Here is a 72,089-nt window from a genome sequence, read left to right as displayed (position 1 = left end):
AATACATGGATAATGTGTCCCGGGATTTGTCCCGGGATCGTTTGATTTTGGTTCATTCATACTTCCAGTGATTTTCCGGAATCTGTGAGTGCGTTCACACACATCCCGTAAAGACACGTGATGTCAGGATGTGTTGTAGAAAGGCCAGTCTAATCTTCCGCTACCCGTCTTTCCATTGTAGTTGTGTACTTGGTGGATTTTTTAAAGGGGATTCATCTTAAAGGGGTCATATAATGCCATTTTTGTACAAGCTAATATGATTCTTTAGGGTCTAAATTAAAAGTCTGTAATATACTTTAATTAAAAATTCTCATTAGTATTGTAAGAAAACACTAATTTTACCTGGTCAAAAACCGCTCTGTTTTCAGCACGCTGTTTAAGTGCATGTGTCTTTAAATGATAATGAGCTTTGCTCACCCCGCCCTTCTGTTCTGTGGGGCGTTTTGACACAACACATGTGGAGTGTTGCCTTGACAACAGTTGAGGGTATATTTTGGAGAAAGAATGGCAGCGGGAGTCTCTGAGGACACCATAACGCGTTGTTCATTATAAACGTGGGATTATGAATTATATTGAGAACGTCGTACATAGAAAACATGTCGTAATGTACCCTGAGTGTAAACAGCCGCATTCATCGTGAAGCATGCAGCAAGCGATTTGCAAAGATTAATATAAATATTAATATAAAGGTTAATAAAACGTTACACTCACTTCAGTTATTCTGGAGGTGCAGCAGGAACACGAATAGTTGGTACCGATCCTTTTTTCAGGAGCAGCTTCTTAGCAAAACCAGCTTTATAACGTTACTGACCCTCGTTTGTAAAGCAGTCTGGTGTGTGAAATGATTCGCGCAAGTACATGAAAGCATTGACGTTGATCGTGGGGAATATTCCCTTCGAAAACAAAACTCAGCCACTGCGTTTTCAGCGGTTCGGATTTAGGAACATCAAAATAACTGCTGTGTTCCTTATTACACCCAAGAACAGAACACCACAATCGCTTAGACGCCATTCTGCTCATAGACAGTGCTTCAGCGTATCAACAATGACCGCGCCGGTCCGCGCGGACTATGACTCACGAGCGAGGGCGGGTCTGTGTTGAAACGCTGCTGTCAATCAACAATCGTGGGAGGGGCGTCGATTTTGTGACGTCACAAAATCGAACGGCTTGATTTGAGAGAGGGGAAAACATATAAGAAGATAAAAAAAAAAACACTGGATGGATTTTTATCATTTTATGATGTTGTGTACAGGCACTGCCAACACACATTTCAGTACAATCAACTTGTAAAAGTGCATGTACATTATATGACCTTTCGATCTCGAGAAACCGCTCAAGCATTTTTTTCCGGATTCAGTCGTACACTAATGCATCGCATACCGTTCCACAAAGCTGGCGAACGGTCTCTGCTTCATTCTATTTTTTCGTTCTTTCTTTGTTGATGACGAGCAAAAACTTTCTTCTAAGAGCAACAAAATACCCCTTACGGCATTGGTCCTGGTATTTGTTCACACAGGGCGCGTTCCGGGACTGATCCCGGCAATGTTACTAGGTCCCCATCCCGGGCATCGATCCCGGCATCAATCCCGGGATGTGTTTGCATTCACACAGAAGGCACTCTAGCAATTTTACGGCAATTTCCCGGGATCAACGCTTTGTGTGAAAGGGGCTTTAGTCTTTATTTAAAAAACATTTTCCCTGAAAGTTTGAGTTTGAATACTTTGCAACAAAACGATTAGGCTGTGATAGCAGACTAGTGAATGGAAGAGTTTTCCTGTTTGCCATGATGACGTTTAATGTTCCCGATAACCTCTGTAGTCCCATTTAGCCACTTGTTAGCAATCACCTTTTCAAAGACAAGTAAAAAAAAAAAGAAAAATTTTAAATCACAATGGTCTTTTACTGATGTACAGTATGAATAAAGCATGAAAATATCCTGAGCTTGTGTTAACAACAGACCTTATTTCAGACCGATGGGGCTGAAAGTGCTAAAATGACAACTCGTTTCCGGGTTTTGGTCTACAAAAATATGTCATCCCTGGCCGCAGCACTCTATCGATATAGTTGTCAAGGAGGCCCCATCCACTCGCAGGGGGAAAAACAAACTCATTAGTTTTGCTATTCTGATGCTAGTAGCACAAAACTTGCTTCACCTTGAATATGCTGTATCAGACAAAAATACATTGATGACTGACATTATATTTAATGACAAAGACTTTGTACCCTCATTGCAAAAAAAGAGGAATCAAGCTTTTATCTTCGCTCCAAATCACCATACAATCCTAAGGAAGGATGGATTTTTTTTTTAATTTGCCGGCCCTGCAGTTACTGCAGCACATTCCACAGATAAATGGTCCTTGTCCTCTCCCATGTGAGAGCCATTGGGTGACAGAGTGACAAATGGAGCTGGCTCTCCTGCCCAGTGAGCAGAGATTATTGTCACTCAGTGTAGGAGACGGGATTAATGACCTGGACCCAGTGGCAAAGGCTAATCATGGGATATTAGGTGACGGAAATCCTGCAGGTATTCAAGGAACAGAAGGGGGCTCCATCAGCCGGTCTACAAGGATGTGGTATTACCTGTGGTAATGGGAGGGAGCAAAAGTTCAAAGTGACTTCCATACTTAATTTACTATCCTTTTTTGCTAACTAGTTTAGTAAAAAATCTTCAGATAGCAGTGATTTTGCTTTATGCTGTTGATCACATGACCTGATTTCCACTGTGGTGGATAAAAGGGGACATTAATGTTTTTTTTTTTTTTATATCATACAAGCTTAATGCAATCCATTGTGTGCACAAAAAGGGAGGGAGGGTGATATTGCCCCAAGCCACCAGAGAGTTTCACCATAAAGAGGGATTTGTACATGGACCATCTCTCATCCCTTGCCAACACCTTGGGAATAGGCCTTATGAATGACCCAATTACTTGCCATTTGTTTTCGTGAAAACTTTGCAGGGCACCAATACTCTGAGCATGATAAAGAACTGTGCTGAAACTGCTATGTGGCTGTTTATATTGTATGTGGTGGAACTTAGTTTACTTTGTCATTCAGACCCACCTTGACCGTATTTGTGATGATAACTGTACTTGGAAAACAAAAAGTAAAAAAAACAACAAAAAAAACCAGAGGCTCCAATACTGCATTCATACAGCTAGATTTAGCAAACAAACGTGCAAACACTACTTATAGTTGTAATACCGATTGCTATTGCTTTTTATTTTCACTCAGAAAACCAACCGTTCAGCAATCGACTGCAAACTTGACTTTGATCCGCATCTATCCAATAAACAGCCAAAGCATATAGAACCAACATTTCAAAAATCCGTTTCGTTTGGATGTATGTGACAATACGAAAGACAAGATATGTTGCTATTTCCGTTTCAATGTGACTTTATGGTTACTACAATGAGTAACCCACATGACTGCAGCTGATTTAGAATTAATTGCATCTACATACTAATATCTTTCTACCAACTGATCTTTTTTTCATGCGTGGCATGGTGCATGCGGTGCTCGGATGCAGACTTTCTCCCAGCAGCAGCAGCTGTGACACCATCTTTGTATCTTAAGGTGCTGCCTAATCACCCTTGCAACTCTAACTACATCTCTCATGTTTTCAATCAGCAAGGCCCATAAATTATTGTCAGCAGTAATCACAGTCGTCCACTCAGGGCCCACTGAGGGGTCCTTGCCTGTCTGCGTGCATCGATTCAGTCTTTTCTGGCACTAGACTAAAACATCTGAGGGGTCTGAGCGCTCGCCAAGCCAACGTACCACTGACAGCACTGAGAGGAAGAGGTCTCTCAGAGGAGGTGGTGTTAATGAAAATGATTAACCTATCTGCACAGCGCTGGATGACAAAATCAGAGCTCATTACATCAAACCTGAGAGGCTCGGCATGTGAAATTATTTAGACTGTGTGCTGTGCTGTTCGCGCCGTCCCCGTGCCCCTGACTCATCGTCTTGATCTCTGATTTTAAGTCGCCAAGGGTCAGTCCTTCGCAAGCACGTTGCTGGAAACCTTCCTCTAATTCTTTGAGGGTAAAACCAAGAAAAAATGGAAATATATGCATCTCTCTTCTTGTTTCTAATAAACTCATCCGGCGGCTTTGGCAGGCAGCCCAAGCACTCACAGCACAGCCTGCCTTTTTCACCACCGCACACTTTTCTTTCACTGTGAAAACTGCCAGCATGGGGTGGCACAGTCACTTCTGGCGAGGGGGTGCTGTCAGTCTCCATCAGTGAGAAGCAGCCTTCTATTTCAATTAACTCTCATCTGCCCTAGACAGTCACCATGATGGCCACATTAAGTCAAGGACTGGCGTTATGAAGCAGGTGGGTGGAGAAGGGAGGAGAGGATACCTGTCATCACAGAGTTCTTCTGTAACGGAGAGACCGTGTGGTTCGGTTGTGGTAAACACAGCACAGCACCATGCATATGTAATCTTCTGGATGTAATAGAGGGAAGAGAGGAATTTTAGTGGATGTTGAAAAAGAGCCATTTCTAATGATGTGCTTGAAGCTTAAAATAAAAAAAATATATATAAAATATAAATAAATGTTATTCAACAAGCACATGAAGTAAAATATGTTAAAATTATTAACATTGAACAAAAATGAAATTAATAAAAAATGTAATTATTGTCTTTCATTTAATAAAAAAATACTCTACTATTCAAAAGTTTGGGGTTGGTAAGATTTTTTTTAATTCTCAATTTAATTAAAAAATGCATAGCTTCATTATTTTCATGGAAACCGTGATACAGTTATTTCAGAATATAAAAAGATCAAATAAGTTGAAACAATATAAAAGTCTCTACTGTCACTTTTGATCATGTATCCTTGCTGAATTAAATAATTTATTATAACAAATTATATGAGGCATAATTGCTAAATGGAAACTTTAAATGGAAAAGAGTTCTTTTTTTATTTAGTTTTAGTTTTGACACACTTCTTTAAAGTCTTGCCAACATCCTGTTTTATCTGAATTTCGATACAAATAATTCTATCACTGCACTAGACACATATATACATCCCTGTATTTAGATGTGCCAGTTTTGGGGGTAACACGTTACAAGTAATGCGAGTTAAGTAATCAGATTACAGATAACTAGTAAAGTAATGGGTAACACTTTATTTTACGGTGCCCTTGATACAGAGTAATTACTTAATTAATTACTTAGTAATAGACTTTGTAATAACATGTAACAAAATGTACTTAACATGTAACTAAGTTATGGAACAGCCTATACTTACAGATTGTAACTACGCACATGTAATAGGCAGCTACTGTTACACATGTGTAACAAGCCGAGTCTGTTACATACGTGTTACGGACTTGGTACACTGTAATTATGTAAGAAAGTACTTAGTATAACACAATGTAACAACAATTACTTAAATATGTTAGGCTACTAAGGTCTGCAGTTACACATGGTACATGTGTATGTTCTGTAGCATTACTTGTATGTAACATAAAATAAAGTCTATCAAGATTGTAATTAAGTGCACTTCCTGTGTATCTACATATGTTATCCATCTGAATTAACCCACTAGTTCATAGCTTAAATACATGCATTAGCTTCCTAATTATATTGCAATTACAAAATATTACACAGGTATAAGCTACATAAAATAAAGTGTATCAAGAATGTACTTAAGTGTACTTTGTGTATACATACCTTATCCATCTCTGCCTTACTTTGATTTAACTTACTAGTTCACAGCTTAAATGCATGCAGTAGTTTCCTAATTACATTGTAATTACATAATATTACACAGGGATGAGCTACGTAAAATAAAGTGTATCAAGAATGTACTTAAGTGTACTTTGTGTATACATACCTTATCCATCTCTGCCTTAGTTTGATTTAACTCACTAGTTCACAGCTTAAATGCATGCAGTAGTTTCCTAATTACATAATATTACACAGGGATAAGCTACGTAAAATAAAGTGTATCAAGAATGTACTTAAGTGTACTTTGTGTATACATACCTTATCCATCTCTACCTTAGTTTGATTTAACTTACTTTTTCACAGCTTAAATGCATGCAGTAGTTTCCTAATTACATTGTAATTACATAATATTACACAGGGATGAGCTACGTAAAATAAAGTGTATCAAGAATGTACTTAAGTGTACTTTGTGTATACATACCTTATCCATCTCTACCTTAGTTTGATTTAACTTACTTGTTCACAGCTTAAATGCATGCAGTAGTTTCCTAATTACATTGTAATTACATAATATTACACAGGGATGAGCTACGTAAAATAAAGTGTATCAAGAATGTACTTAAGTGTACTTTGTGTATACATACCTTATCCATCTCTGCCTTAGTTTGATTTAACTCACTAGTTCACAGCTTAAATGCATGCAGTAGTTTCCTAATTACATTGTAATTACATAATATTACACAGGTATGAGCTACGTAAAATAAAGTGTATCAAGAATGTACTTAAGTGTACTTCATGTGTATCTAGAAACCTTATCCAACTCGGCTTGTTACACATGTGTAACAGTAGCTGCCTATTACATGTGTGTAATTACAATCTGTAAGTACAGGCTGTTCCATAACTAAGTTACATGTTAAGTACATTTTGTTACATGTTATTACAACGTCTATTACTAAGTACCTAATTAAGTAATTACTCTGTATCAAGGGCACCGTAAAATAAAGTGTTACCAAGTAATGCATTACTTTTAATTTTACAACAAAAAATCTGAGTTACTTTTTCAAATAAAGTTACTTTGTTGTTACATTTCTTGACTGACAGCTCTCCTGTCCCCATGTTGAGAGAAATCAGGAGTAAGCAAATCGCATTTCCTTCAGCCTGAGGCCTTTTCATTTCACTTTGGTGTGAAACGGCCTTTACGTTTGCCAAAAATATATTTTAAAAAAATATAAAAAAACAAACAAGCCCAGCCCAGGAGAAAAAGTAATGAAAAAGTAACGTTACACTTTAATTCCATAAAAATCAACAAAGTATGGGAATTAGTTACTTTTTGGGGGAGTAACGCAATTTTGTAATGCACTACTTTTAAAAGTAACTTTCCCCAACACTGTTCATTGCACACCCCTAGTTTATAATAAAGGTAAAGTTCCAATGCATCTCAGCTGAGTGGACAGATGTTCCTCTAAAATAAATAAATAGTGTTCTTCAGGGGAGGAGTAGAGATCTTAGTAACAGGGGACAGTCTGGGGAGAGGAGGTGCTGCCCGCAGGTTGTTTACGTGAGCTCCTGAATCAGGGGGGATTCGGTGTGCTACACCCTTGTTGGGCATGAAGCTCTCAGTGGGGAAGAGCCTGAGGTGGAGGCTGGTAAACATGGCTATCCCAGCAGACACCGCAGGAGCTTCAACAGACACCTGACGATGACAGTGGATAACAATGGTGTTATTGAGAGAATCTCAACATGTATAACAGACATAAAACATGATACAGCTAAAAGTTTCTTCTTTTTTTTCTTCTTCTTTAGGGGGTGATTAAAGAATCACTGATATGCTCCATAAAATAAGGCAGAGGAAATCTTAGGGGTGTGCAGTCATTGTCTGTTTACAGTATATATCTGAATTATTCGGATAGAACCGAATGTGGGCTTAAACAGTATGTCACTAAATCCATTTTAGATGTAACAATACGATATATATATATTTTCAAATATGGCTTCTAATTTCATAAAATGATTGTTTCTAATTAGTACAATCATTATAAATTGTACTAATAGCATATTAGTGTAAGGGTGGATTCCTGCAGTGGTTCAAGCTGCAAGACTGCCGAATGACTAAAGAAACGTTATTAGCAAAATGGTAGAAAACTGCACATTTCTTGTCTGTTCCACCCACTGCCACTTATACCAACGACGGAAATAAGCGCAGTTACAATAGCTTAATATGTGGGAGAGCGTTGCTATAGAGAGTGACGATATTGTATTGCAATAGGTAGCACTTCAAAGTCAATACCAAATCAAAACTATTTAGCACATTACTTGTGATTGAAAAAGTTGAATGACAAAAATATGGTGGTTACGGTTACACTTAAAAATAGTTACAAAATAGATGTATGAGATGATGATAACTTATACCATTAATCTTACCCAGCATGTAAATGTTACCTGAGAGATAGATAGAGAGAGAGAGAGAGTAAGAGGAAGGAGGATGTAAAGAGAGAGAGAGCCCCAAGAAAGGGACTCAGAGAAGGAGAGAGCCAGAGCATCAAAAGACAGAGCAACAGTTTCAGTCTTCTTTTATCCTTTCCCTGACCATGTGACTAAAACCCAAATGTGAGACATTCAAACTGACCAATCAGATAATTACACTTCCCCCACCGTACTAAAGGTGTGACAATTCATCGACCCCCAAAGTACACACATATTGGCCTACAGGCCTAGATCACTATCCTCTGTGGCTTTAGGAACTCCAAATGGTCCTTGTGGTAGAAAGAGGGGGTGGAAACAGTAAAGAAAATATCTTGGATTATTTTCAATCCTACATTAGTACAATTATAGCACAATCTTTAACCCTTAAATGAATTAATGTTTCGCCAGTCATTATTACATATTCTAGCATGGATGAATGTCTACCTGTTGTGATAATATAAAACTCTCCTGATATTGTAAGAATTACAGAAGAGTAAAATAAAACATATCTTGTTACCTTTTTGGAGCGTGGAATGGATCAGTTTGAGCAGATGTTTTAGGGGAGCGCGGGGCACAACCTAACGCGGGGATAAATGTAACACGGACCTTTAGTTAGTCAGGGTCAAGCAGGTTGTGTTTCCGCTGATTTTCTCTCGCTGCCTGAAGACGGTCTCCCGCGGATTTGTGGAAAGTTTTGATAAGATTTCGTGAAGATTCTGGACAAAGAGTGTTTTGACACCATGCAAGTACATTTTTTCATCATACATTTTTTTTCGGTTTCTGAGTTGGGTGTGTACGTCACCAAATCGAACTTTATATTACCTTAATCACAGTCTTGGCTAAAACATAGCACCATTTTGAAACATCAGCAACTCCTAGCAAATGTTAGCTAGGCTTAAAGGGATACTCCACTTTTTTTGGAAATAGGCTCATTTTACAACTCCCCCAGAGTTAAAGAGTTGAGTTTTACCGTTTTCGAATCCATTCAGCCGATCTCCGGGTCTGGCGGTACCACTTTTAGCATAGCTTAGCATAGATCATTGAATCGGACATGACCATTAGCATCTCTCTCAAAAAAAATGACCAAAGAGTTTCGATATTTTTCCTATTTAAAACTTGACTCTTCTGTAGTTACTATAAGATAATAATAATCAATAATAAACATAATAATCAAGAAACTTTGCTGCCGTACCATGAGTCCAGCAGGCGTAATGATATGACGCAGCGCCTGAAAATAGTCCCCAGCTCTGTAACTTCCAACGTGACCGGGACTAAGTTTGTCTAACCTATTAGACCTATTTTCAGGCGCTGCGTCATATCATTACGCCTGCTGCACTCATGGTACGGCAGCAAAGTTTCTTGATTATTACGCAAGAATGAGAGTATAGTTCCTAGCCATATCAGCCTAGAAAATCACAACTTTTCATTTTCTGTCGGTCTTAGTACACGATGTAACTACAGAAGAGTCAAGTTTTAAATAGGAAAAATATCGAAACTCTTTGGTCATTTTTTTGAGAGAGATGCTAATGGTCTTGTCCGATTCAATGATCTATGCTAAGCTATGCTAAAAGTGGTACCGCCAGACCCGGAGTTCGGCTGAATGGATTCGAAAACGGTAAAACTCAACTGTTTAACTCTGGGGGAGTTGTAAAATGAGCCTATTTCCAAAAAAAGTGGAGTATCCCTTTCAAATATTTTTCACACAGCGGGGTTAGTTGTAGCACAGTGTTAACAACTAAGCCGCCAAACAATAATGAAATGAAAACAGGGAGCCACACAACTTTTCAGGTTTGTGTATTTATTTATTTATATATTTATTTAGCCAAATTTAACGTTCTTGGACTTTCACAAACAATGTTGGAATTTAAATGTCAAAGTATGATTTTTTTCCACATTTGTTTACTATGCATTGATCACTTGTTTATTTATTAAAAATATAGCCTGTTTTTCATGCAAAAAAACTCTTTAAAATGTGATTTTGAGCTCGTTTTTATTATCATTACTATTTAATTTAATACTGCATGCAGCTGCCACACACAAATATAATTCAATTGCAATTACAATATTTGATGATTTTATTTATTTATTTATTGCAAAGCTGTGCAGCCCTTTCCTATATCTCTATCCATGATATTGATCCATAAAAGAAGGATGATTTGATGAGGGATGGATGTATGGATATCTATCTATACAGATGTACAAACAATATCAAACTATACAGATAAAATAGTACTGAATCATGAGTGTTACACACAAGTGTTACAAATAACCCCTCTGTCTGTTACAGTTAACCACACATATGGGGTAAGTTGTAACATTTGCACTTGCACACTGCAAAAATGGTAGGTCCTAGAAAAAAACTTTAAGTGTTCATTTGTAGCAGAGATGTGTATGTTGCTTGTGTAAAAAAAAAAAAGAATCTAACTTACTTATTTTTTTTATAATTGAGCCAAAACCAAAATGTGTTAGGTTGTGCCCCGCTCTCCCCTATACCATCATCACTGTCCTCGTCAGAGCTCATTTCCCAGTACATTCAGAATCTGGCTCACATTCACGATCTCAAACATATTTCAAAACTATCATTTGCAACATCTTCAAAATCAATATTTTGATCGCTGACAGCTTCTTCATCAGATCCACCATCAAGTGACAGTGTTTGACAATATTTGATTGCGTTCAGTACTTGCTCTGCAATAAATCACTAAGCCATTTCAAGTTTTGCTGATACTTCCTATTCTTTTGTTTTCTGCCTAGGGGTAACTATGAGTGAAACGTCACTTCATACTTGTGTATTAGACATTGCCACCTTGTGGAATAAAGGTGAAGTGCACTTATTCAGTCATCAGAGATTTAATTATTGTTGTCCAGAAAAGAATATACTTACACTGTTACACACCTCAGTCGTTAGCGACTTTTTTTTACACACAAAAAAAAAAAGAATGGGAAAACAGGCATTCTTTTATAAGAAAACAGGCTTTTTTTTATATATATTGTTTATAATGCACTGATTGAGGAATACTAAGATGGTTGATGACTAACTTTTATGACAAAAATGAATGAGGAGGAAGGTAATGAACGACGTCCCGGGTCACTAAAGACCCGAGTTATGCATTTAAGGGTTAAAAAAGTTTAGTTTGTTCTGAAAATATAATGTGCAGCCAGCAATGTGCAATGTATATTATAATTATTTTTATTTATTTATTTATTTTTTTTGATGCATGTAAACCTGTTGTAGGAGAGCTCCAAAGCAAAATTAGGAACCTTAAAAATAGCACAATATGGCCATTTCAAAACTTTTACCACAAAGACATTTTCCACAAAAGGTGGAAAATATATATGATATAGAATCTTTATTGTTATTCTCGAAAAGTTAGATCCACACAATAAAAGGAGATGCAGTGTGCCATCTGATTTGAATATTGCACATTTTCAATTATGATGTTCACACTTTAGTCATATTGGCTTTAGAGACTCAAAATTGCCTTTTCAGAGACATTATTTTAAAAATATTGCTTTGTCCTTGCTTGTGGATAATTAGTCTGTATATGTGCCATAATGTATAACACCCCTGGAGGTAAAAAAAAAAAAAAGAAAAAAAAAGGATTTTTTTAGGATAAACTACCAAAAGGACCCTAATGTTGTAATCCAATGCAAAGTTCTTTAAACGTCTAAACAGTCAGATCTCGCCAGGCACTTTGCACAGAATCAGAGACTATAAAGAAAACAAAGAAAGAAACAATCTGTTCCAGTATGTTCCCAGACAACCTTTCTCCAACAGAACATGAGATGTTCCACTGTAACAAATTCCTTGTGGTTGGCTGGGCTACAGAAGACCATTGTACCAGGCCAAATATCTACTATCTGCCACCTGTAAAACCCATATTGAAGCAACATGTGGTCAAAAACTCAACTTTTCATTTCACGCCATGGTTGCCTGAAGGGATGATAAACATTACACAAAAAGCAGTATTCCCTTTGTGATTTAAGGCTCTTTCCTCAGTCCCTCGGTGTGATTATTCCCTGAAAACAGCCTTTGTGCTTGATTCCCACACATGATATAAATAATATATCTGTGCTTACTTTAGGTGACACAGTATGAACACACCGCTAATGGGGAACTTTCAGAGAAAACAAAAAGGAAGGTCATAGAGCAACACAAAACGGCAACTTAGCTACTATTATGGGTTCTGAGGCCAGCCTCAGTGGATTACATCATTCCATTGTTGTTATGAGCGGGACACATATGATCACCGTTCATTTCAAAAGGATGTGTGTCCGAGCCAAAACACAGTCTTGTTCCATATGCATCCTGTTGGATCCATGTGTCCTTCGTATCATCTCTCATTCACTTTGTTCCCCAGCCACTTAACGTCGATATAGCATTCAAGGTTCAATCCATTCACTATTACTATAGCTGTTAGCAGAGAGATGGTTCTCATATCCTGCTTGGACTCTGTTGAAGGAGCGAAAGGGTTAGGGGAATTATTTAGCATGGGTGAATTTAGAATGGTGAACAATGGCAAGTCTTTTGGCTTGTACTTAAAAGCAAAATCTATAGATCCATCACAAATAAAAATGACGAGAATCCACTTGGAATTAAAGGAATATTACGGGTGCAGTACAAGTGAGCTCAACCAACAGAATTTGTGGCTTAATGTTGATTAACACAAATGTATTTCCATGTACACAGATATCCATGTTAAAGTGAATGAAGCACTTACAATGGAAGTAAATGGGGCTAATATGCACACATTAAAATACTCATTTTAAATAGTTTAGACACAAGATGTAAAAGATATGCTTGTTAAGATGAACATTTTATGTAGAGTTGTGTAAATATAGAATTTTACCTTGTCACCATGACAATGCAACTAGAATTAAATCTGTAAAAATTATATTTTTTATTATGGTTACAGCTCAAATAAGTTATAATAAAATAATGCTTTTTAATTTTTTTTAAATTTAAACATTTGATCAATTATCCCACAAAATTGGCCCGATTTACTTCAATAGTAAGTGCCTCAATGTAACACTGAAATAAAATCAAATAAAAACTTAAAAACTTAACTTAAAAAAAGTTAACTTATTCTATTTCACTTGGTTAACAATGGTAAATGTAAACTTTTTGTTTTATTAATTAAACTAAAATAAATATCTAAATAGAAATAGAAATAGAAATAGAAATATATATATATATATATATATATATATATATTTTTTTTTTTTTTTTTTTTTTTTTTTTTTTTTTACTAATAAACTAAAATTAAAATGATAACTGAAGATAAAAGCTAAAGATAAAATAACACTGAGCATACAGGGATAATTGATGAAAATGAAAATGAAAATGTTGTCATTTATTCCTCTTCCAGAGACTTATTTCTTCTGCGGAACACAAAAGAAGATCTTTTCAAAATATCTTTTCACGTATGAGTAAATGTGGCTTTTGTGAGGTAGAAAAGTAGAGGAGGACAAGAAAGGACACAAATGAAGAGAGAATCCCAATCAGAAACATGATGAAAGGCAGAAAAGAGGACGCACTAGAGGACAGCGGGGCAGACGTGGTAGAGGGCATCAGTCTCCTTTACGGCGCGATCACATTTCGGCATACACAGGATGAGTAGCCCTTCAGGTGAGCGCGGTTGTCAACAGAGACAAACTGCAGCTCTTGGGACTGCCCCAGATCTGACAAATTATCCCCCTACATCAGTCACCTCATTTGATTCTACGAAGCAGCCTGCGCCCTGCTCAGGGTCACACCAAGCAGCAACCACAAGCTGTTCATCTCCAGGTGTCCATTAATGATGTTCTCCTTGATGCCACTCTCGAGTACTATACAGTGAAGTGTAATGCCTCACTCTGCTAATTACGAGCGAGAGGACAGGAAGTGTGAAATTCACTAATGCTCCGCTAAATGTCAAACAGTAAACTGCTGACTCTTTATTTGTTGTCGAGGCGTCTCATTTCGCTCGAGAACTGGTGTTGGCTTAATGCAAATGCTGCGGGAAAGTACGTGTAGGAACGTCTTTGAAGTCCAGGGCTGTAGGGATAGTTGACAAGGACAGGAAGATGGAGGCGGAGTGAGGGGGAAACTGCTGAAAAGCTCCACCCCTATTAGCATATCAGACTCATTAGCATCCCACAGGCAAAGACCCCTGGGAGAAAATGAAGCCATCTTACTGTGAAATCTTATCCTCCCAATCTAAGCGCACTCTCCATATCCTTCCCTTCAGCTGCACAAAGTAGGGCGACCTGTAGCACGCTTCAGAGCAAAGCTCCCTGCGTTTTGCATGAGTAACTGCCCCCCTCTCCATTAAGCTGTTAAGCCGCACAGTCAATTATCCTGGCTCAGGGAGGCAGCGGTTCATCCAGAGCCGGAGAAAACGATATGCTTTGGTGGACGAGCAATGAGAGGGGAGGGTGCCATGAAACTGCATGTGTACTCGGGCCAAGTGATTTCTCACGAGGAGAAGGTAAGGCAATTAGATGCTTCATTGCCTCTGGTGTTACATAAAATCTAAGGAGGATAAAAATGAAAGGCCATAATAGGGACATTTTGAACTATTATCACTTGGCTGTCAGATTTAGTGCCATGGCGAAGGAGCACCCTTCCCCTTATAGGTCTGCCCTTAAAAACCTGGGTATTGCCACTTGCAAAGTAAGACATCAATTCCAAAATTTCCGTTATTCCGTGGAAAAGAAAATAATGTTGCTCATTTCCAAGCAAAACCAATAAAAAATAAACAAGGGTTGTCAAGCTCAAAACTGCACCAGAAATATCCCATGCAACCTTTGTGTTATTATTGTTAACAAAAACTAGAACAAAATTAAATGAAAACAATTTTGTTAACTGAAATATGATTAAAAACTAACAGGGAAAAACTGAAACTAAACTAAAATACATGACTCCAAGACTTAATGACTTAAAGGGTTAGTTCACCCAAAAATGAAAATTCTGTCTGTAATCACTCACCCTCATGTTGTTCCAACCCCGTAAGACCTTCGTTCATCTTCGGAACACAAATTAAGATATTTTTGATGAAATCTGAGAGCTGGATCACTCCTCCATAGGCTTCTAAGTGACTGAAACTTGCTGGCCCAGAAAATGTATTAAAGACATCGTTAATATAGTCCAAGTGACTCCAGTGGCTCAATCTTAAGTTTATCAAGCGACGAGAATACTTTTTGTGCGCAAAAAACAACAAAAATAACGACTTTATTCCACTATTCATTTCCTTCTCTGTGGGCCTTGAGTGAGTTCTAGGGCTGTCCCCGACTATGGATTTTCATAGTCGAATCAGAATCGTCATGTCTTGCCTATAGTCGACTAATAGTCGAATCATGTGTATGGGGGCGGGGCTTTAACGTTTCAAAGCCGCGATGTACAGAAAATCACACAAATATATAGAAGAAAATGTATAAAAACATTTTGGATCAATAAAACTAAGAAATAACATAACTCCAGAAAGGCCACACTGCAGACAGGATTTGCATTTCACATGCAAATCAAATTAAATCGGCTAAATTACCTGTGCGAGCAGAAACAACAATAAATGCTAAACTGGAGTGGCAGTCTTTTTAGCTAATTATGTTCACAGCATCCAAAAATCAAATTAGAACCGGCTGAAAAGTTTTGAAATCACTTGTACCCTACCTGATCGAGAGAACAAATCCAGTCTTTCACTCTGTCTGTGTCCGTTGGAGTCTTTTCAAATTGTGCGCGCGGATAAAATACATTCTAACGTGAAACCCAGTCTATGCGTGAAACGTGTTAACGTTGGCCGGCAGAAGTGCGATGATGGTTTTCCTGATGCTAAATCCAGCCTTGGAGAATATCCTTTCTGATGGTGTACATCCACACTTTAGATTTTCTTATCCCAGACATTGTTAAAGATTTAAATCCTTGCCGCGAAGACGCTCCTCTGTCGATCACGGATTGAAAGTGAAACTTAAATCTGTCACGGGGTGTTTGGATTTATTCACGCACGTTAAAAAATATTTATTAAAAGCTTCTTTCTTTGCACATTTTTATATACAGCATTATCATAATAGGCTGAATATTAACGTATTGACATAAAAGCTAGTTCTATGTGAAATTGAGCGCCCTCATATAGCCAAAGGGGCATGATCCTCGTTTCAAAACACCTCTGCGAAGATTCGACCATGAGATCGGTAGTCGAATCAGGCTCCTCCTATCGAAGCATCGAATCTTCGACTATTCGGGGTCACCCCTAGTGAGTTCACGTAGTGTTTTAGCGCAGCGCATCTGTGTTGCACGTCACCACGTAGGCTCACTATTGGCCGACGCTGGTCATGTGTGTGATGCGAGTGACGTACAACACAGAAGCGCTGCGAGAATTTTGCGCACAAAAAGTATTCTCGTCGCTTGATAAACTTAAGATTGAGCCATTGTAGTCACTTGGACTATATTAACGATGTCTGAAAATAACTTTTCTGGGCCAGCAAGTTTCAGTCACTTAGAAGCCTATGGAGGAGTGAGCCAGCTCTCAGATTTAATCAAAAATATCTTAATTTGTGTTCCGAAGATGAACAAAGGTCTTACGGGGTTGGAACAACATGAGGGTGAGTAATTACTGACAGAAAATAATAAATTTTCCCTTTAATAAATTTTCCCACAAATTAATTTTAGTTTTTGATAGACTGTATTTTATAATGCTTGAAACCTTACGACCCACCGGCATTAAAAATGAAAATGGCACTAAATTGCAGTGAGACATTTTACCTTTTTTACACATAATAAAAGTTAACACAATAACTTTGGCAGCCCTAAAATACAAAAACAAAAAAATCTACAAAATTGAAAAAGCTTGAGAGCTTACATTGAAGAAAAATACTTCAAAACAATAACAGTCCTGCTTGTGAGATACAGTAAATTACAAGTCAGTTTGAATATGCAAAATCGCTCAATATGTTCTGTGAATTATTATATAATAATTATAATGTGAATTATAGCTTCAGATACAATACTTTTAAAAGAGAAACATGCCAAATAATAATTATTCACAGAACATATTGCCACTTTTGCATATTCAAACTTGGCATGGCATCTTTTGCAAGACATGTAAGAGCCAATGACATTTGGCATCACTGACATCAAATTTGAATTTATGCAAAACGAATTGGTATCTTATGGCTTTATGGCTTCAGATAGATATAAAGAAATAGGTTATAGCTTGCATGGAGTGATTTTTTTTTTTTTGAGCTGTGTGAACATGTGGGGTAAAAATAACAACAAAAACATTTTAATATGTAACACTCACTTTGTGTAGCATAGAGAAAACCAAAATCTACAAAGCTCCTATTCAACCCTTGCTCTATTAAACAACCTGTGATGCACATCTGGACAGGAAGAGGTATGATTATTTAACAACAGGCGGAAGCTGTCCATCTCTGTGGAGACGACTCGGAGCACAAACCACAAATGGCCCTTTTTTTCATGTGGCGACTGTGAAAAACGCCACTCACGTCTGAAACATTTCCATTTTCCATTTTCCCTTTCTACTGCAGACATCTATGCCACTCAAAGCCGCCGTTTCCCTGGGCTATGACCAGCAGCTACTGGTCCCATTCTTACAAAACACTACTTCTTCACCCCATACCATTAGCATATGCCATCCACATGGCTGCCAGGAAACAAAAACTGCACTGTAGTCGACTCATGCTTTTGTTTGAAGCTGCTTCAAAAGGAATGAGTGTGGATTTAGAGTACAATGTGGAAGCAACCCATTTAACAAGCTTCCCCTTGAGAATAGAATAGAAGGGGAAAACGTCACAGCCTGAAAATCTCCTAACCCCTGTACGCAGAAGAGACCTTCCGAGTAAATAGATTTACTAGAGTGCGCCGGCTCACCATTATGCGAATGTGTATGCTTTGGAAGTGCGGGGTAGCATGCAAACACCATGTGAAAAGAAAGTTATTTTACATTCCTCAAATAAATGTACCTCAGATTTTGCTGTAATTTTACAATCTGCAAACCCTATACTTAGCCTAATGCAAAAAGTGGTTGTGGGTTCTTAAAAGGCAGCAATGTTTTCCCAGGATGTCACAGATAGCCCATCGCATAGATAATAAGCCTGGAGCAGTTACTGTAGAGAAATCAAGACAGATTTGAGAGATTAAACGTGAACCTAAAGAAGAAGAAAAAAAAAATCGTAATCATGAGTGAAAGAAAGAGACATTAAATGGTAACCTTTTGAGCACATAACTACAATGCTGATGTATAATAATGAGAGCGTCTGAAGGTGGGCGTTTAAATGAGTGAGCGCTGTCTAAATCAATAGGGTCTCATCTTAATCAATAGGTCTTCAGAAGCAGAAACGCTGTGAGGATGAGATCACAGCCACAAACAGTTGCATCCCTGTGTGGAGAGAAAGCGCTTGAAGTCAAGATCTGGACATGACCCTGCAGAGGTCCGTACACTGGGGGCTTATGTCACATGTGTTAATGTCAGCTTAGCTTACGATAAGATCATCTTAGGCTACAAGCTCCTCGGTAGAACTAGACCTACATGTGACTTGCAGCTTCACGCCAAGCAAAGGGCAGCCATGCACATGTTTCGAAGGGGAAGAGAGTTGAATACATTTACACCTTGAGCAGACTGAGAGAGAAATAGTAAGTGAATTGGAAGGAGATTTGTTACGGTTTGCCAATTTTGAGCAAAGTTCATAAATGCTTATGTACAGGATAATTCTGAAAAGTCCCTTCAGGTTACTCTTTCCAACTGAGGAAATTACTTTCTATAATCATAAATACACAACTTTAGTACTTTAGAAGGATTGTTTTATTTTAGTAGGGGAGGACGGGGAAGGTTGTAATATGGGTGAGTTTTAACACTTTCTTAATTTAGCCACTTAGAAATTAAATTAGTAGGGGTGTGACGAGATCTCTTGCCACGAGATCTCACGAGATTAAAATGTGTCGAGATTTCTCGTCCAGGTGAAAATCTGTCTCGCGATATTGCCATGGCGGAATGTGAGGGTGAAGTTAGGATAGAATATGTCACAGCTACATTTACATTACGCCTCCACTGTCGTTTTGCTTTTTATAGAAATAGAAACCCAGACAGCAACATAGTGTCGGCCCAGATCCGGACCACATCTGGTGCATGTGGATTCAACGCGTGGGCCGGATCTGGGCCGACACTATGTTGCTGTCTGGGAACCATTTAGCTCAGTTGAATAACGGTTGCTTCAATTCCATCCAGCTCATCCAACACAGGCTGCAGAGTCGAACATAGTGCAGCAGGAATCGGAGTTCACTGATCACGTGACGAGAGTAAGTAACGAGATGACTGACAAGATCATGGCGGAGGATTCGTTGTGCAACAGAGCCTAAGCATCTGACAAATGTCTTATCTTGTTAAATGAGCACCCAGCTCCGCCGTTCCCTATTCACAGAGTACGCGCGATCATTTTGAAAGCGGCTCCCTGATGCATGCGAATATCTCCCAATATGAAAGCTATCTTAGGCTGGGCTGTGTAGTTGTAACCATCTCTTATTGTAGCTCTGTATCATGCTTGAAGAAAAAAGTTGGTCTCTATTTGCTCTTTGAATATTGAGATTTTGAGTACTTTGTGGTTGCAATTATTGTTTGCACTTAATAAGACTTAGATAAAACTGTTATTTAGTTTTATTTATACTGTTTTTATTTCTATGATCAATTTGTGGAAAGGAGTTCAGTTAGGAGGTCAAAATTTGTAGAAGCTCATAAATCATGTACAGTTCAAAGGTCTGAAGCCAGTCAGTTGGGTTTGTGGAAAAATCTTTTACAGTGCTTATATTGTTGTCTTTTACTGCATATGATCATTTATTCTCAGAAAGTAGAACTGAAATGACATTCATTACAAGATGATTAGTTAAAACATGCACCTGCAGACTATTTTTCCAGTCATGTATTTCGTCATTGAGGATTTATTAAAAATACTGTGTAAATATCTCGCCTCGTCTCATTCTCGTGAACTCAATCTCGTGTCTCGTCTCGTGAGCTAACTGTCTCGTCACACCCCTAAACATTAGGTACAGAGATGAAATCGCTATTATGCTTATGCTTGACCACAGATACTTGTAAGTTTTTGTGTACAAATACAAATAATTCAGAGTAGAAAATAAAAAAGGGAAGTTTCATTAACAAAATGAACGCATGTACAAAATATTAACAACGGGACTCTTTGAACCACAGATATATTGTAGAAGTGCTACCATCATCCCTTGGTCTCCACCATTGCAGTTATTATTTCATACCGAAAGCTTCTCAAAAGCGCAAGTGAGCATTTGTAAGATGCCTCAGAAACGCTATTGGGTATCAGGCCTTTTTCAAGAGGTGCTCTAATCAATCAGACTGGGTTTGCCCTTCTGGAAAGACAAGCCCAGTTTCCCTGCACTCATCCGTCACAGACAGCCTCTGCTTGTCTACTTGGCTCTTTTCACACCATTTCTCTTTCTCCTCCGCTACATGATGACTTATTATGTTTTCCACCGGCTCGATTTCCCCCTTCTCGTTGTTTTCACTTTCCCTCTTCTTGATGGAGAGTAACGATAGCCTTCTCTCTGATTTTTCCATCTCAATAGCAGGAGAACGAGCTCCAAATGTCTGGCATAGACTCAACCGGCAAAGAAACCTCAAGAGCTCGGCACGCAGAGGGCTTTTAATCCTAATTTCTCCCTCCAATAGGCCTCTTCCGTAATATTCATCCCGACAGAAAAACATCTGCCTCATCAAAACACCTCTAGAGATGGAGGAATCAGTTACATTCAAGGGTGTTTTTGTTGAAGCTAACAGTGGGTGAGGAAAGGCACTTCTCAGCGGTTTCACACACAATTATCCATCCAAAAACTGTGAGGCACGCTTGAGCGAAGACAGCGACTGCCTTCTAAGATGTGCAAAAGGAACAGAGGTAATATTACAATGACGGTGAGAAGATTATTTACTACTGAGAGATAGTAGTAAGAGCATAACAAGACATTTTTTAAAAAGCAAACAGTAGAAACCACAGAGTTCACGTCGTTTCCATGGAGAATCAGATTTCACGTCTGCATCGCCTGGTTGATGTATATGATGTATATTAATCTTATTCTGATGCGTACTGGGATATGCAGACATACGGTTCAGTCATTTATCTGAACATTTTGCGTGGGAACAAAAGAACAAAACAGTGATGAGAGGTGAGTCATATGTTAACAAAAAGTTACCTTATACTCAACAGGGCAAATGTCAAGCTCTGATCTGGATGGTAGCCTACGCCGTGTGCTGTGCGCCGTGGACAAAAACAGAGAAAGGTTGAACGCTGAGGGTCCATAAGATCTTTTCGGCGGTGCTCAATCTTGTTCCTGTAGATCTTCTGTTTTGTACATTTTTCGGTCACACCTTAATCAAACAATCATTCATTAAAACAAAATTGCAGGCAGGCATGTTTGTGCAGGCTGATGATCTCTGAGAGAACATCAGTTGATGTGTCAGTTACTCTGCATAGTTACAATGTACACACAACTACGGTAAATATTTGAGCATTGCACCATTAAATAAACGTAACTCATATACATCTAAACTAAATACTTGTGGAATTCTACAACCAAATAATTAACATAAATTGATTTATTAGATCTAAAATTGTACATTTCATTATTAAATTCATTTATTTTATTTTTTATTTTATAAAAAATATATATTTTAAAACGTTTAGAAATTAATACATTAATACTTCCTATTTTAAATAAATGTTGCTTATAAAAACTAAATGCAGCCTTCATGAGCATAAGTACCGCATATTAAAGCAACACTAAGGAACATTTATTACCTTAAAATAATGTTTCCAAAATCGTATCAGTGGTTCATCAAGTCGTAACAGGGTGAAAGGCACTTCTGGATTCGCTTTGCGTCCCTATATCTGCTATAACCACACTATGCAAGTTTGCCAAACCGGGTCGCGTTTCTGTAGTTCGAAAATTACAAATTTGACTTGCTTTACGTCAAGCGTTGCAAAAGTCATTATTTCGTTTTTCTTCGTTTCTGATGTCGCAATATATCATACTTTCATGAAATCATGCAACATACTCTACCTTGTCTGTGGACATATCGTTCATTCCAAAGCCGGTGCTGGATAAACAGCGAGCGTGCGTGCGACATAGGCCGCGGGGGCGAAATTATTTACGACAGCGGTAATGGACAATTCCTCTTTCAACCTGTAGGGCGACCGAAGAGGAAAAGTTCCTAGTGTTGCTTTAAGTAAAACTAAATAAAAATAATACAAATAAACATAATTTCCAGTTTTTCAACATTTTCATTACCTTTAGATACCTTTCTTGAATCCTTCTTATTTAAATAATAATTTACATTAAATATGCTAACTATTTTATTTCAAGATTATATACAATGCGCCAAAACATTACTGTACATCTACTGTTTTCATTGTGTTTTTAGTTCTGCCCTCTGTGACCTAGTTTCCCTGTTGTTGATTAGTTAAATTGTCATGAGAGTTTCTATTATCTGTTACGTGACAGAAGAATGGACCTAAGTTTCTTTGGGGAGTCTTTCCTTTCTGCTTTGTTTAGATTTTTGTTTTCCCATGGACCTTCCCGCAATCCAGCTTCACTGCTTGGAGCAGGGAGACCGTTCACTGGAAGAACACTTCATCCATCTGGCGTGCCTTATGCACTACCCTGATCACTCTGTGTTTTTTACCACGCCAGCTTGAGCAAGTGATCGAAGGCCACGATGGACTAGCTTGAACCGAGGAAGAGGTCGGAAGCCCCAGAGCCCGTTCCACATCACGTGTCTGACCAGGTGACCTGGTTCCACCTCTAGCCTCTGGGCCCATTGCTCCACCTCGGTCAGAAACCATCAGCCATACGGCTCAACCGGGCTCCCTCGTCCCTCTGGCTGCGCCTTGGTCGGACATTGTCCTGCCTGCGCTTTCGGCTCTGTCTGGCTCCGCCCTCCCTACGGCATCGCCTTCATCCGCAGTCTCATCAGCTCCGCCTCTGTCCTCTGGTTATCCGGCCGCACCTGTTGTTGATTAGTTAATTCATTTCTATTCAAGTTTTTATTATCTGTTACGTGACAATTATGACCTGTCTTAGGTTAAAACGAATTTCATTGATCACCTCCTTACAAGGCCACATATTAAGGTCTGGGTAGATTAGATGGTAAGTAAACAATTCTCACAAAAAATATGTTGGATGCAGGAAAAATGGAAAGGAATAAAGATCGAAGCGACTTTGACAAGAGCCTAATTGATTTGGCAAGGCGACTGGGTACCTCTGAACGGCAAGGCTTGTGGATTGCTACTGGTCCACAATGATGAAAATTTACCAACAGTGGTCCAAGGAGGGACAAATCACAAACTGGCGACAGGGTGTTGGGTGCCCAAGGCTCATCGATCCTCTCTGCTCTGAGCCAACAGAAGGTCTGCTGTGGCACAGGTCACACAAAATTTTAATGATGTTTTATAAACAAAGTTCGGGAGGAGCACGTTCAGATAATCAATCCAATCTACTTGTCATCAAACAATTATGTCTACCCTAATCAGCATGACAAGAAGCATATATAAATCCACTCTGTCAACTCACCTAACATTCCTTGACAGTTTTTCAGCATCCCTCCACCACCCCGACTCCTCACTCTTGGCTCATTCTTTTACAGCCAGGAATAAGGGGGGAGTACTCTGGGTTCGGGCCGAATACCGAGCCCGGAGCCCACTCCTCGGACAGCACGCCAAATACGCTTTTATTCTATCTGACTTATTTGTAAGTGTGAACTCGTGAAATAATGGTTATGGGACGAATGTATCACATCAACAGTGCTTCCCAATCTGCTGCGTATGGGGCTGCATAACTGCAAACCAATCAGAGTGCCTATGATGACCCCTGTCCACCATTGAAAGCACCTACAATGGGCATGCGAGCATCGGAACTGGACCTTGGAGCAGTGAAAGAAGGTCGCCTCTTCCAATGAGTCCCATTTTGTTTTACATCACGTGGAAGGCCATGTATGTGTGCACCATTGACCTGGGCAAGTGATGGCAATGGGCGATGTTCTGGTGACAAACCCTGGGTTCAGCCATTCATGAGGTAGTAAATTTGACACATTCCTCCTACCTAAACATTTTTGTAGACCAGGTACACCCCTTCATGACAATGGTGTTCCCTGGTAGAAGTGGCCTCTTTCGCCTTCAGGGGTCTTCAGAGTCTATGCTTCAGCGGGTCAGCACTGTTTTGGCAGCACATTAGGTAGGTGTTCATGATGTTTTGGCTCATCTGTGTATGTATTGTCTTTGAATAGAAATTTAGATTATTTATTATTTAAGGAAAAAAAGTCTGAACCCCCAACTGTTCAACATACACCACAATAAAGACAGAAATGATTTTCTACAACTACACATTATTTTACAAAAACTTGTTTGTCTTGAATACAGACTATACCATTACAATGCACCTCTGGATCTTTAGATTTTACCTCACTTATACAGTGTGATGAAACCATATCAGATACAGACACCAAAAAGACATTTTCCATGGAAGTTTCATGGTTTGCTGCTGGCTGATCCCCAGTCGGTCCTGTATCAGGCAATCAAATGGTTAACAAAGCCCACAGCAGAAAGCCAAATGCAAATCAAAATAGAGAATAGCACATATGAGGAAAAAGCAGCGCAAAGGAACCGACCAACAGAAGGATCAACAAGCGTCTCTCTAGGAAGGCCCTGCAGGTTTGTCATGCCCAGGAAAACAAGGGTAACGTGAAGGTCGTTTAAAGAGCGCCAGGCTGTGTGGTGCTGGAGGGGAGCTGGGGGAGTGTGTGCGGGGAGCCTGGCTGTGAATGTGTGACGCTGGGTCTGGTGCTCGGGCGCTCTCCCTGGTGCTCCTCATCAATCTCTCCCTGTCCGTAGAGAGCCTCTCCTGACCCACATAGCAGCCCTACAGCAGGGATGCCCCTTTTTTCTATTATTGATACCTCTGCATCACACAACTCCAGCGTACCTCTAGCACCACAGCAGAGGAGTCTCAAAGGTCAGAGAACCCCATGCAGACTTTTAGCCTGAAAGTCTCGCCCATTGGCTATGTGACCTACGAGAATCAGACGGAAACATCACGTCATATCTGCACATTGTCTACTCAAAGAGAAGTATCCCTTAAAAATGGAAATACATTTGTGTACTAAAAAGGATGGATTGTTTAGGTCAATAAAGCATCAATTACATCACAACACACTTCGTTTTTCATACAATGGCAGTCAATGGTCACCAAAACTGTTTGGTTACCAACATTTTTCAAAATACCTGATGGCTACACCAACTTTTCTTGAAATAGTTTTTTTCAAAAACCATATGAAACCAAAGTGAATACAAAGATTACATTGCTGTGAATGTGACACATATGTTATACTAGTCTTTATCATGTACACTATTTGTCTTTGATTCTAAGTCCTAAAGGTGTGCTCCACAAGTGATGCTACTTCAAAAATGGCATCTGCAATGCTTAGAACAGCTCATGCTTCTTTTTTAAAGATAGATAGTTGTATAGGTTTTCTCTCACCAGTCATTCAGTCTGGCATATTAGGTGAAAAAAAGCATGCAGTTTTCACCAAGGTAACAAATTAACCCAGCCTCTCGAGAACGCTCAATTTCCTTGGTAACACCATGCAGTTGCGACTCTGCTCTGTTGCCACGCATAGGAGGTCCTAATCTCACCTTTCCCTCAGATCTTGTTAAACAAACTGACTGTAAAACTAAACCAGTTGCTGAATGTTTTCCAAAGAGAAGAAAAAAGATTTTTTTTTTTGCGCCTAAGAGAATTCCAGCACATTTCCATGGCCGAGGCAAAGCAAACAAAGTTCTATGAGCCAGCCTGATGGTGTGGCACAAGTACAATAAACTGCAAATTCCTGGTTCCTTCAGCATCACTCACATCTGTCTGTGGCTAACACCACAACGACACAAGGCCATGAGGACACAAGGACACAGAACTCACCGGCCCGGTCCTGGACGTCTGCCCCGACAGGGATTCAGATAGAACAAACACTCAAAGATGAAGAGCTCCTTGCTCTGCTGATGTTGCTGTTAGACTTGCCTGAGGTGTAGAATCAGCTGGCTGGCTCTCTCAACAAAGCCCTGCTTCAGTAAACAAGCGTCTACTTGCTGACAAGATGTTCACATGTGCACTCCTCCAAGCATGTTAAAAGTATTTTTTTTTTACAAAAGCATTTACATACAGAGAGAGAACAAAACACAGTGGCTGGTTTATTGCGCCATTGTTGCCGTACAGGAAGACAATGGCACCTTGAAAGCTTGTGCTAATCTTCCATTCTGACACGAACCAAGAGATGGAGTTAGGAGCTTTGGTTTGGAAACAATTGGGTATTTGTTCTCTGCTTATGTTTCAAAATTTAGGATATGGTTTTAGGAGATAAACAGAACTCTAAGATTCGGGAAAGGCAAAAAACAAATGGAGTTTGAATGTCGAACTATTGCAAAGCTTTAAAGCTGGAATGGAATTCTGGCTTTGCGTGGATAAAAACACAGCTTATCTCATTGTAGCTATCACAACCATTACTGCGAGCAGCCTGGCAGGGTTGGTGATTTTGTTCCTCTTAACTACCTCTTCACTTGCACAAACACCTTGTTTAAAACATAGGGTAAAATGTTGCACGCTTGCTCTGTGAATAGCAGTCTTTATCAGAAGTGCAGCAGCTGTGAATGCATTAGCATTCGTGCTGTGAGTCAGAATAAGCCACCTTTGTTGAAGTGTTAAACCACTTATGCAATTTTACAGCCAACTAACTGTGCTCTCGTTCCAAAATTTGGTTGCAGTTCATTATGAATAATCATAAGATTGAGATCGAGGAATCGTGAAGTGATACGAGGTCAGTGCATTTCACAGAGCTGGAGTTTCCTGCCCTCGCTTTTGTTTCGCTTTAGGCCAGAAAATATTTTCTGTAGTGCGGATGGCTTTGCTTCAGCTGAAATTCTAAATTCCATACATTTTATAAAACGAATCGGCCTCAGGAGGGCTAAATAAAATGACATGTTACATTTCAATAAAATTCATTACAACACCATCTATGATGTTTCAGTATCAGTATCAAGTTCCTCGTTATTTGTCTATTAAATATTTGTGCCCTTGTGAAAATTAGGAACAGATCTGTGATTATTATTATATTACTAATGTGAACTGTTGAAACACGAATAATCTTCAGCCACATAATATCGGATAATTTACACAGAGTAATTCTGTACTCGATAATAGCCATCCACCAGTATCCCTACATTAGGCCCAATGCATTTCTAGTATATATAATATTTCTAATATATATTAGAAATTAAACACAGCTAAGTCGTTACATCCATACATATGGTTTATGAACACCATCTAAAGTAGCATTTAATGTCTTTGTTAGGTAGGTTAGTTAGCCTTTGTCATGCTTTTTAGTAAAATACAGCACTTGAAGACTTTGAAGCAAATTTGAGACTGTGACCAGACTACTGTGTGGCATGTCAAACCACACGTTTATCACTATCTATGCCTCGATCAAAGTCATCATGTGAAGACTGGGTTTCAATCTGAATCTAAAGATGTAGGTAAAATGTGTGTAACTTAGGTAGGCAGTGTGACTAAGAGAGCTAGACACACTGGGGGAGTCTGTAGAAATGTCCCCTTAACTCACTGCCACGTGAAGCTACATAAAGCGTCAACACTTATCCACAGTCCTCATAGTTTCTGTAATGTCATAATGTCAGAAAAAGCCAGAAATGCTTTTTTCCCCTTGGCCCTGTTGTCAAAGTGGCATTTGGTAAAGAAAATAATCTGTCATTATTTACTCATCTTCATGTCTTTCTTTGTGGAAAATGTGAAAATGGTTTTGGAAGAATGTTTTGGCGACTTACACCTGTTATTAAGGCCTCTTTTACACCTGTATTAAGATGAGTCTTGATCAATCGGATCACAAGTGGACAACGATAAATACAGGTGTAAATGGGGTCTAAAACGTTTTGAGCTTGTCAAATCGGTAACACTAATACACTTTATACTAATACTAATAAACGGCCAATATCCTAATATGCATGCTAATAGTGATTATTGGACCCTAAACTAAAGTGTTACCATTCATTTAAGGACAAACTATTTCTTAAAAGATAAACAACACAGAAGGCCATCTAGTTCAGTGAGATTACATCATGATCACCCACTCTTGAAGATGACCTCACCCTGCTCACACTAGCTGCCCAGGTCAATGAATCAATTACCACATATCAAGGCAACAACACACTGACATAACGACAGAAGAGGCAAAAAACGAACTAATTAATGAAAGCACCCTCTGATCTGACAGAGCGTAAAGTTGAAGGTCAAAGGTCAAGATGATCGTATCCAGCAAAAAACACACATTGAATAACTTAATTGTTGTCTGCTCCTCATAAGATGCATGATTCAAGTTGTCTGGATTCCAAGCGGTACACCTCTTGAGCACAGTCAAGAGTCTTGAGGTATGAAGGGGGCTCCTGAGAGCCTGTGTCAGCTGCTGGTCTCCTCCATCGTCTCACGGCTGTGCAGACACCAACAGATGACTCAGAGCCCCCAGACACAGCCAAGCCTGAGGTCTCAGACAGACCAACCAACACACATCCTTTCTGAGAAAGACCTGTACACACACACACACACACACACACATTTGTGCAAACAAGGCTGGGCAAATAGGTATGCACATGTATGCATGCACACGCTCTGGCACCCAACATCGCCCCTTGCCCTTTTTGTAGTCTTCGTATATCTGGTTCTGCCTTTAAAAACATGACGCACAGAAGCACCTCTATACATGTGGATTTCACATTGTGCAAAGCTGCTGAATTTAAATGCATCTCTTCCATTCTCCTGACAATCTCCATTTTCGAACAGCAGCTATTGATCGACACTTAACTACACATCTGCACGAAACATTGTTCACTTTCATCTGAAGAACACATTTATGCAAAAAAGGTTATTTGCAGTAAGAAGGTGAACTACATGCACATGTTTTGCTCCTGGTGTTGTCTTCATTAGTAAGGACAGGTTTGGGACTGGGACAGAGACAGACAGAGACCCCTAACATGTGACAGGAGTGTGAAATGAGACAAGAACTGTTAGGTGTGAGGAACGCAAAGCTGTCGTGCCCAGCAAGGAGGAAGAATTCTCCTGTTATAGTTCATATGTGTTTTGTTCCTTCTCTACATATATATATATATAAATTGTGGTCACTAAAATGTATTACAAAGATTTATATAAAAAAAAAAACTTTTATTTAGCAAGGATGCATTAAATACTTTTAAATTGTTACAAAAAAAAAAACTACTTCAAATAAATGCTGTTCTTTTTAACTTTTTATTTCCGTTAAAGGATCCTTAGCATCACATTCTCCACATAAATATTAAGCAGCAAAACTGTTTTCAACACTGATAATAAAAATAAATGTTTCTTGAGCACCATTAGCATATTTGAATGATTTCTGAAGGATCATGATGCTGAAAATTCAGCTTTGCCATCACAGGAATACATGCATTTTAAAATACATTACAAAAGAAAAAGTTTTTTTTTTAATTGTTATAATAATTCACAATATTTGTTTTTTATTGTATTTTTTGTCAAATAAATGTAGCCTTGGTTAGCCTGGCAAGCCAGACCTACATCAAGATGTTGGGTCTGGCAACTCACCATAGACACGGCTCAATCCGAGGGGCGGGATAAACGGCTGTCTTCCAAATTCCCTTTGCTCGCAATAGGACAGCACTTCAACCAACCAGAGCGTTTTCCCAACAGCGGAGCTAGTTGAAAGATTCACTACGAACACATCTTCCTTTTTTTAAGAATGACTTAAGTGCCGTTCTATGCTCTTTTCTCAAAGAAAAACTTAACTCCAAGTCCTCCAGAGTCACGGACAAAGCCGATTCGAAAGATGTTCGCCAGCAGCAGCCATTCTTTGTTTTCAAGTGGCAGGTAACCGTCGCAACTATGTCGTCATTATGTTAAGCCCGCCCCGCCTACTCTATACATGACATGATTGGCCTGACCAAATTTAGGTTTTTGCAGCTCTAAAGTCAATGGAGAGTTGCTAGACTGCCCTGGCTGCAAAATACATTTTGCTGCCGCTAGGGTGCGTCTAGATTTCTAGGCTAAACCTTGGTAAGCATAAGAGATTTATTTTTATTTATTTTTTAATTACTTTTTTTTTTTTCAACCTCATACTTTTGAACGGTAGTGTATATAAAATATATATTTTTTTATATTTTAAATGGTTGTGAATACATAATTCATTTCATAATTCAAATTCTGGATTTGTCAGTATTTGGTGTGTCCAATTTTGCTTTAATGACACCAGCACTCTTCAGTATTGATTTATTTCACATCATAATGGTTTCTTTGTTCAATTTTTCAGAATCCTACAACTTTTAAAGTTAAAGTTTAAATTAGAATTAGAATTTTCAGACCTTTATAAATGAGTTCCATTAGTGTAAGCTAATAGTGTTGGAGGAAAGTTAAATATATATATATATATATTTTAAGTTAATTTTAAAAGGGAAAGTTAATTTTAAAAGTAAAAGTACAGTATTGCGTTACTCCCTAAAAGTAACTAATTGTGCTACTTAATTTCTTTTTATAGAAAGTAATGTGTTATGAATAAGCCTCAGGCTGAAGGAAATGCAAATTCACATCTGTACAGCAGAGGGTGCAGCTCAAAACCTTTCAGCTGTGCTGCCTTTCTGGATTGCAGAAAAATAGGAGTTCAACACTCTTACATTACCAATAAAAACAAAAAGTGAAACCAAATGTAGAGGAATGTTTGCTCATTTGTATGGCTGAAGGTCAGCATGGTTAATAAAGTGAGATTAAATACATAAAGTATATTTGTGTAATTTAGCATATGTAATTATTGCAGGTTTGTATAATATTCTGAGTTTGTGTTTCACTGTTTTTATTCATTTTGAGGAATTCTGAATCTGTTTTTGTGCAAGTGAGATTTTGTGCATGCTCACATTTACTCCTGATTTCTCTCAACATGGGAATAGGAGAGCTGTCAGTCAAATGGGAAAACAAAGTAAACTGCGTTACTTATTTGAATAATGCGCTACTAGTACTAATCTGATTACGTAACTCGCATTACTTGTAATGTGTTACACCCAACACTGGTAGTGAGGTAGTTACATATTGTTGTTTAATAATTTGATTCAAAACTGTTTTATGACTATAACAACCTCTGTGCTATAGAACGCCAGTGCTGTGCTGTGGTTTTGCTGTGCATTGCCATCTTCTGGAAAGCCTGATCTCAAACCCCCTCCTTTATCCCCCCTCTCTCTCTCTCTCCCACTCGCCCCTTTTGGACGGCAGCCTGACATACCAGACCCTGTTCGTTAGCGCATATTTTTACCCGCCGTTACTAAATTAGGAAGCCAGTGAGCGAGAACTATGGGTGTCTGCCAAGAGGAGAATAAGCAGGGTCTGCTGAGGGCCTTGCCAGCCCAGCCACCAGCATCAAGAGCCACTTAGAGCTCTCCGAAACAAGAGCCCTGTAGGAACGAAGGCCAAGCAAAGCTCCAGGATATCCTGGCCAAAAGACCAACCAGAACAAACAAACAAGTATGCTGCACTTTAATGAACACCTTTTCCACTGTCAAGGATGGTCATTATAACAAGACAAAGAGCTAGAGATGGTCACAGACTAGCCTGACATTTGAATATTAAAGTATTTATGACGAGCAGACAAACTAATTTAAATATTTTATTTCTAAGGACACTAATTTGAGTGCTTTCATAAATATTTCTGAGCCAAACACACTGAAGTAAACACCATTCATCGACAGCAAAAAATCCCCCTCTTACGGAGGAGTCTAAACTTTGACACAGCCATACACACATCTACACGCCAACAAGTAACAATGCGTTATAAGTGGACCTCATTACCATTCAGCCAAACAGTTCATGGTCATTATATAAGGTTGAGGTCTGGTTGAAAAATTAGGCCTTGACCCTTTTATTCCCAAAGAGCTGAAAACAAGTTCCCTCTCATCTCGTTCTTTCTCTGTATCTCTCTCGGTGTGTGTGGGCGGCTCTCTTCAGTGCAAATCAATACTTCTTCACTTCCCATAAAACACTCACTCCCTACAGGTAAGACAGCCTTGTCTTTAAGGCCTTTGGAGGCGGTATAGACGAGACTCGGTGCATATACAGGAATGACCGGGATCGAGACCTCGCGACCTGAAAAAACATAAAATACAATCAATAAAACATGATGGATATAAAAGAATAGGTGATAAGATTTATGAAAATGTATGTCTTTCCACCAAATGTATGCTTGTTTTATCAATGAATGTTGGGGGGATTAATGGTATATTACACTGAATATAGTATGAATATATACAGATAAAAGGATTATTCATAGAGAAAAGGAGAAAGAATCAGATGGACAGATGGAGAGTGAGAGAGCAGTTCTCTTCTCCTGTCCTAGGACTATGTCACTTTGCTGTTGGGTAACAAAATGCTATTGTGAATCAAGGAGGACAGGACAAAATAGACTCCACTGGGATCTATAAATATTCAAAGAGCCAGGTCTAGTCCATGGATCTGCTTAATGGATCAATCAGGAGTATTGTACACTTTATAAATAACAGCCACTGGTACCTGCTGAGCTGATCAATTCTTCATCGCTGCTAGTACACTGACATCTAGTGGTATATAGAGTTATGCAACTCATTTCATGCATGAATGTTAACAGATGATATGTAAACATTTAAACCAACAAAATTCATTTTTATTATACTATTAACTAATACTATTTGTTTTCAATAATTTCATAGTCATTTACATTCATGCATTCATAGTCCTTCTGGAATATGAAAAAAAATTGATATTTCTCTGGCTGCCCTCAAAGTACAGTGCTGCACAAACAATTGAGTGTTTGGTGAGATAATAATCACATCAAACGATTAATAATATTGCATGATTGGGTGCTTGCCTTGCATATCTAGCAACATTTTCTGAATCCTTGAAATGATTCGTTTCACTGCCTCAAGATCAGCTTGATCTAGCACAGTGGCTACAGTGAACAGTAGAACATCATAAAATAAAGATGAGCTGATTTTGCATCTCTGTTTTGCTGCTTTATTATTTTTATTTACAAATATCATCCATCTCAAAAGACTTTTTTTTTTTTTTTTGGTTGATGTTGTTTTTCTGTATGAATACAGTGTGATGGCAGTATGACTACTGTATTTTAGAGAAGAGGTCAGGATTACTGCAGGCAATGAAGTGGCTGGGGAAAAAAAAATAGTTCCAGTCCATAAAAACAATTATGACTGTTTTTGTAAGAGCCAAAGATCAAAGAATCAAAAGCTTCTGTTCCCCTTTGCAATATTTACTGCCTAAAAGCTTTGTCAGATGAAGAGTGCACAAATCACATTGGTTCAAAGAGACTAAAGATCAAGCAAGTTTGTTGACAAAGACTATTAATAAGATGAAGAGACACTCCTCAGATCAAAAACATGATGGAACCATAATCTACTTTAAAATTGTATCCATATGAAAAATACCATCTATTGATAAATAGAGCGTTCATCTTTTAAAATCTATATGTATCGCAAACTTACTAAACTTGTGATACAGAGAGTGTTTTGATGCTGTGCCTGTGGATGCTTGACTGAACAGAGTCGGATTCCTTCAGGCCGGTTGTGGAGTGTAGATAAGAAACAGCTCCTTAAAACAGTTGAAGCTTACAGCCACAGTCCCGGGTGAAGAGATCTCTATTAGAATTGGAAATCTGACTGGGCCAGTCAAGGCTTCACTGGTCTTTGACCCAGATAAACACCGGTTTCTCAACAGTGTGCTTACAAGAACACAAATGTCTCCAATAAGACCCTATAATACAAAACTGAATAAGAAGATTTTACTATTTTATGTATCCAGGGGATTTATTAAATAAACATCATCGCTGCTCTAGTCAGGTGCACACAGACTTCAAAACTTTATCATTCAACGGAACATCAATCATCTTTTATGCGTTTGAAAAGTATATTGAAAAATCGAGACTTTATAACATCAAAGTTATGCGTTCATTGAAGTTAATAAAGAAAGTTGTAGTATTTTACCTCATAACGGAGGCTGACAAGAAATGTTACTCTCACATCAGAGTTTCCTCTATTTTTGCAAAGGCACAGGAGCATCTAATGGGAGTCGTAGACTTTTAAGATATAGGCAAGGCAAATCCCAAATGGTGTTTTGTGCTCTTGAAAGGCATTTCGAGAATGGGACGCAATTTGTAGAGTAACTACAGTAATGAACTACAGTACTGAATCCCTTCACAAAGGGTCCTACAAATCTGTGAGCGAAGGATACATGCGATGGTCACTTTAAGGAAGTAATTGGGCCAGAGAAACAAGTTGTACTTGTTTGAACTTGTGTAGAAACTGTATGTTTCTATGGCATCGCTGTCGAAGAGTACCTGTAATTTGCTGGTGAAGTGGATTTACTTATTTTAGAGTTAACGAAAGTTATTCTAATGTTTGAAGTGGATGTCATAACAAATGTCAGTTAGACCGGGAAGATTTTAAAACGAGCGGATCATTCATAAATCCGTAAGATCTTACCTTCATGCTGTGGAAATACAAACCGGAAGACAGAATACAACACGCGCTATGAACAAGTTCTCTGAACAGAATCATTTAAAGGAGACATATCATGCTTTTAAATTGTTCCTTTTTACATATAAATCATACATTTGTAGTCTATATAAAGCGGAACTGCAATGCTTGGGTCTGAATTCTTCATTATTATAGCTCCACAGGCCCCTTTTCTACCCCTTTTCTGATGTGCGTCTGAGAGCAACTCGTTTTGGTGCGGTCTCTTTAAATACAATTGAGACACTTCATACCCCGCCCCCTCTCCAGGTTGCAGAGGTTCAACTCCACCCCGTTCGGCCATTTTTGTAGTTTGATAGCAGAGATACGATTATCTAGCGGCACTGAAACTTTTTATTCACAGGTTATTAACAAAATGTCAACAACGGAAGACTTGTCCAGCCAGCCTTACATGTTCGAGCCAGAGTCGGAGCCGGAGCGAGATGAAAATGAAGACGACGAACCTGTAGAACAACGTCTTCATATGGATGTATCGCACTGGTGTGTACTGTATTTACACATGAAACTTTGGTCTTCCGACCTTTTACCACCGTGTCGATTTATTTTGATTAATATGTGCGAGGGAGAGAGAGCAAGACAGCGTCTAGTTTGGAGACGGTGATGTCTTGTTTACACTTTCGCCTGGCTCTGAAGAGAGAGAGAGAGCGCGCGCGCGACCGGGTCTCTCTCTCTTCTCGTTCTTTCAGTTAAACATGCGCCCTTGTCACAAGCGCGGCAGTGTATCTACATTAGACGGTGTAATGAAGCGTGTGGGTTACTACATCCAACAACCGAACATTTTAACTTACCCTCTCGTAACTTCTGCATCCTTTAGCTTGGACTACAAAATTGCAGCGAGAAATAAAAATGGCGGATTGCTCGAAGTGTTGGGCCGGAAGTCAATGTCCTTATTTGGCAGTTCCGCTGCAAATACTGTGACGTAATAGTTCAAAAAACGTCATAGATAACAGAAAAATCGGAACAGGTTGAAAAATATGACCAAAACAGAATATAAAGATATCAACGAAGCACCTGAAGAGAATAATTTCATATTTTCTGTACTTCTAAACACTACAAATATACAACAAAATGCATTTAAGGGCTAAAAAAAGTGCATTTGGCATGATATGTCCCCTTTAAGTTGTGTTGTTTGTGATATATCATACACATTTTTGACATACATTTCATATGAAGTTTAATTAAGTTTCATAAGTAAGAAAGTGTTTAATAGTAGATATGTTAGGTTCACACACACACACACACACACACACACACACACACACACACACACACACACACACACACACACACACACACACACACACACACACATATATATACTATAACACATATTTAAAATACTTCATTATAAAGTGTATATTTATTTGAAACAATTATTTAACAGCAATAAGAAATTCCTGTTGTAAGTACAGCTAATAGACCTTATTCAGAGCAGCGCCATGACAGGTATGAAAGCGAGGCTGTGAGGGATAGACCTAAAGTGTTTTCAATGGCATCTGCTGTAAAAAGCTCCTAGATCACTTATAATTTTCCACAGCTCATATTTTTTTGTCAACTGAAATGGGCTTTATGCACAGCTGCACTACTTCCTGAACTTCAGGCAGGTCCTTTGTTTCCTGTCTGCCATTATTGGACAAACTGATTAATCCAGGTGTGCCTGACCACCTGAATTAATCAGTTTGTCCAATAATGGCAGACAGGAAACAAAGGACCTGCCTGAAGTTCAGGAAGTAGTGCAGCTGGGCATAAAGCCCATTACTTCGAAAGATGTTTCCAGTGTTTTGCAGCAGAGCAATCCAGTAACACATTAAATAACAGTACAACCCACTGAAGAGATGTATGTCTATCCCTCACAGCCCTTACAAATCATAGATGATGCTGCTGTGAATTATGTCTATGGGGTGATGGGCGCCATTGTCATGGTAACATTCCAGGTGAAGATAATTAGGAAATTGTGTTGTCTTTAATTACTCCCTTCACCAAGTACGTACGTTCCAAACGGCTTCATAGGGTGCTTCTCGATACTCAAATGCTGCATCCGAGGCTTCATCCTTTGAAGGGTGCATTTGAATTGCACATCATTATTTACAGCAGATTCTCATGATTAAAATTAGTCAAAAATATAGACTTTTTTTTTTTCTAAAAAGTTTTCTATCAAACGATACCTACCTTTTGACTCTCCTTGCTTTAGTTTTGGCGTTATGAGTCTTTACTTTTGTGTATGTCACTCAGAAAAAAACAACTCTAAAAATGCCTTCAGGATTTTAGGGGTTAATGAATAATACTAAATAACTGTATTTGAAATAGTATTTTTAAAATGTAGTTAACAATAATAATAAATACAAAATTTTGCCATTGGACTGCATGAAAAAATAAACGTGCACACACACACACACACACACACACACACACACACACACACACACACACACACACACACACACACACACACACACACACACACACACACACACACACACACACACACACACACACACACACACACACACACACACGTCTGGTTTACTATCTTTGTGGGGACTCTCCATAGACTTAATGGTTTTTATACTGTACAAACTGTATATTCTATCTCCTTACACTAACCCTACCCCTAAACCTACCCATCACAGAAAACTTTCTGCATTTTTACATTTCCAAATAAACTCATTCTGTATGATTTATAAGCTTGTTTACCCATGGGGACCTCTATTTAGGTCCCCACTGTGACACGAGTCCCCAAGAGTCTGTGTGCATTCAGGTTAAAGTCCCCACCGGGATAGAAAAACATGAACACACACACACACACACACAGAATATGGTTTGTAACAAGTTTATTAAGAAACAAATCAAACATAACACTTCAGTTAACAGTCCTCCTCGCTTAAAATTAAAAACAGAAAAAGAGCTAAAACCAAAGACCATATAAAAGCATTCCCAGTTCCTTAAGGGGCCGAGGGGAAAATGAAAGCAATATCAATACAGAAATACACATTTCATCATAGCGGAACCTGATAATGAAACAAAGGTATACCTGCATCAATAACTTAAAACAATTAAGAAAATAAACATTTTATTTATTAATTCATTACAAAAAAAAAAAGAGCCATCCACTACCTGGTGTGTATTTTGCCTTAATGCCAGCATTAAGTAAAGGGATGAGAGAGAAACTAATAGAAGGCCAGCAAAGGGTATTTCTCTGATAGCATAAGACACACCTAGAAAGCAGAGAGTTGATCTGCAGGATTAAATTAAAGCAGGATTCTGTTTTGTGGACTCTGGTTTGGCATCTTCAAAATATATCCAGACCTCAATAACCTCCTGGTGCCCAGTCTCTGACCATTGTGTGGTATAAAAGCCCACTCCAACTATATATAAAGCTTTAACGTTCTACTAAACCAGCATTAGCTTTCCCTCAACACTCAGACAACATGAACTTGCTCTTTATAAATAAGCTCTCATTCGTGTATATTTGGTTTAAGCTAGAGGTAGGCCGTACCGTCTGACTTCAGCATCCCTCCCAAATAATAATTCTTGACCCATAAATGCTTACCCCACTGACTGTGGTAAATAAAACAAAAAACATACACGCGAAATGCCAAAATTATGTTAAACATTGATTATACAAAAATCAGTTTTACGATTGCTTCCATTTGTTGTTCATTTATGATAAAGAGTACCTTGAGCAATTGGTTTCTAACCTGTCTTTCCTTTCCTACTTACTTTTCAGTTCATCAGAAACTCTCCCTTAAGAAATAACATCCACACATGACTGTCCCAAAACACTACATCATCTCAAACAGGGCTTTCGTCAGGGAGGGGGCAAAACCGGGACGCACTAAGGTCCTCTATTTGACCTGGTGGAAAATAGCATTCTATCACAGGGTCTGTGAATTCATGATTATATTTACTATACAGTACAACAGAGTCAGACATTAAATGTTCAGGAGCTTTAGCTCTGTCTGGAAGTGACTGATATATGATTTACAAATATCAATGTCATTTATTCTTTGGGTCTCCTTGGGTCATATCTGGCATATATAGCAAATGCATTGTTTATAATGACTGCCTAAATTCCCCTGTTGGTTTTATATTAATGAAAGGAGTTTTCATGTCAAAATATCACAAAAATTTAAATAATGTAGGTAGCAAAAAAAAAAAAAAAGAAGAAGAAGTGAAATTTGGTGAAGTGAAACTTTCTCGATTTTGGAGAATAATTTGAAATGATTGAAAAAAAATGTTTAATTAATTTGAAGGAGTCCAGAGTAATATGTAGCAAAACACTATGAAAAGCCTGCTTTAAACAAACTAAATGTGTAGAATATTGACATTAATGACAGAACAAGCAGATGTAGGGTGAAAAACTCTCATTTTGTGTAGAGCGCACTAACACTGACCTCAATATTCACTTCCTGCTGTTTGAAGCATGTTTTAACCGACTGTCACAGGAAGAGAGTGGAAGACCGAGCACATGGAGAAGAAAAGACCTCCTCATCCACAACATCAGCAGCCTCTTTCTAGATTTTTCTTTTTAGACATCAAAAAAGTTCTATTCTACTGCACAAATCTAACATGTACTAGCTTCTCCTACGTACAGTAGCACAAAGACGGACAAGTTTATATAGAGAGGAAATGAAAATACAAAAAGTAAACATCCTGACTTTCACACACAAATACGAATAAAATAATTGAAAAATGCCATTTCATTACAATAGGACAAAATAAGATGCCTTGCATAGGGGAGGGGGGGGAACAAGAGCAAACATAGGTAGGAAAACCATGCATACCGAAAGGCGATATGGGGGACTTAAACTGAACGTATCACATAGTGCAAAAATCCCAAGAAGAAACGAGGGACTGAATCAAATGCGAATGAATCTCTGAGCCCAGCCCAACCCACCCAGCCCCTTCACCAGGCCGTTTCCCCAAACATCCCCACCGGTGTGGACTTTGGTCTGTCCTGTGATAAACAAGGCATCAGGAGATGAGATTGCTGTGGTGATGGAGGTCTTGTGACCCCATCCCTGCCCACTTTGGTGAATGCCGCTAGCGCATCTTGTGATCATCAGTGTTGCCCATGTTGGAGCCAGGGCTGGGGTCCTGCTGTCGCCTGGGCTGGGTCACACACACAATCACACATGCAAATACGTGCACAAACACCCACGCACCCCAACAAACAAACCGAGACAGAGACAGAAATATAGTTAAAATGGTTGTGCTGTGATTGACCCGCTGACATGTTAGTTCTCAAACTAGAAACACGATCAGAGTAAATGGTTGCAGCCCACATGCAATTGCATATACAATAACAGAGTCAGATATTAAAAGTTCAGGAAATTATAGGTATATGATTTACAAACATTTTAATATTGCCATTTATTTTTCAGGTTGAAAAACTTGTATTAGTCATATGGTATAAATTACTTTGTTTTAAAATGACAAACTGTTTAAATTCAATGTGATTTTATATTGAATAAAGGGAAATTTTATGTCAAAATCTAATCAAAAACCAAAGAAAACAAAAAGGGAAATAATGTAGGTGGCAATCATTTTTATATTTGGCCGTTTGAAACTTTAAATGATCGAAAAATGTAGGAATCCCGGAGTAAATTAGGATATGTAGCAAAACACTGTGAAAAGCCTACTTAACACACACACACACACACACACACCAGGACAGAGACAGAGTACAGTTATTTTCTGACAAACACAGGATGAGTAGAAAAGTTTGCAGCCCACATGCAACTGCTTTCCGTGTCCAGCAGAGGACGGCAGAGATCAACTTCAGTCTGGACACTAAAAATTGAGCTGCTTTTTTTGGTTGAAGTGGCAGACATTAGTCATTAGTCAGGGGGAAGTCTTCAAATCACTAGCTTTAAAAATAAAGATATGACTGATGGCCTTGTCACAGATACATATGTTTATGTGCCTATGTCTAAATCTCTCCCTGACATAGATGTCTGAGCACAGACTGAGCACAGACGGACAGACAGACAGGCAGACGGTGAGAGAAAGATAGACGAAGAGGCAGACATAGTGTATCTCGCATAGTGTGAGGTCATCATCCATGGAAGCGGCGATTATAGCACGCTCTAACCCTTGAGCTACGCAATGCTGTTTTTACTCGACCCGACGCCTGGGAATCCCATCTTTAAGCGTATCCATTAACAGATCAAGCTGTTATAGCTGTCATACGCACCGCACAAAGCAGTCTGGTGCAATGACGCACTGTAAATAATAAGCATTATTTAGCTGTTGACAATTTTGGTGAACTGCAGAATTAAATGTATTTGTCTAGCAATGCACTGCTTGTTATTTATCCACCAGTTTGCGCTCAATTAGATATATTTTTTTAAAGAAATTAATACTTTTATTCAACAAGGACATTAAATTGGTGTGACAGTAAAGACATTTATAATGTTACAAAAGATTTCTATTTCAAATAAATTTTATTCATCAAAGAATCCTGGAAAAAAAATTATCACGATTTTCATTTAAAAAAAATTTAAATTAAGCAGCACAACTGTTTTCAACATTGATGTTTTAATTGTTATTTTAAATTGTAACAATAATAATTCACATTATTATAGTTTTTACTGTAGTTTTGATCCCAAAACAATCACACCGCTCCAAAACTTTACTATAAATAATAATAAATATAAATAATATAAAAAGAATAGAATTTTTTATAATATTATTTATAACATTGTATTATTTTTAATGCTGTAAAATAGATTAATCATAAATAATCGAATCTAACATAAGTTTGTGCTTACATAATATATGTGTATGTATATAGCCTATATGTCAGTGTATATATACATATGCACATATATATACACATATATATATATATATATATATATATATATATGTGTGTGTGTATACAGTATATACACAGACATTTACGTATTTAAAATATATATTGAATAGTATATATACACTCACATATTATATTATGTAAACACAAACTTTTATGTTATATGCGATTAAGTCAAAATGTACCTATTTGACAGCACTAATTATTTGATATGGTTTTTTATATTTTTAAACGAATGTGAAAGGTGACACGACAATGCTTCGCAAATCTTAAACCAACATAAGCTGGTTTGATGGTCTTAGCTGATTTCAACTGGTCTCTTAAGTTGTTTAGCTGGGTGGCCAGATGGTCTACCACCTTAACCAGCTGAAAAATACCAGTCAACACACCAGGCTGACCAGACCAGGTTGGACCAACAAACCAGTTTAGGTCTGAGTTTAAGATGTTGTTTTCAGCAGGGCAATATAATCAGAAAAATAAGAGCACAAATCAAACTGTAGAAGATGTCATATATATCTTTAGGGCTTTATAAAGCACAAAAAGCATTTTTATGTTTGCTGCTTAGTATTTAAGCTTTGGAAAAAGCACGTTTGTGTGGATGAGAGGACGAAGCATCGATCATACGGAGACCAGCTGAAGCACTCTCCTGTACCACAAGTCAATAGTGCTTAGATTCTGCTGGGCAGACAGCGCTGCTAATGAAAAAGATCAATACTAATGATATATTAATACTTTCACTGGCCCAACATCACTCATCCTCTAATCCCACCTGCAGTAAAGGCCTGGGTTTCATGAAAAATGGCCTATCTATTTTTCATCCATCTCTTTACCATCTATCACGCGGAAGGCCATTACCCTCTTCGATATCTTTCAGCTTTGATTCGCCCCCTTGGACTCCCTGCGTACACAAACAGTGACGGAACCGCATTAAGACAGAGGACAAATAAGTGCGTACGCAGAGCGAATGTTCCCCTTTGTCTCTTTTCCAGTGAGGTCGTAAGTGATTTTGAAGTCTCTAAATGCATTGTTCGCCTTTTAAAACAAACCTGGCCCACTTTCCCAGAAAACACTGTCATTCCGCAGATCCAGACTGCTATTTTTCTGGTTTTTATCCAATTACGGATGATGGAGTTTGACCACAGCTATGCGAGCGTCGTATGTAGCGTGAAGGCTCGAGGTTCGATCCATGCACAAGGATTACTCGCTTTCCAAAAAAAAAAAAAGCCGACCGAACCGTGCAGTTGAAAAACAAGCTCCGAACGAGGATCAGACTCCACACTGCTGGGATGAGAAAGCATGAATTATAGAATAATTACAGGGTTTCATTTTCCACCGCTCACAGTGACTTTGAGCTTTGAGGGAAAAATATTTGGCCCGTGAGTCACAGATCGCCTGACTGCAATGAGTAAGAAATTTGATTTTCATAAGCAGCCAGATCTATTTAAAAAAGAGACCTTGGCGTGATTGATTTTGGAAGAGAGGATGAAGAGTGTGTAAAGGAACGCCTGAGGGTGTAGATTAGGAGGGAGGAATATAAAGGCGGCGGTTCATAAGGGGAATCTTTCTGGTCATGTGCTGCCAAGCTGTGCCTGAGAGCTCCCAGAGGGCTTTGCAGCAGGGGAGTGGGTGGGCGGGGCAGTGAGGAATCTTGGGATGGAAGTCTGGTCTCCATTACAGAGGTCTGAGAAGAGCGAGCTGGGGGTCTCTCACGCCGGTAGTGTTTTTTGCACTTACAGTATAAGACCAACTTTGGTTGCTTATAGAAGCCTGAATTCCCACCTACACACACCTACATGTAGGCTACCTACTGACACATGTAGACACAGTAAATACACACACACAGAAGAATGCATAAAGACACAGAGGTGCTCTTTCATGCACATGCTCTTGTGAAATACACACTCATGTTCACACACTTACAGACACAGACACGGTTTAGTGCATGACACAAGGATAGAGAGAAGCAGAGGAGACAGACCCTGGTCCTTGAAGGCCATCAGTCCCAGATTTTTGATGCCACAGGGTCCTAAAAAACACAATTTGGTTTTCATCTTAAGAGCGCAGTTTTGATTGATTGTAGAATGATTATATTTGAAGACTTACAATGCAAAGACACTTCATGCACTAAGCCATGAGCAAACAAGTAAAGGACTTCAATAGCTTACACGTACACAAACTCACATGGAGTACATTTATGCATGCATACATACAAAATACTAAGAAACACACATGCCCTCCTTCATTATGCTTTTGTTCTGAAAAATGTATAGTAAACAGAAAATCAAGGCAGCAGTTCACTTCATAAAATCCTAAATTGTTGTCTTACCTCCTGAGTTATTAAATGACTGAGCTGTGCCATCGGCATCTGCTAAATGACAAGTGATCAAATCAGTATTACCCCAGACAAGCTGTTTAGCTACGTCAAGAGCACTCAAAACATGCAGGGAACAGGGAACAGACAGAAATGATGTGAGGTGGCACTCATTTACCTGTTCCTGCAGTGCAATTTTGAAAGGAAACAGAATTTACAGCTACCTTTTTTTAACGTACAAATGCCAAAGTAAAATCATTTTAGAGACAGTAACTTTCATGATAAAATGCTTTTTTTAGCAATTTCTTACATGACTTTTAGAATTAATTACATTCTTTAGGTTTAATAAGGTCAAAAACAAGATCAATAACAAAAATAACAAAAAAACAAATTCATGAAAATTAAAGCTACAATATGTAATTTGGGTCGCTAACCTCTTACAATAACAAAGGCGTAGGTTGATGACGCAGTGATAAGCGGAATGATGGGACTTGCTGTCATGCTGATGGGTCTAATAAGGTTTATGGATGAGTGAAAACATTCATGTTTTTTAACATGAAGCAGGTCGCGATTGCTAATAAGAGACAGATATCACACACGAGTCCAACGGATATAAAGGTATAAGGACATTTAATTCTACCGAACTACTCGCAAGTGCTGAATTAATACTCACAGGTCAGTTTATTTGACGAATTAAACTTGTGAGGTAACGCAGCGCTGTTTCACTTGGTCTAACGTTACACTATCATACTAACACAGCATTTGAGTGTGTTGAAAGTTATAATGTTATTCTATGAGTTAGTTTGTTGCCTATGTGAGACTAGCAGTAAGCTAGATCAACATTAGAATAACATACTGAATTACATTTCATTGTGTTGAGCTATATAACATTGATTTGTTTTATGTACATTTGCTCACCTGTCTAATAAAGTACATGCAAGAGTGGCATCCCTGTCAAGTCGTGACTCGTGAAGCTCTGTCAAGTCCAAGTTAGTCGCGGACGTGGAGCTCTTGGCGTCTTGAAAACGCCACGCTGATATTGATCCTCGTTTTAGTCTGCTTGCAAAGATCCATAATGTTTGAACGAAACAACAACAGCGTGCCGCTTGACGCACCACGCAGTTGTCCACGTCTGTCGCCATGGTTACTATGGCAGTACAAGCGGAAACCAGGGATAACGCGGATATTACGTCATTGACAGGCGACAAGTGAACGGGGACGGGCACTTTTTAAAACTGTGAATTTCTCTGAATTTACACATTTTTGGAAACATTTAGGATAGTACACAATTGAAACGCTGTGCAAGGGGTTTGGGGATATTTTGATACAAAGTTCTTACATATTGTACCTTTAAGTACATAATAATATAAAAATATATATATATTTCCATTACTCTAATGTGGAAAAATGCATAATAAATAAAGTTTAATTAATAAAAATACATTATATGTTACTTTGCTCTGCCTTTATGATTTTTATTTTATTAAAAACACTGTTCATAAAAATATTACTTACTGGAATCATCATCGAGAATAATAAGAATTACAACAAAAAACAACAACAACCTCAAAAGTAAAATGTCCGGATACATTACAATAATGACATATTTTGGGGAAAATGTGCTCAGTTGTCATGAATAAATAATGTGGCAATGCAGAAATGTCCTAATAATAGGCCTCATTTTCAAGTTTTTCTATTACGGGATGAAATCTGATCTAGACAAGATTTTGTGAGATTCACTCTACCACTGGCTTGACCCATAAGAAAAGATGCCGGTGGCACCACTTTATCATCTCTCGGCTCAGGAGATACTAAAACATTTTTTAGTGAACTGCTCCTTAAAGCATCAAATATTTTGGTAGTGGCTGTCAATCAAAATATTAGCAAGAGGAATTAGGTAAAGATTATGCAAAAAAGCACATACAAAAGTATTGTACATGCACAAGTGGAAAACACATGTACACATTCACGCGCAGACACACACAAACTAGGCCCTACTGAGCTCCGTTACAACAACAACAACAAAAAAACGATTTTAAGCATGCACTAACTGATCGAAACTTCACACACTCATACACACATCCTCATTCACTCCAGCTCTCACCTCCAAGTCCTCACGGTGCGAGCGATCCCTGTCCTCAAAATCACGAGTCCTTCTGCGGGCTTCCTCAAAGGCTGCTTGGGCTAGAGCATCCTCCTGCTGTAAACACACAAAAAGACAGGAAGCCAGGCGGCGGTCAGTCATTTCTGATGCACATTTGAGGCAGTTTGACAACACAAGGTGGTTCATCTGTACCTGTGCTCTCTCATCATCATATTCCAGACAACCCATCCCATCCAGACGCTGAAGATCAATCCATCCTTTCCAGATCACACACACTCCATTCAGGATCATAGGAGCCTTCAGGTACACCTGCACACACGCACACACACTTAGTTATTATGGGTATTATGACATACACACACCAGCACAATAACAACGACAATGATAAAAAGAAAACTGAGATGGAATCTGTAGAATGTGTTGCATTTTCTGAGCAGATTCAGAAGGGAAATTGGAAGAATTTTGGAAAAATGTCCGAGAGACATCTCATTTGTTGATTAAGTATTCAATTTACGATTAAAAATGATTCATTCTTATATTAAAATAATGAAATTCTTGAGGGGGAAAAACATATTGAGTAGTATGGCACAATATATATTATTATTATTATCATCATTAAATGTGATGAACTTGGCGCATGTATTTTAAACTTGGTTTTTAAAAGGTCTTTTCTTTTCTCTTTTTGTGTCACTGATTCATCTAACAACTACAAGACACTACAGATATAATTAACTCTCCAGTAAATCCATCTTCTCCACCTACACGGACACAACAAGCGCTTGGAACAGGTGAAATGCTATAACCACCTACTCCACAGTTGTATCCGCTTATGAAAACCCCCTCTCAACGTCACACCTGGCTGTGCAGTGGTTCATTTGAATTGTAAAACACTTTGTGAGCTTTTCAGTGGAAGTCACTGCTGGAAACGGCCTCAAAACTGGACACACGTATATAAACATTTAACCAATACAATTTTTTTTCTGTCTCTTCCTGTCCTATCTCAGTCTCGGCACAGCCAATGTCTGTAGGGCAGCCTCCAATGTTTGCTTCCTGCGATGAGAGTGTTTATTTATAGAGGCCAGCGTAGTAGAGAGTAAGGGTACACCGATGCAGAGACAGGCAAAGCCTGTCTGAATTTATTTATACTGAGCATGGCCAACGAGTGCACACGGCAGCGCAGGCGAGCACATGATTGCATCCGTGTGTGAGACTCAGATGATGGGTGGGACTATGAATAAGACAAGGTGGACAAAGAGTGAGAGAGATGTTGAGAATGTGGAGACAGGGGTATATGACTGTCTGTCTGGCTCAGAGCCACAGGAATATCACATCTCTGCCACTGAGGAATCCAGGCTGAGACAAAAGTGTGCAGTCTGTCGGTCTGTGGGTGCTGTTTATTTCTGTAACTGCAGTGAAAGAGGCCAGCTATAAATGCATACGCATATGCACGTATCCTCAGCGTTACCCGCCAAAACCAACGAGCCGCCCGAGTCACCAAATAAGAGCGAAGTTCCACCGTGCTGCTCCAAAAAAGTCGAGAAACACAGGAACACTGCGGTGTGTTGTTGGATACTCACAAGTCCCCCGCTGGGTGCTGGTGACTGCTGGAGCGACCTGCCAGACAAACACACTCCGCCAAAGCAGACACAACATGAGCTTTGTCTGACTTTACTGCCGTCCTTTAAGCATCTGTGTGTATCTGTGTGTGTGTGGAGGAACTGCTTTTGGAGTCAGTTCAGAGGGTAAACTGCTGTCTGCCCTGGTTTCATACCCACTAAATTCACCACATCGATGTGAATGTCGTCTGGCATAAATATAGCTCACCAATTCATTTATCAAACACTAACTTTCCTATTCGAGAAAAAAGGTACATGGTTTAATAAATATGCACCACACAAAGAAGTCTCTTATGATCACCAATGCTGGATTTATATGATCAAAACTACAATAAAAACAATAATACTGTGAATTATTATTACTATTTAAAATAACCGTGTTGCATTTTTTTCCCTCTGTCAAATCGATTAATCGTGATTAATCGCATAACATAAAAGTTTTTGTTTACATAATATGTGTATGTTTATATATTATTATATATGCCTATATATAATATATATGTGTGTGTGTGGCTGTGTATATATACGTATATACACACAGACATATATGTAATATATATAAATACAATAATACACACACACATACATTTGTAAATGCTTTTATACGGTTGTGTATATAGACACTTAATCGCATGTTACTGTTACACTAAACAACATCATATACTATAACATAGATGAGAAGTGATAAATCTGCCATTCAAAATGTATGTGCATTCAAATAAACAATCACCTTGTCAACCTAAAACATCTTATTGCTAACTGTGCAACGTGGCTGATACTACAAGCTGTAAATTTGAAGACTGTTAAAGTGCACTTTTTTCATTTTGTTACTATACTTTTAAGACTTTTTGTAAATAAATGTGAATGGCCAATTTAATCATATCATTGTCACAGTTGTATTAGTTTCCATAAATGATCTGGGTCTGCTCATGTTATTTCTATCCTGAATCCCATGTTAGTGACGAGAGAAGATTATTAAGAATATTAAGGCATCATTAAAGCTGTTACTCATGTTAACTAAATTTTGTCAAATATCCAAGTCCAGTCACCAAAAATGCCAGTGAAGCTCTTGCCTGAAGATGTTTGCTGTTGTACAACCACTAAAAGGCCACTATTATGAATTACACCACCACTACTACGTGGTGTAGCTACAGGGTGCATGTTCACGGCACATTAAAACCCTTCTTGTGCCCCACCCCCTAATACAAAATCCAACTTACTATTTATTTATTTATTATTATTATTATGGCTGCTTAGTTTAATTAGTTCAATTAGGACATTTAAGTAGCTTTTATAAACGTGCCTTGAGACAAAACAATGGCGGTGCCATATTTTTTTTTAAGATATATGCATTTTAGTCTGGGACTAGGCTTAAGTCTTGTCTGTGAAACCGGGCATCAATCTTTTTTAAAGTATTTCCATGTGCATATCCACCTCAGATGTAAAAACATCAGCCCAAAAAAAGTGATGTGAAAAAACATGTGAGTATTTTCACACCTGAGGAAACGGCTGCTTTCCTGTCAGCAGTGAAGGGCTTTTCTGACTATGTTCCCTTTCTAAAAACCTCTCTGGAACCGTTTCCCAAGCACAGCTATGTGTGCCTCTTCCACCCCCACCTGCCCTCCTGAAACTCCTTCCCCATGTTTCCTTACAGGATGTGCCATCGGCTGTGATCTGTGTCCCCCTCAGCAGTAAAACACAGGTAGGAAAAATAAAGCCTGCTCAGTTCTGCAGCAGTTTATCTAAACATCAGTGAAGCCCACGAGTCAACGGTCTGACTGAAATCATATCCTGTGATTTTAACTTAAAAGATGCAGGGTCATGAATACTCATGTAGAGATAATGCTAGGAAATGTTTACAGTGTAATTAAAGAGCAAATTTAAAACAAAGTGCTGAGGAATCAAAAAAGCATACTATTCCAAACATAGCTGAAATATAATATCTCAGAGGGCCGAAAGAAAAATCATCCATTTCTGAGAAGCGCGGTACAATGGGCCATACATCTGAAATAAATGCTGAATATGAATCTGAACCTACATGTATTTTTATCATTTCGGATTCTTTTTTCTCTCGTATGTCCAACTCAAACAGTTTCTTCCCCAACAAATACAGGCCTTATAGCCATTAAAAACATATTTAAAAAGCCTTCCTGGGCTTCATCCAGAAAGAACATTCATAACTCCATCGGCCTAAACACACAGTTTTCATTGGAGCCAAACCAACAATGCAGACATATGAGAAAAGCAGTTCTCTTGCTCTCTTCCTCTGCTGTTTTTCATTGGGTATTTCTAGGAGGTGATGAGTTGTCAAGCCACCCCCGGAGGATCAGTGAAGACCCAGGTAAAAGAGCTGGGATGGATGGGTAGTTACACTCAGGTCATGGTTCACTTGTGTGTGTGTGTGTGTGTGTGTGTGTGAACTGTTTATGTGTTAGGGATGTGTCGGTCCTAAAGTAGTTCCCCTAGGAAGACTGCTCTTTCATTCATAGTTAAAGTCAACATGAATTGCCATTTGCAACCTATTTTACTTGTGTAATGTGATGTATTTTCATTGTGATGTATGTTGGGTGGGACTTGATTTTTATCCATCGGGAATTGATTAGATTGGGAAAAGTGGGAGATACATTCCAGATTTGAGCCAGATCGAAAGAAAGACTGCAGCAGAAACATCCATTCAGAAGAAGAGCAAGGTATTTTTTATTTATTTAAAAAAACATATATGTAAATGTTCATAGACTACCTTTCAAAAGTTTGGGGTTGGAAAGATTTATAATGTTTTTGAAAGAAGTCTCTTATGCTCACCAAGGCTGCAATTGTTTGATAAAAATTACAGTAAAAACAGTAATATTGTGAAATGTTTTCACGACATTTGTTACATACATTACATATTACGTTATTACAACAAATGTTGTTTTCTTTTGTAATATATTTTAAATGTAATTTAAATGTATTTAATTTTAAAATCTTATTAACCCCAAACTTTAGTGTACATCTTTCAGAGCTTCATGTTGCGCATTATCATCAACTCAAATTTTATTTTCATCTACTAAAACATCCCATTATATTAAAATTTCATCAAATCTATGAATATGAAGAGTCGCAACATACAATTAAACAAAGCTATTTTTTTCTGTGGAATAACATGCACTGAATTATTTACACTAAGACCAGGAATATGTATTAGCAAAGTAAATGGGGTACATTTTTTGTTCAGGAAACACTACAACCACCTTCTAAAGTCTACAGTCTGTCCTCTCTGAAGACCATGGGCCATATTTAACAAATAAACGTGTGAGAGATATCAAATGGGAAAGACTGGAGGTACGGTAGACGACGGTGCTGGGTGGGGCGGCTGTAAGGATAAGACACAGAGGATCTGTGTGTGTTTGTGGAGCTGAGCAGAGGCGGGAGGGGGTGCGAGAGAGCGAGTAAACACTGGGATTGAATTTAGCCACGGAGGCTTTTGATTCAGACAGCCAAAACAATCCCGGGACCTGCAAACAGCCTATAGGCCCCACACAAGACAGACGGGTTTACATGCATCTGTTCATCGACCTCTTTCTCTCCTGCCCTCTATATCGCTCTCTTTTCCTCTGTGTCTTCCTCTCTTTGCGATTCTTAGATTAAGCAAACAGTCCTAATACCTGTAGCGCTTAAAAAATATGGGTCTCACTGATGTCTTTTGTCTGTGTCACTGTGCCATGACTGAGTCAGAGCGACATCAAAGTCTTTCTCTTTCTTACAAACACAATAGCGCAGTCAGAGAGAGCGGTCTGAACATGTCCTTCCCCCTGAGTTTACATGTGCGGATCAGTGTGTTGAGACATGAGGGAGAAATGCACAATGCACAGCAAATTAAGTTCACTAACTACAAATACACACACTTCTCACTGTGCTAGAGCAAAATCTTTAAGTAGCGAGTGTCTGTGTGAACTGATTTCTCCAATGTGTTTATCATACCATACAAACGTTAGTTAGTCAAGTGTTCAGTCACTCCCAGCAGATCCAGCATTCAAATGTAATGTATTTGCATATTTATCCACTTTTTATTTTTTCATTATTATTGGTTGCCACATATGGTAATTTTGAAAGTGGATAAAACAGGAAACAAAGTGACCAAGACCAGGAATAGGAATTAAACAAAGATTAAGCTGAAAGCAATCCAGGGAGTTTATACAAAATTATACACCCATGTTTGGTGTAGGTAAGATTTTATATGTTTTTGTAGGAAGTCTCATATGCTTAGTGAGACTTAATTTACAGTATTTGCTTAAAATACAGTAGAAACGGTAATATTGTGAAAAAATATTAAAATGTACTTTATTCCTGTGATGTCAAATGGCATTTATTCCTGTGCGGCACCACGCATACCAATTGGTCTATGACATCAAAGTACTGTGCGAGCGTTTAGAGAGCAGACGGCTCGGTATGGTTTTGAATCGCTCTCGTGGTACTTTGATTTCATAGACCAATCGGTCTGCGCAGCACCGCTTCAATCAAACATATCTTAATTCAGGAACAAAACCAACAAACGAGTCACTGAATTATTTATTCAACTGATTTGTTAAAAACGCTGATTCAAAACAGTTTTTGCTCAGAGACGTGCAACGGTTCTTCGGTGGCTTTGTTCAAAATAACCGGCAATATTGTGCCTTGAATGTAAGTTATACAATATTAACTTCTTGTTTACTCTTCCTTACTGAACTGTTGTATCACAGCCATGCGGAAATACATCACTTTTGCTATATGATGAGATATTGCTTAATTATTCTGAAATGACTATTTTTGCAAAATTGAGTAAAACTAATGAATATGACAAAATTGCCACTGATATTAAGTGCTCTAGTCTGTTTATTTCTAAAAAAAAATGTATTGCTGTCAGAAATATACAAACATTTGTTTAGTAGACCTAATGCAAACAAAATAGCTTCAACATATGGAGTTTAAACCAAAAGTTCGGAAGGAGATGTCAATCAACACAAAAATATTGAAGCGGCTCTGTTCTTACTCGCGTGACTGTTTCTTTGCCATCCCACAACCATTCCATCTCCACCTTTATTTTAAATTTTGACTAAATATTAACCAACTTTAAGTATCCTGGGTGTTATGTAGAGGCATGCAGCAAATTCATTTGTGATTTCACAGCCAAATATCTGCATGCTGACTCATATAAAACCTGTCAGCAGGGAACAACTGACAGACAAGGCTTGTAATGTGGGTCTAAAATTATATAGAGAGTGTGTCCTGGTTATCAGGAGCCCCCCCACTGACTGCTTTTGCCGAATGTGACATCAACCCAGCAGGGATAGCTCTACCTGGAGGTTTAATCACTGTGGGAGTCTGCATTAAACAGGTCATTAAAAGACCAAATTAGACTATCAATGATAAGACAAAAACAGAGATATAGAGACTGAGAAAACAGGAAGTGCAAAGTCGAGACATGCCACCTAGTGGGTGACATCCTGTTTCCCACCATGCACCTCTCCAGGGAGCAAGGGCTTATATGGAGGAGGACAAAGACGCAGGGGGGAAGGGACACATCAGTGGCAGATGTGCAGCCAACAACCATGTGGAAATGATCAATGCGACCAATTAGAGGCACACACAGCACTCCTCAATCTAGTGTGCATGCGAGTGCGTACGCTTGTGCACTACTTAGGCAACACCTCATGCCAGTAGAGTTCTGTCTTTACCACTCAAAAGTATTTTTGCAGAGGTAAACAAATAATCCGGAATAAATTAGAAAATGAAAACAGGAGCTGAAAGGCGTTGTCAGATGTGGGGCGAGTTTGTTTTTCTGCTAGATACATAAGCGGTCCCACGTTCTTGCAGTTTTGCAGGGCTATTTCTAGCCTGACTAGCACAGGGGTTTCATTTACGAGCAGGCCAAACCCAAGGCCTTCCCAGGGTGCTTTGGGGCAAGGGGAGGCTTCTGCACGCTCTCATATGGACCTGAATCCCACGCTTCACAAACGAAGCCCTGCCTCCCACACACACACTCTCCTCTAAAATGATTTCCACATCTGTAGAGACGGCCCGAGTTTTTTTAAGTGCAGCTACATGGAGAAGGAAAAAAAGTGGAGGGGAGCGTAGAAAACGGTTTGACCACAGACTTCCTCCTCAAAAATGAAACGTCAGCTCCCACATCCCCTACACCCTGGCGTATGACACTCAAAAATGCACGCACTGCCAGCCCCCTGTGTGCATACATGCGTCCCTAGATTTACGAATAACATACGAATAAAATATCGGAACATAGCATAGCAAGCTAAAACGAGATTTTGAAGTGAATAAACCAACTCACTAACTCCTAGCATAACATTTTAATGTTATTATACTAAAGTCACATAGTGCTACTGATTCAGGCTACTTCATTGTCCTCACATCTACGCAGGAAATGAGATGAAACCAGCAGAACGTTACTTGCGCAGCAGCCAATAGTGGCAGCCAAGAACTTTGCTCTCTTCAGAGAGAAAAAGAAAGTGAAATGGATAGAGAGAAGTGTGGCCTACACGTCTTCATTAGAAGTGTAGGCCACACACAGCACACCATCAGATCTACTGGGACTATTTAAGCACGCACACACACACACATTGCTGGTAGGCCTAAACAAATGCCTTTAATTGGAAGGCACTAATTGAAAGGAGAGTTTAAAAGAACTTTGAAGAGAAAAACCCTGATTGGGAATTTGTTTACCACAACTACAGTACAGCTTCTGATGTAGACTAAAAAGAAATGTATTGAGAGTTATAGTACAGACAGAGATCTGCCAACACACACAAACAAGACCGACTCTCTTCTATTAGTTCCACTTTCATATTCTTCATAGAAAAAATAGGTCTAGACAGTGTTTTATTGTCATTTTAATCGAATTTAGACTTGAGAATAAAAAGTCAATTTTTGCAAATTGCAAATTATACCCTAAAACTTTTGAACAGTAGTGTAGCTCACTAGTTTGGTCTTGAGAAATATTTGGGTTCATATACATATTTCTGAGTGAAAACCCTGAAATGAAGGGGACAAATGAAAGTGCTCCGCATTTAATCTCCTTGCCGCAGAAACAACTGGGATATTAAAGTCTCACTTCAATTCTAAAGACAGATTACAGATTCAGTTGTGACTCATATGCATCTAAACTAAAAATGATTTGAAATGAACTGAATTACAATGGATCTGAAAGTGAGAGTTCTGATGAATTAAAATAATATGAACTGTAATGAATTGGGCAAAAGTGAACTGAATTGAATAACCCAGTGCTGAGGTAAGGTGTGTGACTGGCGCACTGGCAGGCTGTCCCTCTTTCAGACACGTGCCAGGCCATCATCAGCAGATTTGCAACATGCGAGGGAAAAGAAAACCAGCAGAGGAGCGTTTGAAGCCAAGAGAGGAGGAAGCCGGTTCTGTATGAGGGGGGCAGAACACACACACACACACACACACACACACACACACACACACACACACACACACACACACACACACACACACACACACACACACACACACACACACACACACAAACTTACACAAACGCTGACAGAGGGGCATTGTGTCCCCACACCTCATGAGTGGAGCTTTTTGTGAGGAAGAGAGTGTGTGTTTGTGTGTGATCCCACATGAGTGCTAATTATGCAGCAGTTGCTGATCACTGGATTATTCACACATACTGACATAATGTGTCTGACAAAACTGCATCTGTGTGTGTGTGTGTGCGCGCATTTCTCAGACATCTCTATATGTGTGAGTCAGTGCCCTCAAAAGGCCTTTCCTGGACTTTCCCTCTTTTTGTTCAGTAAAAGAGAAAGACGAACCACGAGAGCTTTATTTCACATGTCACAGTAAGTGCTGTATCAGCTCTGTGACTCAAATATGATTTGTCACAGAACAGTGGTAAAACAACAAAAACAAGTTGTCACTGTGACCCACTGCCCATATCTTATCTATCTAATGTTCTAAATGTATTTGTCCAACCTTCTCAGCTTATCCTGTGACAGTAAGACACATTGCCCATGTCTTAGAACTAAGCTACTGAGGAAAAGGAAGTGGCAGAACATCCCATTGCCCAGTTCCATGTCAAATGGCCCAAACATGATCAAAATGTCACCATTTTTGTCACCAAGCTACACATTTCTAGACGAGCATGAAAGTCTATAGTGGTCCAGGCTTGTTTGTGCTGGTTGGTACCTGTCTAGATGGTGGACCAGCATAGCCATGCTGTTAAGTTGGTTGACCAGTATGGTCTTTCTGTGTGAAGGTGGTTCACCAAAGTAATATTTGGTTAACATAATTAGGTGTTAGGCGCACCAGCAGGAGCATGAAGGCGCGTGCGACAAAAAATACGTCATTAGGCAGTCGTGCGCGAAACCCTATTTCGCATGCCGGTATGCACTGCATTTTTTGTAACTTTGCGCATGGCTCCACTTCCAAAGATGCAAGACTTCGATTAATTGTCTAAATGAATTGCTTACATTTACAAAACAAAATATTTAAGAGATTGTTGTTTAATTTAGTTTCATGCATATGTCCTCATATCCATATATTTTGTTCCAATGTCACAAGTAAAAATCTCGAGAATTACTGGATTACACGATTCTTTAGCTCTGGGTTTGGTGAAGTGTAATAAAAACCAACATCGTCACGTCTGTACCTTACTTCTTCTCACCGCTGCTTCCTGATGGTTTAGAGGACAAATACTCCAAGTCGCCCCCTGTCGTTTCAAAGAACAACAGCAAGCGCGTCAAGTATAAACGCTTCGTTCGTTTGGGGAGGAGCGTGCGCAGTTAGCGGAGGCTCACGGTGCAGAGCCAGGCGAAAGTACAAACAAGGCTTAAGAGCTCTCCTGCCGTCCATCCTAGTTGTCATACACTTGCTTGACTCATGGCCCTGAAATCAGGATCCTCCTCCTCAACAAAGACATGACATACGACTCTCCATGCACTCAGAGAGACAGTCATATCTGTGTGTGTATGAGTAAGAGCAAAAGGCAGCTGTCCTTTCAATAAAGAGATACTAACAGGCCCCAAGGACACACACACACACACAAACAGATACACAGCAGAGCTACAACACGTAGAAAAGAGAGGGAGTGAAGGTTAACATTTAAGTGGGAGGTATAGTTACAATCCTGATATTTTACAAAACTGACACACAAATCCATCTCACCCTATTCTCACTCAATACATCTATCCATCCACATATCCATCTGTTAGCCACTGTGTTCACTTTAAAGTTTTCCAGACTAGGTGACACAAGCAGACACAAACATGCTGAAAGTGTCTGTGAAGTTGCAGTTGAGCTCCTACACACACACACACACACACAAAACAGGTGCGGCCCGGTGCAGGTGTTGAGCACGCCTAGGCAAAGCAGCCGGAGAGATAAAGCATGCTTCTCTGTGTAATCAGAGAAGGGCAGAAACTAAACGTTTGCAGTATTGTTTCAGCGACACACGCTCCAGACACTCCCACACGCACATATCCAAATTAACCGACAAAAGCCCTCTTTTGTTAATGCACTCGCACAGAGGAAGGCAGAAGCCCCACAGGCCTGAAGTTCTCTGCCCACGCCACCTGCCACAAACACAAAGACAGAGGGGTGTCCGTCCATTAGGGTCGTTCTGGCTCTCGGTCTCCACCCACAAATCCCTACAACCTACAATTAGGCTACACCTTTCTTCATCAGGATAACCCCCCCTTTGGCTAGCTCTGATACATACTGTACCACACACAAACACAATTGTTTTAGCAAACATAAGCATAAAAAACAAACTACTTAGGCTCATTTAAGGGAGTAATGTTTATTCGAACATACATATTCAGCAGCCATAAGTCATAGTCTTTAGTGTCACATGAATCATTTGCTTATCAAGAAACATTTCTTATTATAATTGATGTTGAAACAGTTGTGCTTAATACTTTTGTGATACCTTTTATCAAGATTTTTTGATGAATAGAAAGTTCAAATAAACTAAAGAAATATATTTTAACAATGTCAAATAAAAGTATTATTTAAAAAAAGATCTTGTATGTCAGATCAAATAAAAATACATGGAATAAACAGAAATATAGAATAAATTCATAAAAAAAGAAGAAAAAAAAAGGTTTGAGGGACATTGTCCACGTAACTGCTTTAAAATGACACTTGGGAATCAAATGGTGGCTGGCTTTGTCTGTTCAAGTCTCCAAACAATACAGTTTCTGCTGACACTGATGGTCGTGATTGTAAAAGTGAATCTTGGAAAGAAAAGGCCAGACCTTGGCAACGTGTCCCAGCCACACTGTCTCTGTCTGTGCTTTCTTTTCTGTCCTCTCAAAATAAGAGTTTTGAGATTGAATTTAACTTTAGAAACTTATTTACAGATTGGACAGATGCATTGGAAAAATACACTGCAATTTTAACGTAATTCAATTACACTCGTACTACAGTAAAGGCATTTGTTTCCAATTATCTATATGATCTATGTGAATCTTAATGCTGTATGATAGATGTAGATATTGAATGGAACACAAATTGGACTTTAGATGCAGGACATTTTATTCTAATCATATGCTGCCATGGCCTATGTTTAAAAGCTATTTAAGCACCAAAACCAATTTTCAAAATCATTTCATTGTTGATGGAAAAAAAAAACTGCATAAAGTGTGTGTCTGCTTGGGTGAAACATGCAAACTCACAAATGCAACCAGAAATAAATATGCACGTCACAACATGAGTGCAGAGAGATGTGAGTGGACACTGACCGCGCCGGTCGCCCACCTGTGTCCTGAGAGGAGGCTCTTTCCTGGAATCAGCCAACAGGAATGAAAAACCACACAGAGCTGCTGTATTTCTCACCTGGACCCTTCTACAAGTGAAGAATAAAATAACCTCAACCCCAAAAAAAGATCTGGCCCAGTCAACACGACTGTCAAAGACAGAGACAAAGACTCAAGGTACCACCAACACTTAGGCTACAGCCCTGGACCTGCCATTCCCATACACTCTAACATTACATCTGCTAATATCACAAGAACTATGATTCCGTCTTTGGTAGTTCATCTTTTCTCAATTCTTGTTGTTGCATGCCTATATATGTAATGGATAATCCACAGCTAGGTGTGCATTACACAATTTTAATGCATGATGTAGAGGCAAAGAACCACCTGATGGAAAGCATAGTGCGTTAAAATCATGTAATACACACCTAGCTGTGGATTATCCCACTTATACCATAGTTACTTTCCAACACTGACACTTTAATGACAGCAGTGCATTAATACAGACTGGTGATTAAACTGACTGGAACTAGCTGTGCATTACACAATTTGAACGCACACACCTTCTAGCCAATCAGAATGAAGTATTCCAACAGACCATATATAAGTATATATATAATAGGCTATATTTTGCTCTAGATAATCTCTAGATAATTACTGCAATTCATCTCAATGGGGCACATTGTGGATAACTTTTTGCTTTTTCCAATTTTGCTTTACATCCAGAAATTGGAAAATCTTTTTTTTTTTCTCTCTCTCTCTCTCTCTCTCTCTCTCCTTCTCACTTTCCTACAATGATCCAACCCAAACAGCAAAACTGGGTTTCTGAGCAGACCTCCATGTTTCCGAAGGAAAAGAGATGGACCGTGTTCAAAGAATAACAAGACAGACGAGTTCTACCGCACACACCTCAGTAGTAACAAATTATCTATATAGCAGTTGAAAAGGTCACTCAGAAATGTAGCAAGCCTGTAAAAACCTCTGTACCATACACTTCCAAGATGACAAAAGCTGTGATAGATCACACAGTTCAGAGCTGTCAGACAGTTATGAGCTGTGACGGAACTCTGGAAGCTGTAGATTTTATGCGAACATATATGCAATGCGAAGCAAATATTGTGATGTAACGTGTTAGGGGTAATTAGACATTTAGTCGCTTGCTCTCAGCATGTTACTACTGCTTTTAACAGTCTCGTGTCATTAATTCATCAAAAACCTGGCTGTTTTAAGCAATTACTCAAAAAGATACACACAAAGATGGTGCAAATGTTTGGAGTTAAATTGCCTGTCTGCTCAATTGAAGACTGAACATATTTAGTTGTGTATCTCTAGTTGTGACACTGTGCTACAATCACTGTCATCCTGAAAAAACAGTGAGTGTGATACGTGAGCAGAACAGAGGGAACCTGGCCATAGTAAATGGGTACAGAGAGAACAACGTGATGATGATGATGTGCGGTCTTCCTGCAGAGCTTACTGATCAGAGGGGTGTGACTGGAAGGCCGAGAGACGGGCCTGAGAAATCCGAGCTGGGCACTATAATTGAATCCCTATGGGGAAAGGCAAGAACATGATGGACAAAGCCTCCACCCTCTGATTGCATCCCTCTCTGCATCTCCTCTCAATCTGTTCAGAGTTTTGCTACTGGCTTTTCGTGAAGATCTTGCTTAAGAGAATGTTGCATGGCCAAACACAAAGGGGCCATTTTTCCCTCCAACTTCAAACAAACAGGGATCAAATCAGAGGCACGTGAGATGGAAGCAGCAGGAATCAATTAGTGCGCATGCTTTGATGATGTCATTGACAAGCAATCGGTGAACAGACCAGCTTCCGTTTGAGATCGCAGGAAACATGAGCCTCCACCGCAACCCTCCGCATTTTTACGGAAACCATAGTTTATCATCCTGCATGTGTCTACAAACTCAGGTCAGATCTCACAAAAGCCTCATTAGATTGAACTAGCAAGATAGTTCCTGAGTCCTGACATAGTTGAACTGAATAGCGTCAAATTGGAAACCAACAATGAAACAGCTGAAACAGTATACATTGAATAATTGAATTGAGGAGTCTGAATCATCTAGTGATTTTATTCATTTTAAAGAATCACTTAAAAAATTCATTTGGGTCATCACTCAAGACATGGTCCCCATCTTTACATTTACATTCTCAGTTAAATAACTGTTAATCAATGATTTAATTTAGACTGTGTAGATATCGTTTTGTTTATGGTTCCAAAATGTCGTCCATCTCATTAACAAAAGCTCTGAGAATCAGTGCAACTGAATTATTACTAAAAAATGATTCAAATAAAGCAACAAGCCACAAGAGGCAAGAACATGTTTGGTACAATGAAAACACTTTTGAGGTGCGATACAGGCAACGTTAAGGGACAGGTTTGGTATGGTTAGGTTTAAAGGGTGTGTAAAGGCGTAAGAGAAGGGTCAACAGTGTAATTATAGATGTAATTACAGAAATTAATTACAGCTGTAATTACAAGCAGGTATTTTTTTACATACAAGTACAATGTAAAAACATGTATGTACGCAATAAATGCATTGTATCAAATTATTCATTTAAAGACATTAAAGACACTGGGACAGAGTAAAATCTGAGCATAATCACTGTAACACACAAACTCGACTGGTAATTGCTTTTATAAATCAGCAGCAAAAGCACTATGATAAAAGCACCAATATTCACTAGTATGTATGTAGTGTAATATGTAATGTAAGCGGTTTGTGGTGGCTAAGCAATGTTAGCTTGCCACATTAATATGTGCTGATATCAAAGCAGCTTTACAATGATCACAGGAAAATGATGCATTGATACATTTTGTATTTGCTTTTATAAGATGAGGCTCATTAAATTAGATTTAGAACTATCCGTTTTAAACTATTTGTTTAGTTTATGTCTGATTTAAGATTGGAAAAGTACTAAGTAATAAGGAACGTTCCACCTCAGCTGATGGAATAAGGAGAGATGAAGATGAGAGACCTTTGTCAGCTCCTCGCTTGATTCCTTCAGTGAGCATCGGCAGCTGTGTGTGGCTCCATGAGTGTGAACCCCCCCACCACCACCCCCGTGTGTTCTGCCTTGGAGTTAACTGTCAAACTGGCGCCATGCAGCTCCACAACATGTTCCGTGGTACATGACTATAGTCATGAATATGGAGATGCGCTTGCTAAGCGTAGCATGTAAACATGCACACATATAGGAAAATATATGAAAACAGACACGCATATACAGCTTAATGAATAGTCACCAAACCCACATAAACACACACAATAATACAAATAGGGCTGCAGAATGAAGCATATACACCCACACTGAATGTGAGTCAGAGTCGGCATCTCGATACACACACTCAACATCAGACTTGGAAACATGCTTAATAGTTTTGGAAACGCAAAACTATTAAAACACCAATTCCTGTGGTGAGGCCTCAGACTGCAGCCCCTTTCATAATGGAGTCATTTACTTCGATTCTTCCTCGTGCTATCTGCCCCCGAGCGAACATTTTTACACACACAGACATGCAGAAGATTTATAATGTCTGAGAGAGAAAAACAGCACGCCTCAGTGTGGCTCCGACACAGGGGCCTGCACACTGGCACCGAATCAGAGACACGCTCGTACTGTTGCATTTTTCATCACAGTTCTTCCTTTGTGCTTTTCAAATAAACTCACAAGCATACAATCACAGATTCCTTCAAAGGCACAACTCTTTATTTCATTGATTGAGTAATTGTTCTGCACCAGATATGGTTTTTAGTTTTAGAATTTTAGTATTAATTAAAAATTTTAAGGTTTTGTTTTCAAAATAAAAGCAAAGGTTGTTTGAAATTTTTTCACTGATGTAACGTCCGTAAATTTGACAAAATACATTTCAAACATCTTTTTTTAATTGATTCATTGGTTTTTTTATGTGTTAGTGTTATCAAATCTAACACATACAAGTGACCCATAGGATTTGGGAGAGAAAATATATCAAATATACCATATTATAAAATATGTTACAGTAGTCGAAATGCCATATCCGTCTGTCACCCTCGGAGTTCCGACCCATACACAAAAGAAATATATTTGAAATATATTTTCAGGATATATTTTGGAATATATGCAAATATTTGAAATTGGCCCAATAAATATATTTCATACTTATATTTCATATATTTTTGTTATATTTCAGAATATATTTCAATGTATTTTTTTCTGTATGGGTCCCCAAAAGTGTCAAAAATATATGTGGCATATATTCCAAATACATTGAACTATATTCTGAAATATAACAAAAATATATGAAATATAAGTATGGAATATATTTATTGGGCCAATTTCAAATATTTGCATATATTCCAAAATATATCCTAAAAATATATTTCAAATATAATTCTTTTGTGTATGGGGATAGCCCACCAACCAGTGCTCTGCGGAGGGTCTTGGGCAAAAGCTGGCTGCTATTGGAATCTTTTTGGCCAATCAGTTTACCACTCTCTTGCTGCTCTCCCTCTCGAAGTGGAATGACAAACCAAAGCCTCTTGGCATGGCCCGAGCAGACGGACCCAATTTCTGCTTTGCATAAAAAAAGTCAAAACCACACACGAGCACTACGAATGAACAGAGGAAAGAAGGAGGAGAGGAGGAAGCAGCGCCAAGCATCAGATCTCCTTAAAGCCTTACAGCTGAAGCCTCCATCTCAGAGGAGATCACATTTCAACAAGATTGAGTTTAAGTGGTGGAGACAGAAGCTGCATGAAAGGGAGGGAGGGAGAGAGTTCCTTGCTCTAGTAATAGTAGAGCAGGAAAAATGGCACAATATAGTTTACAGAGAGCCAAAAGCTACTAGACTAAACTCTAGTGTTGAGCACTGCTCATACGAACCATTTGCATCAAATAAAAAAAGCTAATACTCAAAGGCTTAATCAAGTTTCCTTCAATGAAGCATGGTTAATGATCCACCAAGACAAAATGGAATTCCCTTTACTTCCCATTTGCCTTCTGATGGACCGTGCATCATATTTTATCTTGTCGTATGGTCAATAAAGTACTTATTTGGGCTATTTTGGGCTGATGGAATACCTGACTCGGTCTAAAGGTTGATGCGCAGGGAATGCTGCTGTCGGAGCTTCTGAGGAGCTCTGGCTGGGACAGGGTTAAGGTCTCCTCCCTGGGGCTGTGCTTGCTACCGCTAAAATTAAACCTCCCCCACAGCTGGTTCCCATTAGCCTGCAGTGACACTAGGAGCCTGTACTTAAGCTGTGCTGCGGGGCCTCCGCCGCCCCACTCAGATAATACTGTCCCCTGCCACAGGCCAAGTTTAAACTGGCCCTGCACAGCTTCTGCTGGCAACCACTGTGTTTTCAAACCAGGAGAAAAGAAGAGGAGAGAAAGGTGAGAGTTATGGCGGGAGAACACAGCCCGTATCGGTATCATATCAGTTAGAAATATAAACGTTTTTTTATTTATTTATTGTTATGAGTGGATATTTCATTTTACATGCTAATTTCATCATCTAATGCTCACTTAAAGCTAATCTTTAAAAACATTATTAATTTAATAACACTGATGCAATTTTTAGTCAATCTCAAAATTAATTCCGTATATTTTGCCCAAATTCACTTGTAGCATTTAAGACAATTAATTCTAGTGTTTTATTTTTAATTGAAATATGCACAATGGTATAGAAGCTTACTATCACACATATATTGGTTATTGGTCATAACATGAAAATAATTACCATCTTTTCGATATCTGCCAGAATTTTAATATCAGTGCATGTCTAGAAATAAAAGGTATGTGGTCCTCTAAAAAAAATACCTGTCAGCTTAAAAAGCTGAGTTAATAACTAAATCTCAACTACAAAATGCCTAGTGGCACATTTCAAAGTGTATTTAATGATTTGTTTTTCTTTTTATCAGGCATATCATCAGGTGGCTGCTTGTAAAGACATATATTTAAGGTGCTCTTACCTCGCTGTTTTTCACATATTCTTTACAGCTCTGCTTTTACAGTTTGGGAATCTGGCAGCAAAACACAGCGCGCGGCATTGTGAGTAACAAATGAGACGTTGATGACTGATTTATGGCGTGAGAAATAAACCAATCGGCAGTCTTGTAAGGACACCTCAGCCAATAGGCAGACAGCGATCGCACATTCCTGATGACAGGCAGCACATATCTCACATGGTTTTGCGTGTTAGGATCAACTGCGAGTCTGAACGCTTTCCGGTTAGGGTAATATTTTAGCTGTAGTCTATTAAAACCATAGCTCTTTAGAGGGATCTGTTTGTAGAAAAGGTTAACAATCAGTTTAATTAGGAGCAGAGGCTGGGGCGCACGCATGAACTCTCCCGGTCTGACACGCACCGCTCTACAGGGAATTCCATGACAGACGTTCACCGTGTGTGTGTGTGTGTGTGAGTGTGGATGAGAAAAAGAGAGATAAAATTAAAGGATAAAAGAAAAACAGAGGGCATGTAAGTGAAGAGGAGGAACAAAGTAAGAAATGAAGGGAGGACAGACCTTATCAGCTAAGTTTGTCCATTCAGGATTTCCTTCCAAACAAAAGAGAAAGGAAACTCCAACTCTCAAATGTGTTACACGGATATAAATCTGTCAAGAGCACTAGTTAAGATCATTGTTTTTTCAAGCTTTTTCCAACAATTTCTTAAGGTGATTTAAAACAATGACTAGGATGCACAAGACATAAATTGCACAGTTTGTTGCAACAACAATAGGAGACTATTTGTTACCTTAAAGAAAATTTCTACCCGATTGGTCCCTTAAAATGACTTTCACTCATGCAACCAAATGAAGGTAGGTAGACTAATTCACTCAGTTTTTAAAATGTGACATTATAACACACACAAAAAAATACATGGTTTTTGGACATGCCCCTTAAATTTAGACTGATTTCTTTTAATAGATAGATAGATAGATAGATAGATAGATAGATAGATAGATAGATAGATAGATAGATAGATAGATAGATAGATAGAATCATATGCTAATACTATGGTATTTCAAAATATACCATAATGCTAAAATTCATGTACAATATCAGTTGTACTCCAGGTTACTTTCTAAGAGTACCATAGTACATGGCCAAAAGCCAAAGTAGTAACATAGTAGTTTCATAGTACTTTTTTGTCAGTGGTAATATGTACTGAAAAAAATAAATTAAACGTGGTCACGTCTAAATTGATTTACGCATAAAATATATCCAAAATTATTATTTAACATTACTGAATCAACATGAATACATTAGGCTACACAAACAAAGCTAAATTTAACAGCTAAATTTAAAACAAAAGTTGCCGGTTAGCCTACCATTTTTTTACAGTGTGGTTTTACAACATTAGTCTAAAAAAAAAAAGAACTCCCTTAGCATTCCACATAAATACAATAATATATGAATTTGGTGATCCCCATCTGATACCATCAAAGTACCGTGGTACCAGCACGGTATTTTATTGTAAACAAAACCAAATGGCCAATGCATTCAAATTACCCAACTTACAAGCCTTCCAACTCAAACAGAGTAAGTACAAATTGCAAAATTCCCTTCGAAAACATGTAAATAGTACAAAACAGGTAGTCACGACAATCGAACATGCAGCGCTATGAGTTTGTGTGTCAGGTAGGTAACTAGAAAGTGTAGGGGTATGTATCGCGTGGGCTGTATTTTGAAGGCAGACGGTGTGAGGCTCATTAAAGCTGCATGGATCTGAGTTCTGGCAGAGGTGACAGACAGGTGGATAGGATTACCAGTGAGCCCAGGCTCAGAAACACGCATGCTCAGCTGCCCGTCAGCACGGGGATCGACGCACACACCCTTCGCGCCTTTTTAAATAATTAACAGCCAAAGATTAGTCCGTCAGCCTCGGGGCCAAAAGGTCCATTGATTTCTTGCGGATGCATTTTTAATGAGTGCATCTCAGTGAGGCAGTGTCCGTGAAGAGAGGCTTCCTTGTCCAACACGGCACAAGAAACACCAGCAGCTTTGCAAGGGGCTTGTGGTAAAAACACAAACAAAGCCAGTAAGTGCCTCTCTAATGTCTCGCACTAACGTTCTTCTACACAGAGGCTTGAAGGGAAAGGCCTCAGGGGTGACCTTAAAAGAACCTATGGCAAAATGCTATTTAATCCGGCCCAAGCTTTTCCTTTAATTGGTCTTGTGCGACCATCCATAAAGCTGTTGTGCCGACGGCATAATCAGCCTTTATGAACTGTAAACATCTCGGCACCAGACTCTTTAAAGTGTTAGATGACTTGAATTAAATTTGTATCGCATTTGGTAAGTGTGACTGACACACTAAGAAAGTGATCGCTGCCTCTGCGGACAACGCGGCTGACAGAGTGACTGACGGTGTCAATTACGTATTTCCCTTTCTTCACAGTCTAAAGTATCACATGAGATACAATGAGGGACAAATCAACCTGAGAATCTGATTTACTGTACGCTGAGCAAGATTAAATGAACATGGGGCAGCTTGACTGAAAACTGTCATCATTCACTCACCCTTAAGTCTCTTTCTTTCTTCTAGACCCCACTGACATTCACTGTATGGACAAATTAAAACACTGACATTTTTTAAAGTATCTTCTTTTGTGTTTCATAAAAGAAAGCAAGGCATACAAGTTTAGAACAACATGAGGATGAGTACATTTCATTTTTGGGTGAACTATCCCCTTAATGTCACAGCATTTAAGACAAAGCGTGCTGAATGAATGCCCTTTTTAAAAGTGACCTTACAGTGGTGACATGGGGTAGAACTTATGGTTGTAGGCCTCTGACAGGCACGGACAGCCTTGACTAGAATAACAGAAATAAATACGGAGTTTAATAGTGGTTATAAATGGAACGAAGACAGTGCAGTGGAGTATGGTTTTATTTTACGTTCTTATGGGTTTAGGGAGGCTATGCATTCCTTAAATCCAGAGAAACAAGAGGGAGTTGTTGAAAGACCAATTCTAAAACCGATGAGCGTGTCTGAAATAATACTGCTACAGAAATAAAATTGAAAGTTTAAACATAAAATGGAAACCCGTGCCATGTTTCATTCAAGAGGGATTGTTTTTCTTGCTGTCTGCAGTGTAATATTTCAAGGGTTCATTTTTCCTTGAGATGTGTGAGAGGGAAACGTATCATTATGGAAAATCAAGGCTTTTGCCCATCTAACCCATGGATGCGTCTGGTTTGAAAAAGCGACACACTTCCTCTGCTGTGTGTAAAGGAAGGAAAAGACGAAAGAGAAACAGAAATGACTTCTTCAGTCATTCCTCAGATTTCATGAATCATGCATGTGGCTTTTCATGAAAGTGTTGCATGTTACTATTATCACAACACACCTTTACACATTTGAATGAGAGCGTGTATATGTTTATGATCTGATTTGTTTTTGAAGGGGGAGATGAGCGGAGCAAGTGAGAGTGTAATTGCAAATACAGAGAAAGAGTGTCAGGACTACCTTTCCTGTCTCCCGGTCGAAGTCCACATACTCTCGGGTGGGCGCCTGCCGCTGGTCCCCGTGAAGGTTGGCTGGGAAGAACTGCAGCGAGAGGTTGGTGCCGGTCGCCACAAAAGCCTTTTAGAGGGAAATCAATACAAACAGGATAAGAAAGCCAGGCCCGAGCATAAATTATGCAGCCCGTCATTTCTGTTTTCACATCAGAGAGGAGAGGAGAATGCCTGGAGCCAAGGCCAGCGCTCAAAACATCAGGAAAAAAAAGGGAGGAGGGGATGAAGGGTGAAAAAAAAAAGAAAAAAAACCCCCAAGTCATCATTTTCTCTATTTGAGGTATTGAGTTACACACATCTGATTCTATTTTACCAACGCTCATTGCTGGCAAACTGGTCTGCACCAAAACTGAGTTTGAGAGAAGACAGAATGCAGGAGTGAAAGAGTGACAGAGAGACAATAGAGAAAGGGAGGAGTACAAAATCAATAATTGTTTTAAATGCAGCCCCTCACTTACATTAATAGCAGCAGGACTGCTGTAAAGGTTTTGAATTGTGGTGCAATAATTCAATGACGTTCTCAAGGAACATAAGCAAAAACAAACAAAAACCGGGATTGTATATTAAACTCGCAGAATTGTCTCGCGTTTTATGTTTCTAAAAATATATATTAAAATTCTGATCTCTCTCACTCATATGCTCAAACATACATCAACAATAATATTATAAATTACATTAATCAATACTCAGCATCATTGCCATGGAATACAAAGACATAAAGAGACGAGTTAAGTTGCTCTCTGTAGCTTTGTAATAGATCTGTTTGCCTTTGAACCTCAGCATTTAATCTACTGTTGAAGTTAGGGGCAAATAAGGCCAAACATGACCACATCTTACTGATTAAAGAACTAAAGTGCACATCATGCACGTCACAACACAGCAAAACTGCATAAGACAGCATGGTGAGAAAACAAAACACGTAGAAATTATACAAACGCAATAAAATAATTTCATTTCAGGTACCACTTTATTTTACAGTGTCTTTGTTGTATATGTTACATGTACTTACCATAGTAATAACAGTAAATTAAGCATAATTACATGCAACTAACCCTCCACCAAATCCTAATCCTACCCTAAACCTATAGTAAGTAATTAATATTACTCTACTTATATATAATTACACTGTAACAATAAAGTGTAACCTAATTTCCATTTTATAATGCTAACGTTTTTCATTGTTACTTCTCAGTAAACTATCAACTATGTATAAGGTTTTGTAAATTGATGTTTATGATTACATTTTGCCAGTAAAATCTAATTAAATAGAAAAAAGTGACATCAAACTGAAATCTGGTCTGTAACTTTATATTAAACATAATTTAAAAAAAATCTGAATTATCGTAACAGTCGTCTCATCTATTCTTAGAAATATTATGGGTGGCTAAATCTATCTCAAACAGCCCTGCAGACATGAGATACAAATAAAGAGATAAACAAGCCTGTCTATGTTATCAAATCAGTCAGTCCAAAAAAAAAAAAGGTAGCCTATGACACAAAGCCAGTCTAGTGCAAAACATCTTTAAATAGGCCAATATATATTACTGAAATAAAATAAAATTGTAAAATAAATCAAAATAATACAGGAGATGGTCTCTAAATAATTACATGCAGTCTAGAGGTATTTTTAAAGAGCCTGCAAATTAGACACGTCCGGGTTCATCTGCATCCGTGAGACGCGCTTCTGATGGTAATTAAACGAAGCGGAGAGGCACTCTTGTTTCAGCATTGTTTAATTATTGTAGTTCTAATAATTAAGAGAATTACACACAGCAACTTTACCGATAGGTCAGTATAACAGGATATGGTTCATAAACGTTCTCTGCAGTGTTTGGCGCTCATTAAGAGGAAGTAGGCAATTTTGAACATAGTTTTTGGTGATGTCGTGACAGTTCACGTTATGTGTTTAAATACTAAGTTGCCAGCAATGATGCGAGGGTCAGTGGAAGTGACCGGTGCGTGTACTCACTATCTCTGAGCGGCCGTCACGGCACGCGTTCTGGAAGCGCGCCTGCCTCTCCTCGTGCGGCCGGTCGCGGAAACCGGTGTATTTAATCTGTGAACAGGGATGAAAGAATAACAAAAGAAAGAGTCTTATTATTAAAGATCTTCATCAGAGTGCACTGTAACATATTTTCACCATTATAATAACATATTTATCTTCCTCCATTTAACTTGTCACAATCATTTCTGTCCTGTATGCTCAATTTTATGATTTTTCAACGCGACTTTTTCCTTATATGAATTGTATTCTTGCAGGATTTGGGTTGGATTTTATATGGTACATGTGCCCTGGGGTGATTATTATTATTATGTATTTTTTTGTAGATTATACCCAAATTATGAACTTTGCAGACTATAAGAAAAAGTTGGGGGAAAAAAAATAAAACAAATTGTACATTTGCAATGCAAATTGCCTGGTGATATTCTTCAATTTGCATTAGAAGTAAACGAACCTATAATTATTATTATACCAGAGTTAAAAGGTGAGGTGCAAAGGTGCGTCTTCCTTTCAGGTATTACGCTACATCTTTCTTTTTCTTGATAGGTAGGCTTGCAATGTCCTATATAAAACGTAATTTTGGAACTACCGTGAACGGAAGGTTAAAACTTTCCTCAGCAGTGAGCATTAGAGGTCTCTACACAGAGGTGGTTAAAGAAAGCTACGATGACACGCTTGTTTTTATGTCACACGAGAGGTGCAACTTTGTTTCCGCCACTTTATCGAATGTCTCGGATGAATCGCGCTCACCTCGCACTCGCGGCTGAGTTTCCTGAAGAACTCCTCGTTCTCGAACTTGCTCCTCTGATCCGGGACCACCCGAGGCATCTTGAACGCGTTTTGATCAATTTTGTTAATTGTATTTGCCTAAACTTGCAAAGAGAGTGAAGCGTTGCCTTGAAACTCGCCAGTCCCGCTCTTATTTCCTTCCGTCTTTTTTCTTCTTCTAATGATGGAGTGTGTTGCAGTGAGCTTCGTGTTCTTTTAAAAAATAAAACCTTCTTCGGATTTCGCCTCTTGTGAGGTGTGTGATCTGTACTGCGCTGGATTTGGCAGTTATTTGCCGTTGGCTTCTTGTTGTTCTTCCTCACTCTCGCGCGTGTGATCTCCGACTGCTGACAACAGACGCTCGCTCGCGCTACTTTACCCGTCGCATGAGCTGCATGGCTCACAGTTACTTCCTGGCTCCTCTGAGTCCGACTTATGACTGTACACCCAAAATACTCCCCCCATTCACAATTCTCTCCACTACGGACCGTGTGTGCGCAGGCGTTAAATACACCACAACTTCACTGCGCGAGATGCTCGGTCGTTTTCTTTCTCGTTTTCTTAATAGGCACAGAGAGGTTAAAGTTGTTACCTGTGAGAGAGATGGTGCAGCGTGGTATTTATAAACACATCATGTTAAGTGATTTTCTCAGAAACAAAATGACATGCGCTCTCACTAGACAGGATGTTCACACTGTTATACAGATGTAAAATATTACAGGCCTGTATTATTTTAATATATAAATCCATTTAGAGACATCCACATCTGTTCGTACTCCACCCAAGATAAACAAATATGCACAGAAAGACAAAGATACTATTCAAATAAATGATCTTCTCACTTTATAGATAGAAAGACAGACAGATACATGATAGACAGACAGACAGACAGACAGACAGACAGACGAGTAGTTCTCACTTTATAGATAGACAGACAGATACATGATAGACAGACAGACAGACAGACAGACAGACAAACGAGTAGACAGATAGACTTATAGACAGATAGCTAGATAGATAGACAGACAGTCAGACAGACAGACAGACAGACAGATACATTAGTAGATAGACAGATAGCAGACATACGTATACAGATAGATAGATAGATAGATAGACAGACAGACAGACACATACATTAGTAGACAGACAGACAGCAGACATACACGGTATACAGACAGATGGATAGATAGATAGATAGATAGACACAGACAGATTTCTATTAGGATTTTATGATCTTGCTAAGATGAGTGTATTACAACATCTGTGGTAAATATTTGTGTGTTGAGGCATATCTTTCTTTATTGAGCATGTTTTGAAGCTGCAACTTCCCTCAGGACAGAGGGGGAGGTAGAGAAAAGAGACGGAGAATGGGGAAGTGAACAGTATC

At 38.8% G+C, this 72,089-nt stretch overlaps 1 protein-coding gene across 5 annotated transcripts; it reads right to left on the bottom strand.

Annotated features, from left to right (window-relative positions):
- Nucleotides 1-39,341: 39,341 nt before the first annotated feature.
- On the bottom strand, nt 39,342-71,126 carry cbfb (core-binding factor subunit beta). Of its 5 annotated transcripts, XM_084409406.1 has the most exons (8): nt 70,685-71,074; nt 69,902-69,988; nt 67,883-67,999; nt 46,236-46,352; nt 46,016-46,139; nt 43,955-43,996; nt 43,607-43,654; nt 39,525-39,918 (listed from the first exon to the last, which is right to left on the bottom strand). In XM_084409406.1, the coding sequence occupies exons 1-8, from the start codon at nt 70,760-70,762 to the stop codon at nt 39,671-39,673; spliced, it is 861 nt and encodes a 286-aa protein (XP_084265532.1). In that variant the 5' UTR covers nt 70,763-71,074; the 3' UTR covers nt 39,525-39,670. The 5 variants fall into 5 exon arrangements, with proteins under 5 accessions (XP_084265530.1, XP_084265531.1, XP_084265528.1 ...); XM_084409404.1 differs by lacking the exon at nt 43,955-43,996 and having other exon boundaries at nt 39,342-39,923; nt 46,044-46,139; nt 70,685-71,112; XM_084409405.1 differs by lacking the exon at nt 43,955-43,996 and having other exon boundaries at nt 39,342-39,918; nt 46,044-46,139.
- Nucleotides 71,127-72,089: the final 963 nt, after the last annotated feature.

This window comes from Rutilus rutilus, assembly GCF_951802725.1.
Source record: "Rutilus rutilus genome assembly, chromosome: 5".
Lineage (NCBI taxonomy): Eukaryota > Metazoa > Chordata > Actinopteri > Cypriniformes > Leuciscidae > Rutilus > Rutilus rutilus.
The sequence above is the reverse complement of the archived record's forward strand: the minus strand, read 5'-3'. Positions and strand labels throughout refer to the sequence as shown.

Bases quoted from the DNA above. Each gene is read 5' to 3' on its own strand.
- cbfb (XM_084409406.1), bottom strand. From the start codon at position 70,762: ATGCCTCGGGTGGTCCCGGATCAGAGGAGCAAGTTCGAGAACGAGGAG. The intron at 69,989-70,684 runs GTGAGCGCGATT...CCCTGTTCACAG, and splicing joins AACTCAGCCGCGAGTGCGAG to ATTAAATACACCGGTTTCCG. The intron at 46,353-67,882 runs GTAGTCCTGACA...GCGTGTGTGCAG, and splicing joins TCGACCGGGAGACAGGAAAG to GTGTACCTGAAGGCTCCTAT.